At 37.0% G+C, this 72,089-nt stretch overlaps 1 protein-coding gene and 1 non-coding gene across 2 annotated transcripts; one reads left to right on the forward strand and one right to left on the reverse strand.

Annotated features, from left to right (window-relative positions):
• Positions 1–12,128: 12,128 nt before the first annotated feature.
• LOC114235640 (U4 spliceosomal RNA) lies at positions 12,129–12,265 on the reverse strand. The gene has a single exon (XR_003621764.1). It is a non-coding gene; the product is annotated as a U4 spliceosomal RNA (small nuclear RNA).
• Positions 12,266–23,868: 11,603 nt separating this feature from the next.
• On the forward strand, positions 23,869–25,266 carry LOC130708640 (serine palmitoyltransferase 1-like). The gene has a single exon (XM_057550585.1). The coding sequence runs from the start codon at positions 23,910–23,912 to the stop codon at positions 24,324–24,326; it is 417 nt and encodes a 138-aa protein (XP_057406568.1). The 5' UTR covers positions 23,869–23,909; the 3' UTR covers positions 24,327–25,266.
• Positions 25,267–72,089: the final 46,823 nt, after the last annotated feature.

Consider the following 72,089-nt stretch of genomic DNA (forward strand, 5'->3'; position numbering starts at 1 on the left):
CTAGTTTTCAAGTAATCTATTAAATACCACTTAAAACTAGGGTTATATTTTGAAACTTTTTCTTGACCCTTAATACCACTCCCCAACCCCCCCCCCCACCACCACACACACTGAACAGACTCTCTGGATAGTTTTGTTCACAAATACTAAAGTCCCAGTATTATAATCCATCTAATTTAAATAAATGAGGGCTTCCCTGGTGGCGCAGTGGTTGAGAATCTGCCTGCTAATGCAGGGGACACGGGTTCGAGCCCTGGTCTGGGAGGATCCCACATGCCACGGAGCAACTAAGTCCGTGAGCCACAACTACTGAGCCTGCGCGTCTGGAGCCTGTGCTCTGCAACAAGAGAGGCCACGATAGTGAGAGGCCCGCGCACCACGATGAAGAGTGGTCCCCGCTTCCCACAACTAGAGAAAGCCCTAGCGCAGAAACAAAGACCCAACATAGCAATCAATCAATCAATCAATCAATCAATCTTTAAAGAAATGAAACCATGAGCCACATAAGAAATTGAATTTTTCTTCAATCTAAGTGTTCAGTTCAGTGAGTAGGAAAAAATTTCTAACTTTAAAACATTATTTCAGAAGTAAGGGGCTTAACATAAAGCTTACATATGGGAAATGTACATTCTTAGAACCCAAAACCTCACTAAAAATTACCCTTTCTAACAGACAATATAATCGTGAATTAAATACATAGAGAGTTGAGTGGCTCCAGTTGATATGTTAAGATTTGAAAAGTACCCCAAATATTGTACAAAAGATAATTCATCTAGCATGTAAGCTTCAACAATATGGACACTAGAAATCTTATCTATTACGAGAAACAAAAATATATTAGAGAACATTTGAAGAAAGTATTTTTCTCAGTTGGGATTGTCATATGGAAGGCACATCTTCTGCTCTGAGTTCTTTTGCTCCAGGTGGTGGAATTAATCACAGCATTGCTCTCTGGGGCAAAGCAGGAATCCTTTTCTCACTCTTAGGACATTTTTGCTCAAGAAATTTATTATGACTCAAAAGTAGGCTAATGTGCAAATTTAGTAATTTCTTTACATAAAATACTTTCTGGCCTGGATCTAAATCTAAATTAGTGGACACGTTATGCTTGTATTTTGTAAATGAGAGTTAATCATGACCTTCCCTTTTGTTTCTGTGACTTGAGTCAGCCTCTTGGAGTATTATAGTTTGGTATGGTGTATTTTTATTCTGACAATTAGCACCCAGATTATGCACTTTCAGTAGTAAAAACTCCATCTCAGAGCCAGAGAGCATGATTCCCATTCTTTGTTAGGTTTGTTACATGCTTTAAGAAATTATAAATTTTGATTGAGTTTTCTGATTTGAACACTACATTACAGCAATGTACTTGTGTAAGGAGAAGGTTCCTGGGCACTAAGAGCATATATTTAAAGACATACACTGTCTGAAGCCTAAATGCTTAACTTTCTATCAAAACGTGATCTAGTTAGATCGGACATGGCTCATCCATGTCCAATCTAAAATCAGAGGAAAAAACTAGAGACAAACAACAAGCCCCCAGATTCTCTTTTCTAACAATTATTCTTGGGAATCTTTCCTGCTTTCAGTAAATATGTCAGTGATCATTGAAGGACTACTTCCTTTTTAAACCCCTGCCTAGAAATATTCAATTTGCAAATGGCATAAGACACAGAGTGGTAGAGTTATACCAGAAGAAGAAAGAAAAATGCCTCTGTGTGAAAGGCTGACTCTGCTATGTAATCAGAAAAACAGGATCTATTATTCTCTTTAAATTTTTTAAAAATGACAATAAAGTGTCACTTGCTATTTTATTAAAAATATATAATATCTTATATATATAAGTATATATAAAGATAAAGCAAATTTTATATCAGCCTTATCTCAAGAGCTAAATATTCTCAAAATAAGGTCATCTTAGCACCTTGACAATAAGGTGAAATATGATTAAATGGTGGAAAATAAATTAGCTTAGAAAATAATAAAACATTGTTCACAATGAGTATTCAAAATGTGAAACTAGCTTAAATTAAACAAATGGCTAGTGCCAAATAATTTAGCCTTATTAGAATTGGATAAATCTATTCAGTACTAACATAAGTGCATAGAAAGTATAATGGATGAAATACTCCCAAACTATTAACTGTTTCTTTAGTTATTTCTTTGGAAGTGATTATAAATAGGGAGTTAGGGATAAAAGAGGAACTTCCCTGGTTTACCCTGTGTTTTGGGTTTTTTTGTTATTTTGCATTGTATTAAATCTTTTACATTGAAAGTTTATTACCTTATGATTTGAGTAATTATAATTTTTAACTAACATCAAACTTGAGTTACATAATTATTTCCTAATCTATTTACCAATAAATGTATACTTGTATGGAAATTCCATTTATAAATATTCTAACACTTTATTAAGTATAGTTCATCCAAAAATATGCAGGTGAAGAAATGGTTTTTAACATCTCATTATAGGCTATGTCTTCTATGTATTTTGTATTTCCCCAAGTGCCCAGTATACTGTTCTGTACATAGTGAAGATAGTAGATTAATGAACAAAAATTAAAAGTAAAAAATAACTAAGATATGTATCATGGTACACCTTAATTTTTAGAAAAAAAGAAAAGAAATAGGTTGAGGAGGCTTTTTCAAAGGAACAACAAAAAGACCTGTTATAAAATTTTAAAGTTAATTTTTAAGGTTAAGAGAAGCTCCTGCATTCATTCATTTATTTAACAAATAATTATTGAACACACTCTGGACCAAGCATGATTAAAGATGCTAGAGATTCAATGAAGAACAAGACTAAGTTCCTGCCATCATGGAACATGCACACTGAGATCGAACATGAAAACAGTACCAAAGATCCAAGCAGCCAAGGAAAAGGGCAACATGACGGCACGACGAGTTACTGCCTTGGGGTAGGCTTGATCAGACACATTCTGGGCCTGACCATGAAGTAAGGTAGAGCTCAGAAGTATGTGACTATGGTGTAGTGACGACTCAAGGGGGACCCTGAATGCCAGTTCCACTGAGCCCAGTACAGAAAAAGCAGAGCAGAGGGACTTCCCTGGGGGTCCAGTGTTTAAGACTCTGGGCTTCCACTGCAGGGGGCAAGGGTTCGATCCCTGGTCAGGGAACTAAGATCCCACATGCCGTGCAGGGTGGCGCCAAAAAAAAAAAAAATAGGAAAAGCCAGAGACAACGAGACCAACCCCTCTTCTTCCTCCTCCTCCTCAGCCGACTCGATGTGAAGATGACAAAGAACTTTTGATGCCACTTCCACTTAATGAATAGTAAATAGTCATCATGCCATACAGTTAATAAACTTATCTATTGTGTATGTGTGTGAGCATCTGCATGTGGAAATCTAATAACTGCACAGCAAGAACTGTATGAGATGTTTTTATGTCATCATTATTGTTGCCTAAGTATTCATCATGTAGAACATTGTGTGCAAGACTTGTATGCCTATCCTTATATAGGCATAAGGTGAGTGATATTTAATAAAAATGTGTTAGTTTTCTTATTTTATAATTTTGATTGCAAAGAATTACATTATAGTACACTATGCCTCTCATAGAGAAATTACCTATCAGCTTATCATCACAGGTAAGTGGGGTTTTTTAATGCAACAATGTTTCCAATACTGTATTATACATATGACCATAATATGGTATGCCATAAAAATTTTATAATGATTCATTCATAGTGTATAGGCTAGGCTACTCAGAAGCAATTGTATTGATTACACTAGGTACTATAAAGCAATCATTTCTGCTTCTTTGTTATCAATGCATGATACACAGGTAAGATTCAAATACAAATAAGTTCAGAGGTCAATGACCCAGATTCAGTAGGTCACTTCAAGATGTCAGAGACCCAGGCTCCTTCTATCCTGTTGCTCTACCGTGACCTACATTGCCCAGATAATCTCATGTCCAGGGTGACTGTGCCAGTTCTGGCCATCATGTCCACATTCCTGCCAGCCAGAAGGTGGAAAAGGAAGAACATACCTTCTCTCAATAAGAAAACATCTTAGAAGTTGGACATACCACTTTCCCTTTCATTCCATCTATCAGAACCTAAATGTACCAGATCACTCCTAGATAACAAAGGCAGGAAAATGTAATTTTTATTTTTTGGATAGCATCTGCTCAGTTAAAAAAATCACAAATTGTATCACTATAGAAAAAGGGAAGAAAGGATATCAAGAAATAATACATAGTTTCTTCCTCAGAGGTTAAAATTCTATTGCAGTAGGTTAGGCTAGATTTTGTAAGGAAATTGACAAATGAGACTGCCAGTAAAGTTTCTGGATATGCATAGAGAAAGTTCATCTTTCTTGCTGATTTTCACACTACTACTAGCTCAGGATGATATTTTCAAATATTCCTGTGTTAACTATAGCTGGAAACTGTTAGCCCCCAAAATAGCAATTTCACTTTCAAGGAATAGGAAATGAAAGGGAAAGCCTAAAGCATCAGAGTTTAGGCAATGATAATATCTTCTTAAATTCAGATTTATTTGCTTTGTTTTCTTGCTTCTTATCCATGAGCCAAAATGATAAATAAGTGAGGTACTTTTCCTAGATTCTCTTTTCAATGCCAAGTTTAATGTTAACTTTAATGGATTCTGTTAAAGGCATCTCTTTGACTCTCTGGAGGCATGCTGGGGAGACCCTGGTCTGGAGACCTAATTTCAGCAAGTCTCAAATGGGGATAACAGAAGCCAAAGACCAAGCTGAGGGTATTTAAGGTGATTCATCTTCTAAGATAATGGCAGCCAAGAATGGGAGCGATTGGTTGCCACCAGAACCCAATTTTGAGCAAATAAGTTACCATGTGTGAGAAAGATTTAGGTGTAGAACCATACAGGAACAGGTACACTGATACTGTTATCAGTTAATTATAAGCTCAAAATGTTTGGTTCCTACCACAAAAAAAGAGTCTCACTGGACAAGTAGCATCTTAAAATTCAACGTAAATCCATTTCCTTGAACATTTTTAGGTTTTTAAGTAATTTTTTTTAAAGTACAAAGAGAAGTAGTAGAGAAATCAGGCAGAGAGCACTTGAACCAAGTGTATGGAGTTAACATCAGCAGTAATGGAGCAGATTGATATCAACGTTCCCCAAAGAACACAATCACTGCTATGGCATTATTGGCCAGAAAAACAAGTAAATGATAATCTAGATCTGATCATGAAAAACATCAGTTTTATTCAAATATCTAGCCACATATAGTGCCCATATTCTGTAATCTCTAATAGTGTATTGTAAGTCATTAATCTTGAGTATTATAGAGATCCTGTCTCTCCTAATTACTCTTTTTCAGGAAGTTGTGAGTTATTCTGGGCCATTAATGCCATCCTGTTTGACATGGATTTTCTTAATTCTTGTCTACACAGAGCTGATGGAGCATCCAGATGAGACCTAAAGACTACACAATCTCCTTCTTCACTGATATCCCAGGACCCCACCTCATCCCACACAGGAATCTTGGATATCAACACGTTCCCAAGTTGATCTGATGCAAAGGGAACATTTTTGGTAGTTTTAGGTCATTCATTAGCAGTAAGAATTGCTCAAGGCATATTAGAAGTCTGAATGGAGAAAATGGAGAGAAGGCTCTAGGATAAAGGGCAGAAGTGTTCTGAAGATCACTTGACTGTCATAGAAAGAGAAAGAAAAAAAGTAGTTGAAATCAAACTTGTTAACAACAGAGAAACAAAAGTAAACGTTAGCACGTTCTAAGACCACAGCATTTCAGGAAGAAAAGAGAACACTGCCCGCGACCCAGGACACGACATTTACCTGAGAACCTTCCATTTCTTGTTTTTCCTTCACTGGGTTTCCTCCTCAGGTGAGATAAGGTGGAGAAGTCACAAATGCATCTTGAGAACATGACTTTAAAGGCTTCAGCACAGACCCTTCGTTGCTCTCACACCCATGGGAAGAAGGAACTTGAAATACCCTCTTCTCTGTTGTCTCAGGAGAAATTCAGGAACAATGAGCTCCTACATGAAGATTAATCTTTGAGTTTCTTCTTCACTGTCTCCAGGGGCCCTCTCTTCCCACAGACGCCCCCAAATTCTGCTACAGCCTGGGTAACGTGGGCTACACTGTCCTGCCCGTACCAGACCCACGTAGAGCAGACACTGTTACCTCCTCTTGGACTACGAGCTTGACTCAACTCTCCTAATATACTCGTGAACCCTCACCCTTAACCATGGCCTCACCTTAGAATCACCTGGAGCACTTAATTAAAACAACATTGGTGTTCCCACCCAGACAAATTGACAGAATCTGTGGGGAGGGCACAGGTGACAAGAGTTCTTAAAACTCCACATGTGATCCGCATTGGAAGCCTGGGCTGAGAGTCATTTATCTAAGCCTTGCTTCTCAAGATTTATGTGCATAAAAATCACTTGGATGGATGTTAACTAGATTTGATGCGATCATTTCACAATATAAACACATATGGAATCATTATGTTGTATACCTGAAACGAATATGATGTTATATGTCAATTAAATCTCAATAAAAAATTACTTGGAGATTAAAAAAAAGAAAGGGAGGAAGGAAGGGAGAGAGAAAAGAAAAATACAAAAAGGAGAATTAGTCAGGATCTAGTCCTTCCTAGAGTTCTTAACCCTAGCCCAGAATGTGACCTGGATTGTTTGAAAAATATGACTCTTCTTAGAAGGACAAACCAATGAAAATAACATTTTGAAGAGATTTTAAGTACACATTATTATTTTTCTCTGCTCAAGGTCTAGGTTACAATTGAAGGAGAGGAGCTAATATTTAAATTTTTTTAATTTAAAAAATAAAAATGAATTTGATTATTATGAGGATAAAAGACATCTTAAATGACAAAAGGATGTTCTAGGCAGTAGTAGCTGCCCTACTTGCAGAATTTTCTAGAGCAGGAACAGAGACAGAAACACAGGGATAAGGCATTCAGCTAGGCTCTTTGTAGGAGTTTTACAGCAGATAAAAAACCCATTTAAGATCACTAATGATTCCCTTAAGTATTGAATGAAGATCCAACTTAACATGTACAGTGATGACATAAATAGAATGTTTCTTAAAAGCCAAGAAATTTCCATAGAATCCAATCATTTTTAATATGATTGAATGTTTTAATATATATCTCACCACAAATTTCAGTTGAAAAACTTTATAGTACTGTCCCTTCATGTCCAGAGGCCTTCAATTGCACTGATGTGCAGTGTGCCACTGAGACTCTGAACCATGCATTTTTCATCCAGATGTTTTAATTGCATGCAGATGCCATCGCTGACTATTAACAATGATGATTGAAGAGAGGTATTACTTTTCAGTGTGAAGGTCAGATTTAGTTTTTTTAATCTCCTTTCATTTTGGTCTCATTTCATTTTATTCTGTATTATCTTATGACAGGAAAATGAAACAAAAGGAAAAGGAAGTTTACACACATTTTATTTTAAGTTACAGTTTATATGAGCATCAGACATGAGTGTTTTATTTAAGTCTTCAGGTTGATACCTTTCTGGTTTCCTGAAATATAATACCCATTAATCCCTGTTTGCAGACACCTTGAAATATTTATTGAATAATACAATACAGATTCTAAAACATAATCTTCTTTTATGAATACTGGCACAATTTCACCCAGCTCTGTGGAAGATTTAAGAAAAATGGTAGGGCAAGATCAGACATTGTTTACATCTCACCTCCAGCAAGATATAACTTTACTCTTGGCTGACCTTTAAGCAAAAGCAATGGTTATGTAACCAAGTAAGCTAAAAACTAAACAGGAAAAGTCACAGAGCTGGGAATGAACTACAAACTTACACTATTTGTTAAACTGAGATTTTTATCATGTGGCTCAAAGAAACACTAAAGTTTCCCAAATGGAAAAATGTGACCGATATTTTATCTTTGCTATCTGAATGTATACATAAATATTTCAGTATTTAAAGGAAGTTATTTAGGAGTCTACTATAAAATGCATTGTAGTATTTTATATAATGTTAAGCAGTATCACTCATTGTCAGAATAAAATTTTTGAATGAATTGCATTCTATCTTCACATAAATATTGGTTATAATTAATGTTCATGTTATATTGTTCCTAAAACATACATTCTAAGATTGTTCTTAAACAGATTTATCTTTGGAAAGTTTTAAGTATAGCCTTATCCAGGGGCAGAAGAATAATTTCTTAAAGTCTGTTTTTAGCTTTACCATTTGCAGCATATAATCAAGTTAATAGTGACTACATTTTATGTTCAATAGGAAAAAAAAACAATTCTTGCCAAGGAGGAAAAAAAAAAAACGCAAAAGAAATGGCACAACCTGGAAATACTCTAAGATTTTGAAAGATCTTGTTTTTAGTAGTATATAAATATCTTTAGCGAATTATAGCTTCTTTTTGATGTCCCCATGATCAGAGTATGTTTAAATTTTTGCCAAAATTGAATAGTCATCTAGTATATTTTATATTTCATATGCAGTTGAATCTTTAATATATCTGTTAGTACTTTAAAAAATCTTTTAAACAATGAAGCTATAACATGAATTGTTATTAAAGAAATATGAAAAGAAAGCTGAAGAGTCAGAAGCAAAATTACATTGAAAACGTATGACTTGAATAACATGTTGGATGCTGTGCATTTGCGATGAACAGGACACATTGCTTATAGTCTAGTGGATGAGACACAAACAAGAAATAAACAATTAAAATACTGTGGGACGAGTAGTATAACAGGAAAAGTCATATCCTAGGACCTTGCAGGGGCACTTAAATGAGCCTTGGTAGAGGAAGGGTCACTGGAAGAAAATTTCTTGCCTGAGTAGGAGCAAAAATGAGCCAAAGGGAATATAAGCCCTCATAAAATAAACGTAACTTGGTAAGACTATCATCATGGACATCAGAAGGTGAAGGGTGAGGCTGAGGAAGAAAGCAAATCTGGAAACGCCCTGTAATTATGTAAGGAGCTTAAAACTTCTAAAAGAATAAAAAGAAATAAACCAACAACCACACCAAAGGGTTTTAAACTGGGGGCTGACATGACTGTGTCAACTCTTTGGGGTGGTCTTTCTGGTTGCCTTTGGAGAATGAATGGAAAGAATGGAAGACTAAAATCTAGGAGAAGAGTCAAGATTGGGAGCTGTCTTAGTCAGGGTTCTCCAGAGAAACGGAACCAATAGGATATAAAGATTTACATAAAAGGAGATTAATTATAGGAACCAGTTCACAGGGATATGGAGGCCGAGAAGTCCCACAATCTGCTCCCTGCAAGCTGAAGAACAAGGAAAGCTGGTGGTATAATAATTCAGTTCAATTCCAAAGGCCTGAGAACCCAAGGTAGTGAGGGGTGGGCTGGCTACTAGTGTTAAGTCCCGGAGACTAAAGGCCCAAGAACCTGGGAGGCAGGCAAAGATGGAGGTCCCAGCTCAAGAAAAGAGAGAGAACTTGCCCTTGTTTCACCTTTTTTTATTCTATTCAGGCCCTTAACAGATTGGATGATGCATCCCACGTTGGTGAGGGTGAATCTCTTTACTCAGCCTACTGAATGAAATGCTAATCTCTTCCAGAGACATCCTCACAGACATACCCAGAAATAATGTTTTATCAGCTATCTGGGATCCCTTAGCCCAGTCAAGTTGACATAAAATAAACCATCACAGGAGCCCAGGTGCATTAATCCAGGTGAGAGGTTGCAACAGCACTGGGGAAGGAGAGAGGATGGAGTTCCGAGCTTTAGAGGCGGTACTGGATTGAATGTACTCAGTGAGGGAAAGCAAAATAGCCATGGAATTCAGTGAAATAGGACTATGGAAAGAGGACTAGGTATAGGAAAAGATGATGATAAATGCAGTTTTAGATCTGCTGTCCATCTTTTGAAAAGCCTGGATGTGCATGTCGAATAAGCAACTGGATACATGGGGAAATCTGGATAGGCATTATGGAGTTTTGACACATAAATGAGACAAAAAATTGACATCTTTTCCAAATACAGTTGACCCTTGAACGACGCAGGGGTCAGGGGTGCCAACACTTCCTGCAGTTGAAAATCCAAATACAACTTACGGTCATTCTCCATATCCATGGTTCTGTATCCCTGGATTCAACCACCCCTGGATCATGTAGTACCGTAGTACTTACTATTGAAAAATCCCATGTGTAAGTGAACCAGCACTATTCAAACCCATGTTTTTCAAGGGTCAACTGTACACATGTGCAACTCAAAGAATGTCACTATCTAAATGCATTACATAGAATTTTTTACTAAAGCAATAATATTCCAATCAGGAAAATAAACAATGATGTGACCATAATACCTTTTGGGGAGAAGAATTGGAAGAGTATCAATGAAATGTAAAAAAAAAAAAAAAAAAAAAAAAAAAAAAGAAACACAATAAGATTAGGCTGAGGATGAAATATGTAACTAGGTCCAGAATTTGTCCTTTATTAGAGACACAAGGCTTAGCAACTGTTTTGATGTTGCTCTTGTGTTTTATTTTTTTGTTTTTGTTTTTGTTTCTGGAGTCAGTTGGTCTTGGTAAGATCACTCAGCTTTTACAACATTGTAAGGCAATTTGTATTAAAAACCAGCTGTAACTATTTCCCACGGAGGAAAGATCCATAAATTACAGCTCAGGTTATTTATCAGTTATGTAGTTTAAAAATTCTTTGGCAGATAGGATTAAATTGTGAGAATTGATCCTGAACTCCAGCTGAGGGGCTTGTGAAATTATAAAGATAATATGTTCACTACAACATCTCCTGCTGCCCAATTTAAAGGTGCTGGGTAGGAGGTCAGTGGAAAGGAAGGCAGTTGGATGACACTATTTGAAATATTTTAAATAAATGTTTTGTGAGAGACTAACATATTATGTAAAGGAATAATTTTTTTTTTTTTTTTTTTTTTTTTTTGCTAAGCTGAATCTTCATCCAATCATTTGATTTATGAATGGGAGATTTCACTTACAGTCTTGGGTCTTCCAGTCAATCCAGTTTTTAGCAGAGCATTTTTTTCCATGGTATAATTTTTAATGCCTTGTCTAGTTTTCTTTTTCAAATGACTAATAAGAAAGGCTTTATTTTCTCCCTACTTTTTCCTCAACAAAGTATTCTGTGGCCTAATAATTCTCACATAGGCAAATTTGTGTACAACTTTCTGCAGGGATACTTAATCACTTTATGAGCATATTTGCTGCTCAGAAGCAGTGCTGAACCTCTTATATTTAGATCCCAAGGTTGTTACCCTGTAAGTCAGCTGGGTGAATCAAAACAAAATAAAAAACATGACATCTCTGGGTTTTTCTTTGGAACAGCCAAGTATCCTGAAATCAGATGGTTAATTACATACAAAAGCCACCTGTTGCTTGATTGATTTGTTCAAGAAGGATTTTAGGTATACACAAAGATACAGTGTAGCAAAATAAAAATAATATCTGACTTGTAGGAAGAATGGAAGGAAAAGAACATGAAGGAGGAGAGAAAGAAGGAACCAGGAATGAGGGCAAGACACAAGATACACGAGGTGGTATCCACTTGCAAAGGATGAACTCAAAATGTGCTCTAAGCTTGAGCCATCAAGGAGAAAACTGTATTTAATTACAAAATTGACAGTATCTATGGGGAAAAAAATGAAGCATTAGTAAAGAAGTCTGTCAAGTTTTGATTTGCAATCTGAGAGGAAGAGAGGGGATCCTTTAAAAAGGAATGAACAACAAGCTCCCATCCATCGTTACAGGAGACATAGCAAGGACTTTCTCTCACTGTGTCTAATGATGTCCCTCAGAGAGCAGCTGACATATCGCCCGTGTTGTAAGAGGAGCCTCAGGAGTGGGCGAGAATTAGGTGTTGAATTACCAATAATGACTCCCAGGCAGGAAAGTTAAGAGCCCCAAGTATATCATTACAGTTTGTTATTTATTGAAAAATAGAAGGCAATAAAATAAATAGTACGGCGCACAGTATTTCTATGTTGTGATTTGTTTTAGAGCTTAACAAGCAGGAACGGCCAGTTAAAAATCCCTGAAATTCACCTGTGGCAGAGTGGAAAGAACACTGGATTGAAGCGAAAGCCTGAGTTTGAGCTCCAGCTTCCCTTTTTTTTTTTTTTTTTAATCCAGTCTCTGTAGAGACTCTCAAACATTGCCAAGGCTGACTATGTGTCACATCCTTTCTGCGTTAGAGAAAAGTTTTCAATTAGCAATAATTGCACCTCGGATAAACCTCATTGGCTACGATACAGCCACTGTGCAAAGCTGAGCTTCACTAACTTCTGTCTGATTTTGCTGGGACAGGTCATGGATGTTCCTACTGAGACCCAGATTTCACACCTGTAAAAAGGAGTTAATAATACCTATTCAGAAGGTTTTTCTGAAGATTGAGCAACATATTGCATATAAACAGCTTTTCACTACATTATCTGAAATACTCATTTCTTTATATTATCTACAAATGTTTTAGCTATTTTTTCAAGTATATTGAAAAGTATTCTATAACTGCTCCACGTGATCTTGTATCTTTCTGTGAATTCACAAATAGCTACATACATAGAGACCTACTGAAAGATATTTTAATTGTTATTATAACAGTAATGCTCACAGTTATCTGAGTTCCTAGAATATGAACATCAAGCTGGTAAATGCTTGATGTGTTTCACCCTCTGCAACCTGAAAACAATATTTATAAAGCAAGGGTTATTATTCTACCCATTTTATAAGTTATGAAGTTAAAGAGATAAAGTTACTGAGCTGGGGTTAGAAATGTGAAGTTTGTCAAAGGAGAAGAGGGCAAAACTAAAAGACATTGTATGATGGAGGGGTGAAAAAAGAAATATTTAAATACAGAAAATGTCTGTTACACAACAAAATTAGACCCTTGAAAATGATTGGTACTTACTGATACCTGGTGTGCAATTCTTTTACAAGGACATATTTGAAGGTCAATTTAAAAAACTATGTTTGGTATCCAGTAAAAGTTTTCAGGTAATTTGTACAGCATCCCCGTCTTTAATGTTCAAAACTCTGGGAGCCCACACAGACCTCTAGATCTGACATCCATCACCAAGAGGGCCAGGTTCTGCACCAGAGCCTTCCGATGGCTAATCTGAGCTTTAGGATGACATTAAAAATCATCATACTTAGTTCCTAAATATTCATATTTTGTTGTATATATTTTGGGAAGAATCATTTCTTTTTTCCTTTCAAAACAGAAAGTTAGTTTTTAAAAGTTCCCAAATAAAAATTCATCTTTACATAAATTCACCCCTAGGTATCAGGAAGGATGCCATTTGCTTTGTTCATTTTGGGTTAAATTGTGTTCCAAGAAAGGAGACAAGGAGAAATAGAGATCTACCTTGTATTCTGTCCAGGGGTTATGGAAACCCAAAGAGACAAACAAAATAGAATGCTGAATAACTTAATAATGCTAAAAGTACTAAAGAAATGTAAGACATTATTATTTTACCTGGAACAGCAAGTAGGCTCATAAGATTATAATAGGCTAAATTAATTATATTAGTTTGCTAGGCCTGTCATAACAAAGTACCACAGACTTAAACAATAGAAATGAAATTTCTCACAATTCTGGAAGCCAGAAGTCCTAGATCAAGATGTTGCCAGGGTTGGTTTCTTCTGAGGCATCTATTTTGGTTTGCAGATGGCTGTCTTCTCCCTGTGTCTTTACATGACGTTCTCTCTGAGCCTGTCAGTATCCCAGTCTCCTCTTCCTATAAAAAACACCAGTCATATTGGATTAGGGCCCACCCTAATGACCTCATTTCAATTTAATTGCCTTTTCAAGACCTTATTTCCAAATACAGTCACATCTTGAGATACTTGGGGTTAGAACTTCAAATATGAATTTGGCGAGAGGGGAGATATGATATAGCCTGTAACATTAATATAGTGTAAACATAGGGAAAGAATGATACCACATGTTACAGCCTAAATATTTTTAAATAAAGATTAAAAATAGCATTGTAAATACTGCATAGTAAACATATGTCAATAATGACCTTAAAATTCCTGAAGAATATCAATTTGCTTTTATGTCACAGTTGTAACAGCCAGCTGCACAGGAGATTGGTTCTGTATTCCTCCCATCATCACCCAGCAATCCTTATGTGTTTATTGCTAGGAGCTGAGACTCAAAAGGGAAAGAATGTACAGACCCTAGGGACTTAATATCTAATTGCAGCAACAGTATGGATGTTTAAGAGAGAAAGAAGAATAAATAGCAATACAAGTTTGCATGTCCTAAATTCCAAATGGAAGATTAGCTGTCTTCCTGATTCTGAGGTCATACCAGCCAGCTCTGTGTTGATTTCTAAAGGATTCCAAGAGAAAACTAACATTATTTAAATATGCAGATAATTAGTGGGATAGAATTTCAAAAGAAGGAACAAGAGCGATGAATCTTTTGAAGGCCCCTGATTCCAAACTACTTGCTCTTCCTTTACTTCTCAATGAGGAAGAAATAAAGTGTTAAAAAATGTCCTCAATTATTTAAAAGTTCCATTATTTGGCATCCATTCAACTGAAGTTTTGCTATAATAGGGAATGATAATTAGATTAAGAGATTTTTTTTTTCTATACTTAGTTGATGTGAATTCAGCAAATACAGTTTACAACCCAAGAGAAAACAGGGCTGTGTTATTTTGACTACCTGAATCAGCCTTAATGTCTTTTTACTCACATGAAGATTTGGCCGAAATCAATTCCCTATTTCACTGTCAAATGTGGGAGGGAGGACGGGGAACAACTTTTGTTATGTTCTATGTGTACAGCTATTGACTGAAGTCTCTGATGGAGTAGATTAAAAAATACAAAAATATATGACTATGGTCAAAATACTAAAGTATTTGATTTTGTGGGTAGAAGAACTTAGCACTGAATTAATTTGAGTTCCTATTAGCATTTATCATAGTGAGTGAAGATAACGTCTTAGTTTTAAGCACATAGAGAGTCTGTCAAAAGAGGAATTTAGGGAAGTAGTGGTTAAATGCCCAAGCTCTGGAATCACAGTGCCTAGACAGGAAGCCCCTAACTCACAACTTGCATGTCCTTGGGCAAATTGCTCTCTTTCCCTAATGCCTTACTTTTATTATCCATAAATGAGGATAATAATGGCATCTGCCTTACAAAATAACCACAAGGATTTAGTTATAGAACACAGGAGGAAAATGCTTCACACAAAATTAACAATAAATGTTAGCTATTATTGGTAGCCAATAACTTAGGATATATCTAACATTTTGCTTTCTAAATAATGGTTTTCAACCTCATGAGCACATTAGAATCATCTGAGAATTTTTTTTTTTAACTCTAATACCTGGCCTTATCCCTAGAGATTTTGATTAAATTGGCTTCGGGTGTGGCCCAGACATCTGTGAATTTTAAAAATTCCCCAGGTAATTCCAACATGCAGTCAAAGTTGAAAAGATTTGATCCAAATAACCCACACATATGTGTAGCATCAGACAGCTCTGTCAGTATCCAACCCAGTCTCAGAGTAACTTTCTCTAAACTGTCTTCTGCGTAACACTGGTCCACCAAGATGCTCCCTAAAATAAAATACAATAAAAAGTAACTTAGAGGAGCTTCAAGATGGCGGAGGAGTAAGAAGTGCAGATCATCTTCCTACCCACAAATACATCAGAAATACATCTACATGTGCAACAACTCCTACAGAACACCTACTGAACGCTGGCAGAAGACCTCAGATTTCCCAAAAGACGCCCTCAGGCGACCTACACACAGAGGCGGGGCCAAATCCAAAGCTGAACCCCAGGAGCTGTGCAAAAAAGAAAGAGAAAGGGAAATCTCTCCCAGTAGCCTCAGGAGCAGTGGATTAAATCTCCACAATCAACTTGATGTACCCCGCATCTGTGGAATACCTGAATAGACAACGAATCATCCCAAAATTGAGGTGGTGGACTTTGTGTGATTTTCTCTGTAGAGCTTTGCTTTTACCATTTGTCCTAGGGTTCTGTCTGGCAGTTTCTTTCTTTTTTGTTTTTTTAATATAGTTTTTGGCACTTGTTATCATTGGTGGATTTGTTTTATGGTTTGGTTGCTCTCTTCTTGCTTTCTCTTTTTTTTCTATTACTTTAAAATTTTTTCTTTAATAATTATTTTTTATTTTTTATTTTAATAACTTTTTAATTATACTATATTATATTTTATTTTATTTTATCTTCTTCTTTCTTTCTTTTTTTTCTCCCTTTTATTCTGAGCCATGTGGATGACAGGGTCTTGGTGCTCCAGCCAGGCATCAGGGCTCTGCCTCTGAGGAGGGAGAGCCAAATTCAGGACACTGGTCCACAAGAGACTTCCCAGCTCCACATAATATCAAATGGTGAAAATCCCGCAGAGATCTCCATCTCAATGCCAAGACCCAGCTCCACTCAATGACCATCAAGCTACAGTGATGGACACTCTATACCAAACAACTAGCAAAACAGGAACACAACCCCACCCATTACCAGAAAGGCTGCCTAAAATCATAATAAGGTCACAGACACCCCAAAAAACACCACCAGATGTGGACCTGCCGACCAGAAAGACAAGATCCAGCCTCAACCACCAGAACACAGGCACTAGTCCCCTCCACCAGGAAGCCTACACAACCCACTGAACCAACCTTAGCCATTGGGGGCAGACACCAAAAACAATGGGAACTACGAACCTGCAGCCTGTGAAAAGGAGACCCCCCAAACACAGTAAGTTAAGCAAAATGAGAAGACAGAGAAACACACAGCAGTTGAAGGAGCAAGGTAAAAACACACCAGACCTAACAAATGAAGAGGAAATAGGCAGTCTACCTGAAAAAGAATTCAGAATAATGAGAGTAAAGATGATCCAAAATCTTGGAAATAGAATGGAGAAAATACAAGAAACGTTTAATAAGGACCTAGAGGAACTAGAGACCAAACAAACAGTGATGAACAACACAATAAATGAAATTAAAAATTCTCTAGAAGGGATCAACAACAGAATAACTGAGGGAGAAGAACGGATAAGTGACCTGGAAGATAAAATAGTGGAAATAACTACTGCAGAGCAGAATAAAGAAAAATGAATGAAAAGAACTGAGGACAGTCTCAGAGACCTCTGGGACAACATTAAATGCACCAACATTCGAATTATAGGGGTCCCAGAAGAAGAAGAGAAAAAGAAAGGGACTGAGAAAATATTTGAAGAGATTATAGTTGAAAACTTCCCTAATATGGGAAAGGAAATAGTTAATCAAGTCCAGGAAGCACAGAGACTCCCATACAGGATAAATCCAAGAAGAAACACACCAAGACACATATTAACCAAACTATCAAAAATTAAATACAAAGAAAAAATATTAAAAGCAGCAAGGGAAAAACAACAAATAATATACAAGGGAATCCTCATAAGGTTAAGAGCTGATCTTTCAGCACAAACTCTGCAAGCCAGAAGGGAGTGGCAGGACATATTTAAAGTGATGAAGGAGAAAAACCTACAACCAAGATTAGTCTACCCAGCAAGGATCTCATTCAGATTTGATGGAGAAATTAAAACCTTTACAGACAAGCAAAAGCTAAGAGAATTCAGCACCACCAAACCAGCTTTACAACAAATGTTAAAGGAACTTCTCTAGGCAAGAAACACAAGAGAAGAAAAAGACCTACAATAACAAACCCAAAACAATTAAGAAAATGGTAATAGGAACATACATATCAATAATTACCTTAAATGTAAATGGATTAAATGCTCCAACCAAAAGACATAGACTGGCTGAATGGATACAGAAACAAGACCCGTATTTCTGCTGTCTACAAAAGACACAGTTCAGACCTAGGGACACATACAGACTGAAAGTGAGGGGTTAGAAAAACAAATTCCATGCAAGTGGAAAACAAAAGAAAGCTGGAGTAGCGATTCTCATATCAGACAAAATAGACTTTAAAACAAAGACTATTACAAGAGACAAAGAAGGACACTACATAATGCTCAAGGGATCAATCCAAGACGAAGATATAACAATTGTAAATATTTATGCACCCAACAAAGGACCACCTCAATACATAAGGCAAATACTAACAGCCATAAATGGGGAAATCGACAGTAACACAATCATAGTAGGGGAGTTTAACACCTCACTTTCACCAATGGACAGATCATCCAAAATGAAAATAAATAAGGAAACACAAGCTTTAAATGATACATTAAACAAGATGGACTTAATTGATATTTACAGGACATTCCATCCAAAAACAACAGAATACACTTTCTTCTCAAGTGCTCATGGAACATTCTCCAGGATAGATCATATCTTGGGTCACAAATCAAACCTTGGTAAATTTAAGAAAATTGAAATTGTATCAAGTATCTTTTCCTACCACAATGCTATGAGGCTAGATATCAATTACAGGAAAAAATCTGTTAAAAATAGAAACACACGGAAGCTAAACAAAACACTACTTAATAGCCAAGAGATCACTGAAGAAATCAAAGAGGAAATCAAAAAATACCCAGAAACAAATGACAATGAAAACACGACGACCCAAAACCTATGGGATGCAGCAAAAGCAGTTCTAAGAGGGAAGTTTATAGCAATACAATCCTACCTTAAGAAACAAGAAACATCTCAAATCAACAACCTAACCTTACACCTAAATCAATTAGAGAAAGAAGAACAAAAAACCCACAAAGTTAGCAGAAGGAAAGAAATCATAAAGATCAGATTAGAAATAAATGAAAAAGAAATGAAGGAAATGATAGCAAAGATCAATAAAACTAAAAGCTGGTTCTTTGAGAAGATAAACAAATTAGAAATGAAAAAGGAGAAGTAACAACTGACACTGCAGAAATACAAAGGATCATGAGAGATTACTACAAGCAACTCTATGCCAATAAAACGGACAACCTGGAAGAAATGGACAAATTCTTAGAAATGCACAACCTTCCAAGGCTGAAGCAGGAAGAAATAGAAAATATGAACAGACCAATCACAAGCACTGAAATTGAAACTGTGATTAAAAATCTTCCAACAAACAAAAGCCCAGGACCAGATGGCTTCACAGGTGAATTCTATCAAACATTTAGAGAAGAGCTAACACCTATCCTTCTCTGACTCTTCCAAAATATAGCAGAGGGAGGAACACTCCCAAACTCATTCTATGAGGCCAGCATCACCCTGATACCAAAACCAGACAAAGACGTCACAAAGAAAGAAAACTACAGGCCAATATCACTGATGAACACAGATGCAAAAATCCTCAACAAAATACTAGCAAACAGAATCCAACAGCACATTAAAAGGATCATACACCATGATCAAGTGGGGTTGATCCCAGAAATGCAAGGATTCTTCAGTATACGCAAATCAATCAATGTGATACACCATATTAACAAATTGAAGGAGAAAAACCATATGATCATCTCAATAGATGCAGAGAAAGCTTTCGACAAAATTCAACACCCATTTATGATAAAAACCCTCCAGAAAGTAGCCATAGAGGGAACTTACCTCAACATAATAAAAGCCATATATGACAAACCCACAGCCAACATCATCCTCAATGGTGAAAAAGTGAAACCATTTCCACTAAGATCAGGAAAAAGACAAGGTTGCCCACTCTCACCACTATTATTCAACATAGTTTTGGAAGTTTTAGCCACAGCAATCAGAGAAGAAAAAGAAATCAAAAGAATCCAAATTGGAAAAAAAGAAGTAAAGCTGTCACTGTTTGCAGATGACATGACACTATACATAAAGAATCCTAAAGATGCTACCAGAAAACTACTAGAGCTAGTCAATGAATTTGGTAAAGTAGCAGGATACAAAATTAATGCACAGAAATCTCTTGCATTCCTATACACTAATGATGAAGAATCTGAAATTGAAATTAAGAAAACACTCCCATTTACCACTGCAACAAAAAGAATAAAATATCTAGGAATAAACCTCCCTAAGGAAACAAAAGAGCTGCATGCAGAAAATTAAAAGACACTGTTGAAAGAAATTAATGATGATACAAATAGATGGAGAAATATACCATGTTCTTGGATTGGAAGAATCAATGTTGTGAAAATGACTATACTATCCAAAGCAATCTACAGATCCAATGCAATCCTTATCAAATTACCACTGGCATTTTTCACAGAACTAGAACAAAAAAATTCACAATTTGTATGGAAACAGAAAAGATCCCGAATAGCCAAAGCAATCTTGAGAAATAAAAACAGAGCTGGAGGAATCAGGCTCCTGGACTTCAGACTATACTACAAAGCTATAGTAATCAAGACAGTATGGTACTGGCACAAGAACAGAAATATTGATCAATGGAACAGGACAGAAAGCCCAAAGATAAACCCACGCACATATGGTCACCTTATCTTTGATAAAGGAGGCAAGAATATACAGTGGAGAAAAGACAGCCTCTTCAATAAGTGGTGCTGGGAAAACTGGACAGCTACATGTAAAAGAATGAAATTAGAACACACCCTAATACCATACACAAAAATAGATTCAAAATGGATTAAAGACCTAAATGTAAGGCCAGACACTATCAAACTCTTAGAGGAAAACATAGGCAGAACACTCTATGACATAAATCACAGCAAGTTCCTTTTTGACCCACCTCCTAGAGAAATGGAAATAAAAACAAAAATAAACAAATGGGACCTAATGAAACTTAAAAGCTTTTGCACAGCAAAGGAAAACATAAACAAGACAAAAGGACAACACTCAGAATGGGAGAAAATATTTGCAAATGAAGCAACTGACAAAGGAGTAATCTCCAAAATTTACAAGCAGCTCATGCAGCTCAATATCAAAAAAACAAACAACCCAATCCAAAAATGGGCAGAAGACCTAAATAGACATTTCTCCAAAGAAGATATACAGATGGCCTACAGACACATGAAAGAATGCTCAACATCATTAATCATTAGAGAAATGCAAATCAAAACTACAATGAGGTATCACCTCACACCAGTCAGAATGGCCATCATCAAAAAATCTAGAAACAATAAATGCTGGAGAAGGTGTGGAGAAAAGGGAACCCTCTTGCACTGTTGGTGGGAATGTAAATTGATACAGCCACTATGGAGAACAGTATGGATGTTCCTTAAAAAACTGAAAATAGAACTACCATACGATCCAGTAAACCCACTACTGGGCATATACCCTGAGGAAACCATAATTCAAAAAGAGTCATGTACCACAATGTTCGTTGCAGCTCTATTTACAATAGCCAGGACATGGAAGCCAGCTAATTGTCCATCGACAGATGAATGGATAAAGAAGATGTGGCACATATATACAATGGAATATTACTCAGCCATAAAAAGAAACGAAATTAAGTTATTTGTAGTGAGGTGGATGGACCTAGAGTCTGTCATACAGAGTGAAGTAAGTCAGAAAGAGAAAAACAAATACCGTATGCTAACACATATGTATGGAATCTAAAAAAAAAAGAAAAAAATGGTCATGAAGAACCTAGAGGCAAGACGGGAGTAAAGACGCAGACCTACTAGAGAATGGACTTGAGGATATGGGGAGGGGGAAGGGTAAGCTGGGACAAAGTGAGAGAGTGGCATGGACATATATACACTACCAGACATAAAATAGCTAGCTAGTGGGAAGCAGCCGCATAGCACAGGTAGATCAGCTCGGTGCTTTGTGACCACCTAGAGGGGTGGGGTAGGGAGGGTGGGAGCGAGGGAGACGCAAGAGGGAAGAGATATGGGGATGTATGTATATGTATAACTGATTCACTTTGTTATAAAGCAGAAACTGACACACCATTGTAAAGCAATTATACTCCAATAAAGATGTTTAAAAAAAAGTAACTTAAAAGTGATGGATACAGAATCAACTAAGTTTTTTTTTGAAGTTATAATTCACATTTTTATTAATAATATTTACTCATTTTAACAATATTCTAAGTTTCAAGCCATGTAATTTTTTGGTTTTGTGTTCAAATGTAGACTTTTCAGTCTTATATCTTCAGAAATGAGTTTCATAAATCAGTTGTTAAAAATACTAGATTCATCTGCTCTGACAATATTCCCTGTTAGTTTAGTCAATTAAAGATTTAGCTTAACTTCTAAAACTAAAACATACTGCACCTTTCTTTGTGAAAGAAGTACTAGCCATTTTATTCAAGAGTACTAATGTCCAATTATAGATAATTTTATTACAAAATTGCCATTATTCAGAAACAAGACCAATAAGTCAAGATAATCATTAAGTCCTGCAACAGAAGTGTGAATTAATAAATGTAATTGAGAACCACTGAGTCAATGAGTAATGACCATATCATATAGTTTACTCAGTTGTTTTAAAAATCATTCAGCTGTACTTGTGACTGACAGAGGTCTATTATTCATGATGTCACTGGCATGACATCAGGCCCAATAGACATACATAATAACTTTGATTGAATGCATAATTATTTAATTATTATAAAGTTATTAAATACATAATAACTTTTATTGTGTCCATATGCGGAAAAGAGTTACCATGGCAGGCTGACACCGCTCTCCTTCGAAAGGATTGCTTACAAGGCTGGCCCTTAGCTGGCATCAGAACCTGGATTTGGGGAGCGTTTCTGCCATACCCTAATTGATGAGAGCCACTCACTGCGCCTATAAACTGTCTGGGTAAACCACGTGGTTTGTGTTCAACACCTGCTTTCCTTCTGGGAGTCTGGAATTTTGGTACATGCTATGCAGAGGCTTCCACGTGACCGACTTCCAGTTAAAAGTCTGAGGACTGAGTTTCTAATGAGATCCCCTGGAGACAACATTTCACACGTTGTCACAATTCAACCATGGTGGAATTAAGCTCACGCTGAGTGACTCTACCAGGAGAGAACTCTAGGAAGCTTGCACCTGGTTTCCTCTGGACTTTGTCCCATGTGCCTTTTCCCTTTGCTCGTTTTGCTCTAATAAATCTTAGCCTCAGTATGACTACATACTTAGTATTATGAGTCTTTGTAGGAAATCACCAAACCCAGGGGTGGTCTTGGGGACACTGACACAGTCCAGTGTAGGTCCAAAGAAGAGGACCTGTGCCTTAAATCTCTTTATATTTCTTAGAATATATAACATACTCTTATACGTAACAGATTATCATATTTTGTGATTTTATATATTATCCTCCTAATACATCCAAACCAGTCTAAAGATGTATTGAATCTCTACTTCAGTGTGACTTAACATTGGTGAACCAGTTAAATGGCAAAAATATATGTGATAATACACGTACAATTCAAACAACAAATGAAAAGTTTTTGGCAGGTTCAAGTAACAGAGTTGGATAGAAGATTGATTACTTTGACCATTTACAGTCTGCAGCCCTCCAATTTGTTTTAATGATGTCTTGATAGTTCTCTGCCTGCAAATATCCTAAAGAATATCCTAAGCATTCTTAATTTGAATTTCTTTTTTTGTTAATTCACCCATCTTTGGAATTTAGCAAAATATAACATATTTCAGTTGTGTGTGACTGATAAAGAGGGCAGGTATTTTATCAAGCTTCTGTGTTATTTAAGGACAGTTCTGTGATGTGTCAAATAAACAATCCATGCTTCCTTATACTTTATACAATTCCTTTAGAACCAATCCTACCTATTGGCCAATAGATCAAAAAGACTGCCACAGAAAACACTGATACAAAAGAAACATTGAAATATGATCAAAGAAGGCCCAAGGGATGAAAGGAGTCAGTGAGTTGGAGAATATAGCCAGGTTAAAGAAAGTTCCAGGCCACCCCTGATGTCAAAGTACTTTTCTGGTCTTGATCTTGAACTTGTTCAGAATCTCTCTCTTGGGCCTTTTCCCTCATTATTTTGGGGATCAAAACATCTTTTTCGCTGACGTGCCTGCGGCCCGCCTTCCGGAAGGAAACCCTGGCGGCTAACTATGGCGACGGTGGCGGAGCAGTGGGTGCTGGTGGAGATGGTCCAGGCGCTCTACGAGGCTCCTGCTTATCATCTTATTTTGGAAGGAATTTTAATACTCTGGATAATCAGACTTCTTTTCTCTAAAACTTACAAGTTACAAGAACGATCTGATTTTACAGTCAAGGAAAAGGAAGAATTGATTGAAGAGTGGCAACCAGAACCTCTTGTTCCTCCTGTCTCAAAAGACCATCCTGCTCTCAACTACAACATCGTTTCAGGCCCTCCAAGCCATAACATTGTGGTGAATGGAAAAGAATGTATAAACTTTGCCTCATTCAATTTTCTTGGACTGTTGGATAACCCTAGGCTCAAGGCAGCAGCTTTGGCATCTCTAAAGAAGTGTGGTGTGGGAACTTGTGGACCTAGAGGATTTTAGGGCACATTTGATGTGCACTTGGATTTGGAAGACCGCCTGGCAAAATTTATGAAGACAGAAGAAGCCATTATATACTCATATGGATTTGCCACCATAGCCAGTGCTATTCCTGCTTACTCTAAGAGAGGGGACATTGTGTTTGTAAATATATAGTCACCCGGCCAAGTAGTTCTGCAGAACTAGTGAGACCTCCACTGGAAGGATGCCTTAAGGTGTCGGTACTTTGTTATCTGCCATTATGATTTTATTTATTGATGTTGAGAAGACCAAACTTATGTAGGAGCGGACCAGCCCTCTGTTTTCCCTGTGCAGCTCTGTGACAGTGTGGTGTCCTTGTGAGTCCATGGTCGTAGCCCACATAGCCACTCATACTACCTGATAAAGTCACTCCACTTCTCAGTACCCTCGCTGCAACTCTTGGTCTCTGCTGATCTTGCTTCATGGCTTGTTAAGAATATAGAAGTCATGAGTTGCAGACTTCCTTAACTTTCCAGGAACAAATGACACACTTGCATACATGTGCACTAAATGTATGGTGTTGCTTTTTACTGTGGAGGGGAAGAGCAGAGAGGAGTAGAGTGAGGGCTGGCATAGCCCAGGCAGCTGGTTATACCCGTCAGGAGCACCTGCCACTAGCCCGAGCCTCTGTTATCTTTTGAGTGGACAATTAAATGACTCTCTTCATTTAGGTCTCAGAGTGACTTTTGTTTCCTCTTTTCCTTTTTGACACCATAGCCAGACACTCCATTTAAGAGCTTCCATTGTTCCTAAAATAAATATCCAAGTTCTTATTATGATCTTGTACATTCTAGACTACTGTTTTAGGCCCATTTTCTACCATTTCCCCTTAGGTGGTCATGCTGTGTAGCCTTACCAGCCTTATATGCTAGTTTCCCCTCAAGGCCTTTGCACGTGCTAAGACCCTAAGTCCCTACGCCTAGAATGTTGTTCCTCCTCTCATCTCCTACTTAATTCCTGCTCATCCTGCACATGTACCACCTCTGCAGGAAAGCCTTCCCCAAGCTCTCAGACCAGGTCAAGACCCCTTGCTGCATGTGGAGAAAATTTTACAGCCAGAGGAGTTTGGTATCCTTGTGAATCCATGACCACGCAGGCATTTACGTGCCTGTCAGAATCACTGTTTCTCAAGCCTCCCTTAACTTACATATGCAGGTGTGTGCGTGTGTGCTCATGGGCGCCCGCACCGTCTGCTCTTGGCTCAGCTTGCCTCACGCTCACTGTACTCTTTTACACCACTTTCAACAGTTCATACCAGCCCGTTGCCTAGGATAGCATGTGCCATTTAGTGGTGCTCAGTAAATACCTTCAGTAAGAGAATGAATGGAGGCTGGAGCGCAAAAGAGGGGTCCAAGTGACTGGACTTCAGAGCCCGGCTCACCTCAGTCCCTGTACCATCCTGCTGCTTCTCACTCACTGTCGGAGCACCTGTAGTGCAACAAGCTCAAGCACACGCTGCAGGGCTGGCTCTTCCTGGGGGTTTTCAGCACGCTTGTGTCCCATTCTTCCCCACAGCCCTGTGACAGTTACCTGGGAGCACTCCAGCACATGGCCTGGGCCTGAGTAGAATTGTTTCCCAATGTGACCATGAAAATGAATGTTTCTATTAATTTCTTGCACATAGTTTAAAAAATCAGTAATAATAAAGACTCATCACAAATTTGAGAGCCAGTGATTTAAACAGTGATTCTAGGTTTTTAATAAAGCATAGTTGCAGACAACTACAATACAGTGTCAGCCAATATCGCTTTATACAAGCCCCCACCATAAATTCCTTTTTGAGTTTAAAGTCCAGAAGAAGTTTACAGTTACAGTTGAACTTGTATGCTTCCTTTGTCAGATAATAAATACTATATTGTCCTTTTGGTTTTCACTGCTAGGAAACCTAGTCTAAACTCACTTTCAAATCTTATGCCTGGTGTCTTAGAACTTCAGTTTCTAATGAGTCATTAGACAACTTAATTATTCCCTTATACATAATTTTAAATATTCCACCTGAAATTCATTTGAAAGTAGGAACACTAGAGGTAAAAATGGTGTTTAGTAAATTATTTGACAAATTGTTTTTGATAAATTCATTAGGCATAGACAATATGTTCGATGTTTTATTTTCTTTCTTTTCTAGTAAACAGTGATAATGCTTTGCCAGTAGGTCTCAGAACAATGGTTGTTTATATACCTAAGTCTTTCCTTGTCACTCTGTCTGTATATTACTTTGTGTACCCTTTTCTAATGAAATGTTTTATATTGAGATAATTGTGGATTCACATACACTTGGAAGAAATAATACAGAGATTTTATGTGCCCTTTACCCAGTCTTCCCCAATGGTCACCTCTTGCAAAACTGTAATACAGTTTGAAAAGTGGGATGTTGACATTGATAAAGTCAAGATAATCCCTCTTGTTGCCACACCCATATCCCTTCTACCCTACCCACTCTTTAGCCCCTGGCAACCACTAATCTGTTCTCCATTTCTGTAATTTCATGATTTCAAGATTGTTGTACAGGGACTTCCCTGTTGGCGCAGTGGTTGTGAATCCGCCTGCCAATGCAGGGGACACGGGTTCGAGCCCTGGTCCGGGAAGATCCCACATGCCACGGAGCAACTAAGCCCGTGCGCCACAACTACTGAGCCTGCGCTCTATAGCCCGCGAGCCACAACTACTGAAGCCCGCATGCCTAGAGCCTGTGCTCTGCAACAAGAGAAGCCACCGCAATGAGAAGCCTGCGCACCGCAATGAAGAGTAGCCCCCGCTCGCCGCCAACTAGAGAAAGCCCGTGCACAGCAACAAAGACCCAACACAGCCAAAAATAAATAAATAGATTAAAAAAAAAATGTACAAATGTGAGTCATACAGTAGGTAAAACATTTGAGGATTGGCTTTTCTCATTCAGCATTAATTATTTGGAGATTCTCCAGGGTTGTTATGTGAATCAAGAGTTTGTGCCTTTTGATTGCTGAGTCATATTCCATGGTATGGATACACCACAGTTTGTTGAACCATTCACCTATTAAGGATATCAGAGTTGTTTCTAGTTTGGGGCTATTACAAATAAAGGTGCTGTAAATATTCAAAAAAAAAAAAAAAACATCTTTTTCGACATGTCTGAGATGCTGCTCTGTGGGGTCGAGCGCCATGTCTGCGCGCAAAAGGCAGCAGCCGCGTGGCCGCCCCTCAACTAAGTTTGATAATATGCATATCTCTTGAAGATTCACTTATCACCTAGTATATTAAAATACTGGAGAAGTTCTGCTTCAGGTAAACGTGTTTATTGCTGATGAACTCAGATTTCCCCCAAGTTTTTCATAATAAGAAAATACTTCCTTGAGGAATATTTAACTTTTGGCTCTACAACATAGTGGTAAATGTCACCACTATGTTACCATGGTGGTAAACTATCACTCCTATTTGCTACAATATCAATTAATTATTGTGTAATTAATACATTTATTAACATCTACTAACCAGGCCCTGAGCTAGGTACTGGGAATTTAAAGCTAAAAGGCACCAGGTTTGGCCATTAGAATCACCCATGGGGCATTTTTTTAGAGTACACGTATCTGGACTTCACACCAGGCCTACTAGTCTATGAGAGCGGACCTGCCAAGATGTATTCTTTAACCTTTTACTAGGATTCTGGTAATGAACTGGGTTTGGAAACAACTGATCCATAACATAGTTTTTCATATTAAGCCAACCTAGTTCTGTTCTATTTTGTAAATATCAACGAAGAAAACAAAGTTCAAAAGAGAAACTATCGAATAATCATAGAAAAAGAAAGGAAACTAAAGAGGATAGACGAGAAAGGAGATAGGACAGCACCACGGAGATGCAGTGCAGCTGAGCAGTGTGCTTGCGTGCTGCATACGTGTGTGCCTGTGCTTGACTGTGCGTGTGTGTGTGCACCCACACGTGATGAGATTGATGACATTGGCTGGAGAGGGAGCAGGAAAAGAGGTACACTCTAGGTCCTCCACGGGCTAAGAACAGATCTCTATCCTTTATCAGAGTCATGACAAACACCTCCTATGCCTTAGCTAAAGACATTGAGGGCAGTGGAAGAGGAGGAAAACTGTATAGGAGGAGTAAACTTGCGAACTGAATAGTTTAGGACAATGGACTTCAAACTTGTTCTGATGGCAGAGGAGTTAGGAATCATCTTGCTCTTTGAGGAATGATATGAAACACTGATGGGCTCAGAATATATACACACAATTTTTTCTAAGTCAGGTATTACCATTTCCTAGTGAAAGCAGGTGATAGGGTGCAAGGTAAATACAAAGGAAAGGACTTTTGAGAATGTTACTGTGCTTCCTGGAATACAACTCTATTAAAGGTGGGACCTTAAATACTGCACGGTCTCACTTAGACATGGAATCCATTTTTAAAACAGCTAAACTTAGAGAAACAGAGAGTAGAATGGTGGTTGCCAGGGGCTGGTGGGTGGGAAATGGGGAGCTATTGGTCAAATGTCACAAACTTCCAGTTATATGATGAATATGTTCTGGGGTTGTAATGTACAGCATGGCGATTACAGTTAACAATACTGTATTATATACTTGAAAGTTGCTAAGAGAGTAGATCTTAAATGTTCCCACCACAAAAAAGTAGTTTTGTGAAGTGATGGATGTTATAACTAACCATGTTGGGGTAATCATTTAAATATATATATATATATATATACCAAGTCATAATGTCATACACCTCAAACTTACACAAGTATTTCTCAGTAAAGCAAGAAAATGTGGTGGGTTCTTATTGGGTTTCAGCTTTTATATCTTGGGTGTTCCTTAAAGAGTTTGACTTTTAGGTGATATGCTTAATTACATCTCAGATTAAAACATTACTTTCTAGAATTGAGTCAGAGAAATTGTCCACCTTACTTCTGGAATTCTGTGGGGGAAAATATGCCCATTGTCTGAACATTAGATGTTAAGGGTCTAAGAGCACAACTTCAACATTAGAGAGACATGGTAGATACAATACAGATGTTGGAATTTGTATTTGGGGGAAGAATACCTGGATATTTTAGGAAGAAAGAGTGGATCTTTTAGGAAGAAAGCCAGATCTTTATGACATTATGTATAACCTTCAAAATTCACTTATGAAGTTGTGAAATGAAAATTAATTTAAAACTCAACCTCTATAGACATATAGTTTCAATAGAAAGAAGACATCACTATCAGAGCTACCCACATGGGTTTAGAGATGCTGCCCCATACTTCCTCGCAGACAAAAGGCCCGAAACATGGCTGCCATCTTGTGGTTCACAATTAAGTAGGCTTTGGAAATACTCACAGTGGCTACTTTCTGCCAGAAAACAAAGCCTTTCAAACAACACTGGACCTGGGATAGGAGCAGAAGCTTAAAGTCTTGGATACTCATGGAATCCAGATGCTGCAAAAGTGTTAGTTTCTAAATGCTGAGAAATGGCAGAGATTAAGTGAGGATCTATTGGGAGGATTCTCTGATATAAAGTGATCTTGACTTGATTTCTTTGGAAGACATTACCTAGAACAAATGTATAGCAGAGTGGATAGGGGCTGGGATCTAGGGATGCAAATCAATAAGAGGGTTGAAAGTGCTCCAGCTCTGTGTTCACTATGAGCCTTTCATCAGCAGACAGAAGAACACGAATTGAAGGACAGGTCTTGTTCTACTTCAAAGTTGAAGAAGAAAAATTATAGCCAAGATTTATTAAGCAACCTTGGACTTCTTTGTAACCCAAAAAGATCTCTCTGATTTTCTCTGTGGCTATCTTGGCCACACACCAAAAACAAGTTTGAGTGATGGAGCTCAGGGTCAAGATGCTGGAAAGATTTTAGCAGACGGGAAGCGTTTTCCAGTCTCTAGTAGCTCAGGATAAGTTCATTCTTCAATCTTTGAATAAAATTTCCTACGACCCTACGAAGCCCAGTTTTGGATTGAAGGGTGAATGCCTTGATTTACTTTTACTATGCAGGAGCATATCATAATGAAATTGCCTATAAGCAACTGGATACTTGCCCCTAGCGTTTAGCAGACACCAACCATGAAAGAAACAAATCCAGTAACTACATGAACGGGTGTCGAAAAAATATGTTTTAATTGTTATTGTTATTTGAGAGAGGAAGAGTGCTAAGTGAAAGGCATCAGAGAAGCTGTGGGGACATGAAAATTGTGGAGGAAACAAGAGGGGGTTTAGGAAGTATTAAAGTGAGCTTTGAATTAGGGTGCATTTCATGTTCCTAAAGAGATACAAATGAAGATCGAATTCTTTACTAATGCTTTGGCTTGGTCTAAATGTGGGACACATAATTTTGGAATTTGTGTCTAGGTTATAGAAGAGTTGTTGAGTCCCATCTACTTTGGGCGGGCGCTGGGTTAGGTAGATACTTCACATATATTACTCCATTTCCTTTTCAGAACAATTTTATGAAGCAGAGAGAGGTAACTTCCTCTAGTAAGTGGCATAATTAAAATTTCAAACTAGGCTGGACTGACTCTATAGCATCTGTTATTTCCACTACACCAGGAAATCATGAATCATTCTCTGCTGATGTATGTTTTTTATTATGTCTAACTAGGAGCAGACTTTCAGAAGCAGCTGACAGTAGTTATTCATTGTCAGAAGCAGCAGCTTAGTAAAAATGATTACCATGTATATTTGGTAAACATTATTATTCAGGTAAACAATACTAAAAACCTCATTCAGCAGGTCAATTCATTCACCTACTTTGGCTGCATTTTGCAGCCCACTCATCATGATTGGCCATCATGATAAACTACTTCTCAAAAGAATTAAATATTTCATAGGGCACACAGAAATATTTCTGGTCAACTCGTTTCCATTATTAAATTGTGCCTTTAAATTTTTTTCTTCCTTTTCCATGTTGTGTAATGAAGCAAAGAAACATTTTATATCAAGTACAGTTTTTTCAAGAGCTGGGTCAATTTCAAGGCTCCTTTTAAGGAAAAATTTAGTCCTTCCAAAAGGTACTCCCTTGGCCCACTTCCATGTGCAAGTGGGCTGGCCTACTGAAAGAAAATATATTTTGAGTTCTTAAACTTTTACACCACAATATTAATTCTGCATCACGTACATCTAGTTGGTAAAGCCTATGGATCTTTTTTTAGTTAATAATACAAAGAAATGACTCATGAATTGGCTTTCATTCTATCCTTGTGTAAAACTCACTTGAGATTAACTATTCATCTCTCAAGATTCTCTAAGCTTCATCCTCTAATAAGCGGCATTACCAGAAATCCACATGCCTGGACTCTATTCTCACAGCTCTCTGAAGCATTGTTGAATGATGCAAGATGTCTGCACACACGTGGGTTCCTGTTCTAGATTCTCCACTTATTAAATATGTGACCTTCAGAAAATTACTTAATTTCCTTAAGTCCAGTTTCCTCACTGGTAAGATAATTTTGGAAATTCAATTCAATTCAGCAAATATATTTAGAATATCTGTTAGGCCCTATGCTTTGTGCTGGAGTCAGGTATAAAAAAATTCATTCATTATTGACCCAGTATTTATTCTGAGCACATAGTCTATGTCAGTCACTGTCCTAAGGGCTAAGGATAAATCTTTGAACCAGGCTGACAAATTTCCTGTCCTCATAGCTTATATTTTCATAAAATATTCAGAAAATAAGCAAGGAAATGAAGAACTAATTCAATATGAATTCAAGTAAGTGATAGGAACTACGAAGAAAATAAAGCAGAAGGATCAGGTGACTGTGGGAATATGGCTGCTTTAGAAACAATTGCCAGAAAAGATTCCATCTAGGAGGTGGACATTTGACAGAGATAAGAATGATAAGAAAAGATGATCAAGAAATCAGAGAGGAACAAAAGTATAATTTCAGTAAGTGCTAGGATTGAAGTATACAGCAGAAATTTCTTGGGAGGATGTGTTTAAGCAATGTAAAATTGCCTCAGATGAAGTTGTGCCCAAATAGATACTCACCAAATGTTAGCCATCTTTTCTCCCTTTAAGATTTAACATGGCATTCTTCTCCTTTAATCAGTGCAAGAGAAAACTACTCGAATCTTCATGATGACTCAGGATCGGAAAACACTTGTTCTAATTAGATGTCTAGGAGTGTATACCTTCTTTTTTGAGACAATAAAAATTATATAATGCCACAGACTTCCCTTTTCGCTTCTACTAGCTATGGTGCTTGGCTTCTGCCCCAAACCTCTATTTCCTGTTGTGTCTTTATTTGCAATTATCTGTATTGTTTTAATGTCATAAGCTATCTTGACCTTTTTTATATCTAGACAGGGAATAAATTCTTTTTAAACACAAAAAACATGTTCACATACTCCAGTTATTTTTGTGTCGGTATTTAGAAGAAGTGCTTGCTGTTTGAAGTAGAAAAACAGTCCTAGTATTGTTTTTTTCCACATAGGCCTCATTTCCAATATCTTGGATATGATAGAGGAAAGAAGTTATTAGATAGATTTTCTTTTACCCACTCTGTTACTTTACCATCAGATATTTGGCAGTTTTTTCTTGGCACATAATCTATAGTAAAACTTTATTAATGCAATCTTATTGGAGTAGAAGGCAATGTATGCCATTAATAAACTGAAATACAGTCTATCTTTAAACACATGTTAACTTAGTGGTTAAGAACATGCACTTTGTACCTAGACACACTGAAGATTGAATACTGTTTCCTGCATTTATTGACTGTGACCTTGGTGTGTGTTTCAATCTGAGTCTCATCTGTACAATATGAGATATAATACCTACCTCATGGGATTCTATTGAGGCTGAGGATATTATATATGTCAAACAATGTTTATAAGAGTGCTTAGCAAAATATCCGGTAATAGCAAATATCCAAAATAGAAATTATTATCCAGATTTCATATCAGTTTCATCACATGTTCTATGGAGAAAAATGAAGTCTTCCAAGATTAATAATTTTTGTCATGAATTATAGTATATCAACAACCAGAGTTCTCAGAATTCCTCTACCTCATCATAATTCAAGCACAAGCAATAGGATGGGTGCGAACAGAGTCTAACCATAAAAAATCCAATTATATCCATATAGCTAGATAGAGGCTGGGGGGCTAGTCATGGGAGAGAGACCAAGGGTTAGTGTTCAATGTGACGAAATGGGAAAATTCAACCAAAGATAAGCCTAGAAACACAAGAGACAGGCAGGATGTGAGTATGGTAGTTAAAGCAATGGAACTAAGTCTAAGACTCAGATCATCTTAAATCTGCATGGGCACATGGGCACTCAGGGAAGTGGCAGCATTTGCTAGAGAGTGGGGCAGGTGGGTAGACTGGGATTGGCTTGATCCAATGGGCACAGGGAAGCTCTAGTAGAGAAAAATGGACCCAGGGAAAATAATACCAGTCACTGCAGGGATTCAGGCATGAAAGTAAGATTCCAGGCTGCAAATCAGAGGACCTAAGCAATCCTTGATTTGGGGCTCATCCTGTAACCACTTATCTTTTCCCTCCAGAGAAAAAGACATGTTCCAGAATCTAGCACGAGGTTAAATGGCCTCAGCAGTAAAATTTCTCAGTAAAGGGGTAGAAGCCCTGTAGCTTAACAAGACAAACAAGATATAGAGACAAGTTTGAAAGCGCTGAGATTGGCTGTTGTATAAGGTTTTCATCCATTCAGGATTTTACACAGGTGGTATACACAGCAAGGTGAGGTTGATGAATTTTCTGATGCCTGTTATTTTCTTCTTGTAATTTCCTACTCACAGATTCAATTTCTATTTCTCTATTTTTAAAACTTGATGTATAAAGTCCTAAGGAGCCAGATTAGCACCAAAAAGCAAAGGTAACACCTCGGATGGCTGGAATAGCAAGAAGTCTCAATCTTCTTTCTATTTATATATGTGCAAAATAAATAAATAAAACTCTTAACCACCTGAAAGATTATCTTCTGCCTGAGGAATTTTGTGTCTATAATATGACACTGATAAAATTTCCAAGAGAAATATGTTTACTGTACCTAGTGACTGGGCTAGAAAGGAATAGAAACCCTAGTCCTTTGGCGAAGATACAGCCATAGAGATGATGGATGTCTGGAACAGGAAGAAACTTCCATTAAACCAGTCATAGTTGACACCCTGTTCCAGCACATGATGTTTGACACTTACTCACAGGTTACTAAAATGATTATGTGCTCAAGAGTGAATCCATGCCAGCAAACCAAACTTTCACTGATGAAAAGAGAGCCTGCTATTTTAAACGGTGATTCAAAGAGATTCAGCTTTAAAGTTAGTATAGTTTATATTAATAAAAGCAAGGGAACTTTTAGCACTGACACACAATAAATAGATTGATAGCCAACTTGTTTTGTTCTCTATGCTGTCAGCAGTGAAATCAAATTAGATTTAATAAAAGCTTATAGTATTGATGCAATGTGATTCAGACTAATCAAATTGATTCACTAATTTTAAAAAAATGTTGTAATCATCTTTCAAATAAGGTAAACAGGGATGCCAGGAAGGTTTGACATGTCAATCAAACAATGAAAAATAAAAAATATTGTCATATTTCCTAAAGAAAAAATAATAATCAATTTTGCTTACATATTCTCTTGTAGTTGCATAAATTGGATTACAACTTTGACTGTAACTCAACTTGTAATCACTAGCAGAAACAACTGGAGACAGCATATGAGACCCTGTCCCTCCTCCTGGGCAGAGGGGGGTTCAGCTTCCCATGGGCAGAGGTGGGAGTGGCAGCACTAGAGCTTCTTGAGTTTTTCTAGACAAGGATGGATTCTGAGTTTAGGAGCCAAGAGTCCAAGAAGATAGCAAGAGGTTCTGCCAACAGGTCCGAGCACAGGGGGATGACAGGGAAGACGGCGTCTGCCATTTGCGTGCTTTGTGTATGGGCCACTCTTCAACACTGCCCTCCTGGGCTCTTCTAACACATAGAAAACGAAGGAGAGTTGAGGATAGGCTAGTATCCTAGAAGAATGTCCAAATCTCCTGTATCTTTGACTCACACTTTCTCAATCAACACAAATCCATAAACACTTATTGCACTCCCAAGGACCTTAGAGTACAAAGGAGGTCAAAATGTGGTTTATGCTATGGAAGAATTTCTGGCTGGTAGAAAAGGGAGAAATATAAATGCAAAACAATACAGTGACACAACATGCTATGTGCTTTGTTGGAGGTCTATGTTTAGGACCAGAACCCTTGGGTGAGCTATATGGCTGTTCTGTGCCATTTCCACCAGTGAGAAACTTTAGAGCAATTTGGAAAGTGATAAATTGTTCTCACACTTTTTTTTTTTTTTTTTAGCATTTCTGTACCCTTTCTAGGGTTCCCAAGCCTAAAAAATCCTCATGGCCCCCAACTGCACTTTCTTTTAAAACTCTACCATAGTTTCCTTCACACTTAGAAGAGAACTTAAGTTCCTTTCTCTGGTTGATAAAGTCTATAAGATCTAGCCCCAACTTCCTCTCCAAGCTCATCTCACTGATTCACTAGATTTCAGACACTCTGGTCCTCGAGCACAGTCCCTCTCAAAGTTTAATGAGCATACAAATCACCTGAGGTCTTGCTAAAAATGTAGACTTTTGCTCATGAAGATTTTTATTCAGTCAGTCTGGAGAAGGGGACGAAATTCGTGCATCTGTAATAAGCTCCAAGGTGATGCAGATGGTGCTGGTCCTGGGACCACACTTTAAGAAGCAAGGTGCCACCTCATTCCTGACACCGACAGGCTACGGTGTACCACTACGAGTAGCAATGCAATTCGCCAAGCTCATTCTCCCCTTGGAAACACGGTGCTTGTTGCTCCTTCTGCCAGGAACTTGCTGCCCCCGTATCTTTGTTTGTCTAGCACCTTTTGTCACGTAGGTATCTGCTCAAATGTCAGCTCAGGAGAAAGGTCTTTTGTAATAACCCTATCTAAAGTGGCCCATCCAATCACTGATCTGTAACAATCAATGCTTTTTCCTATTTTATTTTCTTAATTACACTGGCACCCTCTGAACTTTCTTTACTTATCTGTTCATTTCCTTGTTAAGTTCCATGAAACAGTGGCATGGCCTGTACTGTTCAGCACAGTATCTCAGCACATAAAACAACACCTGATCCACAGGGCTGGCTTTATGGGTACATAACCTGTGCAGTTGCACTTGGCCTTCTACTTAGTTTAACGCTCTGCTGTCACCATCTAGACAATAATAATTTTATCTTTCAACTTGTGCTTTTTAAGTAAAGGGTAATGGGACAATGAGGCATGTTTGTGAGCAGAGGAAATGCACTCAACATATATGTCTTCTTTTCTTTGCTGCCCCATTCTCACATCATGTTTGTGATGTCTCATGAGCACAAAATTCTGATGGACCCACGTACATGGGCATTCAACAAGACTCAAAGTGATTACAAGGTGAGTTTCTTACCTACTTACTTACAAGGTAAATGGGGTGTTGACAGCCCCACGTGGCCATGCTTTCTATCTAAGCCAGAACTTGCTTCAAAAATACAAAGAGCAATGGTGTTCTAAGAAACATGAATGGTCAAGGAAATTTATTAGAATAAACTTATTACTCTATTTGGTTCTTCCTTACTCAGTACAAAAGGAGACAGTGCTAGTAGAATGTGCACATACTAAAAAGTGAAATAAAAACAGTTGAGTGCGTTTTGTGCAGTATCTCTACTGTTCTATCACAAACTACCTATATGCATGTATGAGCTAAGAAATATGAATTAGGATGAAATACTAATTTTGGCAAATCTGGATATGGATTAAATGTTCTTACACTTTCATTTAAAACTGGCATTGCACAACATAAAGATGAATTGTAAAATTCATGCTAATAATTTAAAATTTTAATTTTTTCTTAATTAGAACAATAAATTACAAAAAAAAAAACATGACACATCAAAAGAGAGAACAGTGAAGAAAGAAAAGGCTTTATATTTTCATACTTTTAATGGCACTTTTCTTGCTTTTTGAGCAAGGAACCCACATTTTCATTTCCTGCCTGATGCCAAAAACTGTGCAGCTTATCCTACTGACACATAGAAGTACTTGGTGAATGAGGAGAAGCGTGCACGTACTGTGTGGCTGGTGCTATGTGAAGCCTTCTTCATAGATGATCTTATTTTATCTGAACAATAACCTTTTAAAATAGATGTTACTGTTTTAACAGATGAGAAAACAAAGGCTTAGAAAGAATAAGTAATTTAGCCAATATCTTAAAGGTTATTAGTAAAGAAGCTAGGGTTCAAACTAGGATTCAGGACTATAGGATCCCAAAGCCCATCTCTTGATGACTCTGCTGTAATCTCCCCCAGAAGCCAGTCTCATTCCAGTCTTCCCTTGGGCTACCGGAGTGTTCCAGAATGGGTCCAAGGTTCTATTCCAAACCAAAATGAAACAAGAATGCTGACCTCATTTCTACCTTGATCCTAAGGACTCTCAGAAGTCTTTAGTTCTGTGTCTATACCTCGATTGTCATATGGATCCATGTAAATAATTCAGAGTTAAGTAGGTTCCAGACACCAATTAAATCGAATTTCCCAGAGTATTTCGGTATTTGTGTCTCAGAGACTGGGGAAACTTTCAACCTTATTTTGACACTTTATTTAGCCCTCCAAGATGAAGACCATTTCATTGGGGTCTTTTAAGTATTTCTAGCTCTATTCTAGAGCACCAAGAAACAATGTCTTTCAGCAGTTTTAATCTTCTTTGCCCAAATCTCACTGGCAAATATCTTTTACTGGTGTTGAATAAAAGTCTCTGCCTGGATATGCATGCTGTTTAAAATATTTTAAATAATGTTCACTATGGTAACAATATATTTGAAGTTTCTGTCATTTGAACATTAAAATGTTCAATTAGATGGTGAAGTACAGTACCAAACTCTCGAGCATTTAGTATTAATGAAAGGGGAAAAAATCAGCATATGATCATATATCAAACATCTCATGTTTTTATTTTAGTATTTGTTAGAAGAATCTACTTATTTAACATGTTTGTGATTAAATGTATTTTACCATTATAGTTTTTAAATCAAATATTTACTTTTAGTATACATTTTTTGATAAGAGTATTTATTACTATAAACCCATTTTGAGATGAGATGTGTAGTAATAGGTTCAGTATGTATAATGGGGCCTAATCACAGGCACTTAGCTTCTCTCTATTTCAAGGTGCAGAGCTCCAGATAATTACATGGTAACATATTCACACATCATGGGTTGCAAGAGATTTTCAAATACTTCTAATTTTGTTGATATTAACATCGTCAAATATCTATATTCACTTTTTCCTTATTCGGTATAAAATCCATCATAGGTACAAAATTAAGTGACAGAGCCATTTGGATATCCTTTAATTTGGACTCATAATAAATCACTTAATTGTAAACTTCTCTAACTTTTAAACTCTACTTTTGTCTGTTAGAGAAGCCAGTTGCTTTTGCTCTTAATATAAGCAAAGAAATGACAAGAGAAAAACTGGTAATTCTCTTAGCCTCAATTTCCTTATTTCTAAAATGAAGGCAAACAGACTTGACTTTCAAGGGACTTTCCTTCTCTATGAATCTAGAAGGTTCATTTTTCTCCTCCAATATGGACTATACATTATCTTACCCTTCACTTTGATTTGACTATTAGTATTACTTTTGGCCATTTAATTTGCTCAAAAATATATTAAATTACCCAAGTAATTCAAGTATAAAAAAAGTACTCATGTTCACTATAATCTGTAGGACTATTTAGGTGAGTTTTTTAAATATTTATCTCAATTCCTTGTTTCACTCTAGGTAGGTATATCAATATTATGTATGGTACCATTTTTTAAATATCTTTATTGGAGTATAATTGCTTTACAATGTTGTGTTAGTTTCTGCTGTATAACAAAGTGAATCAGCTATATGTATACATATATCTATATATCTCCATATCCCCTCCCTCTTGCATCTCCCTCCCACCCTCCCCATCCCATCCCTCTAGGTGGTCACAAAGCACCGAGCTGATCTCCCTATCCTATGCAGCTGCTTCCCACTAGCTATCTATTTTACATTTGATAGTAATATATATGTCAGTGCTACTCTCTCACTTCATCCCAGCTTACCTTTCCCCCTCCCTGTGTCCTCAAGTCCATTTTCTACATCTGCCTCTTTATTCCTGTCCTGCCCCCACGTTCTTCAGAAACTTTTTTTTTTTTTAGATTCCATATATATGTGTTAGCGTACGGTATTTGTTTTTCTCTGACTTACTTCACTCGGGATGACAGTCTCTATGTCCCTCCATGCTTCTACAAATGACCCAATTTCATTCCTTTTTATGGCTGAGTAATATTCCATTGTACATATGTACCACATCTTCTTTATCCATTCATCTGTTGATGGACACTTAGGTTGCTTCCATGTCCTGGCTATTGTAAATAGTGCTGCAGTGAACACTGTGGTACATGACTCTTTTTGAATTATGGTTTTCTCAGGGTACCATTTTTTTTAAGTGTCAGTTATCATCTACTTTTGTCATGGGTTGGGAAATTTTTTTCCCCATCTCTTGATTAACTACATTATGCTCTACAAATATTTGCTTGGTGAAGGAAGGATGGCAGAAATAAGAGAAAGAATAAATATTTTTGGTTATCCTGAATGATGTATATATTATATACTCCCAATTAAGATTATATATTCCCAATTAAAAAACAAACAATTATAACACCAGAAGTGTTTGTGTGTGCCTGTTTGTGTGTGTGGGGGGGGATGTTGGGGGGTGTGTGTGTTGGAGGGACAGGAAAAAGAAAATAAAACACTGAAAAAGGGAGAAAATAAGAACAAAAAATACAAACAAGTCACTCTCTCAAAACTTCCTTAACTAAGATTCAGGATGTTGCAGTATAATATATCAGTGAATGCCCTTCCTAGGTATCATAAACTAAAATGTGAAATATACTTAGACAAATGATCAGAATAATTTCCATACTTATTCTAAGTATTTAGAGCTGTTGTCCTCAACCACCAGCTGCACATTAGAATCATTGAGAAAGCTTTTAAAAAATGTCTGAGCCTCATGTCAGATCAATTAAAATCAGATACTGGGCGGGACTGGACATTCCTACTGTTTTAAAAGCTCCCTTAGGGATTCTAATGTGAGGCCAGGGTTGAGAGCATTGATTTAGAGTAAACCCTATTACGCGGTGCAGTAAGAAATATGCATTTAAATTTTAAGCGAGAGAGCCATTGTTTTTAAGAGTTTGAAGTCACCTTACCAAACTGACGATATATTCTATCTGTTCTTCAATTATGACACAAACCAGAAATCAAAAGTACCTGAGACCATGCTGAGCTGCTGGGATTATGAGTCAGTGATCACACAGCAGCCTTGAAAAGAGTGCCTTCCTTGATGTGCGCTGGCCCTCCTTCCACACTGGCCATCTCTCCAGGTAAGCTCCAGAGAACCAAACCACCCTGCCTGGCGTGGGTCTTCAAGCTCTTTTTTTTTTTTTCCTGTTTGAAATGGTTAAATTGAGGTAAAAATGTAATATTCATAGGATACATTGAAGCTCCCTAGACTGGAAATTTTTATTTCTTTGCCAAAGGAAGGTAGAACAGTTTGCAGGCAAAAACATTAAAATAAAAATTGCCTACATTAAAAAAAAAAATCTCTCTTTTATTTGGTTTCTTACCAGACCAAAGTGAAAAGTGACCTGCAGCTTGGAGGTCGCTCCCAGGATTAATAATCTCCAGGTGTATTCAAAACCATTAATTGCCTCTGAAGGGAGCAAAAGGAGGCTTCCAGAATCCTGCTATTTGAAGGAGAGATACCGAGCTCAGTGTTTGCTTCTTCAGGGAGTTCCTATGGCCAAGGTATTCATGTTGTGCTTAAAGTAGGAAGCTTGAAAGGAATGACTTTGGCAGAGAACTTTGTTGTACTAGCATGAATGCACTGAAGGCCTTGTAAAGAAGTTGTTTGAATTACATGTATGTTAAACAGTTTCAGAAGAACTGTTTCCACTTTAGGTTTTTGCACAATAAACCCCAAATTGCACTTTTGACTACTGAGCTGAGTCTTTTAACTTGCTTTATTTCCATAATAATAAATCCCCTTAATGATGACTGTGCAACACTGTCACACAGACAGTCTATTTCTTCAACCCCTATGTCGTTAAAAGATGCAACTTATTTATCATGATTAATAATAATGAAATATGTGTGAAGAAATAAATTGTACAAATGCTGAACTGTACATAATAGGGAAAGATACAAATGGCCAGGCCCCAGCTACCTGTACCCCAACACAAACACTGGACTGCAGAACAGTTCTCTCCTGCTGATTTTCCTCTGGGATGATAACCTAGGAAGCAGGATGTGAGAAAGTTTGAAAGGTGTCTTGACAGGTTCGAATTCTTTTTTTAATGGTAGATTTGTAAAACTCGACTTCTCTCCCCCACCTAGCTTTTACTGTTGCCATCACATCACATTATTGAAGGCAGCCTAGAACACCTGAGTCAATGCCAGCTGATGGCCTGTGTCAAATCTTTTGTCTTAGCTGACACAGAAATACCACGTACCCTCCCAGTGCTCTTCCTGAACATCCATAAGCTAACACTTAGGATGTGTGTGCTGAGCAGAGTAAGTGAAGGAGCACATCTCGTGGTATCAACAGTGTCTGTGGACGTGCAACAGGGTCAGGATGGTCACGAGGTGATTGGTTCAGAGATGGCTCATCACCCTAGCCTGCTCATGAATTCTTAATTACTCCTGGTGCAGCTGCTTCCTCTAGTTAGTATGTTTATTATGAGTCAAAGATATTAAGACATAGGCAAGCCCAAGCCTCAAACTTTTCACATTTGATAAACAAGTGGAAGCAATTTTTAAAAATACAAATCATTGCTTCTACAAAATTTAAACAAGCTAACACCTCTGCTAAAGTTGAAATTCCATAAACTCGTGGCTGAAGTTCATAGGCACAAACAACGGCCTTTTCACCCCCAAAAGAGGATCCTGTCATCTTGTTTCCAGAAGACCTAGTTTAAATTGACTGGTGAAATTCCCCATTTGGAAAAGTTCATTGAATCTTGGAATATCTGGAACAAAAATAAAACTACTGCTTTACTCTCCAACAGAATAACATTCTCAACCCATGAGACCCTTGAGGAATACTGATGACCATTTCTAACCACGTCACTGGGTGATCATGCCCTACAGGCTCATTGCTATTATTAGCTATTTACAAAGCCTTTTGTCAAATTAATCATTTCATAGATGTCTCACACACACACACAACAGATGTTCTTATAGATAAATTATGTGACAGAGAGAGAAACATGACACTTTTAGGAGATAAATATTAAACTAAGTCAAAACAAAATATGGAGCTGACAATCCCTGTAGTAATTTTTGTTGTCATGGAAGGGCCTGATTATTTTGGATTCATTTTTGTCAGATGGAGTTCATAGAAGATTTAGACAATTCACTGTAGACAAAGTCAATTTATAACTGTAGGTTTGTGATTTTATTGATGATGGTGTGTCCCTCCATTAGAATGTAAACTCTTCGAGAGTAGTCATGAGCCTGGCTTTATTCATCTGGGTTTACCCAGTACTTTGCACTAAGAAAACTGAATTTAGCAAAAAAAAGTAAAATATCTCACCATAAAGAGAAAAGACATTTGAATCCTCTGTTTTACATTATCGATGGCTTGTTTGAGAATTAGATCTGCCATTAGGTACTTCGAACATTTACTCTTTCATCTCCATTAGGTACTTCGAACATTTACTCTTTCATCTCAAAATGAAACTTGAATATGTTATGAAAATATCCCATAATAGAATTAATAAGTATCTTACATTCATCAAAAGGCAGTAATATATAATCTCTGTATTTTTATAACTGGTGGCCTCCCTGTCTAATTCATAGCTTTTAAAGCTATAGTAAGAAAGCTGAATGGCCCATTATTTTATAATTCATCTCAGTTTAAACTTCTGAATTTTTTTCTTTTTTTTTCTTTTTTTTTTGAATTTTTTTCTTAATTTACCTTAATCATTTCATTACTTAATTAAATTTTATCTAGCCTATGTAAAATCTAAATCATAGAAAATAAATTTGAAAAATAGATACCTTAAAATAAGAAAAGTCACCATTTGATAGTGGTTATTAAACTTATATTTGCATGTTTCATTTTGGATGACCATCAAAAATATAGATTCCTAGGTTCCATTCCCAGAGCCATTAGGTCTGGACTGGGACTAGAAATCTGTATTTTTAACTAATACTGTACCTTGATCCCGAGGTGTGAGGAAAATGCTTTGGAAAATACTTCCCTTGTGGTTCAGGCTTGAGTTCACCTTTTATTTCATGTAACTTTTGACTATACAATTGTTTTCTATTCTGTCATGGAGACCATTGTCTCTGTCAGTTAATGAATTTCTCTACATAAATGGTGGTCAGTCTGGTGGGCAGACTTTCTGCAAATTGTTTCCTCCTATGAAAATGGTTGGTTTATTTCCCTTTGTGTAGCTCTAAGAAGAATGGGAGCTTGGATTATGGAAAGGAAGACTTGTTGAAGTATTGGAGGTAAGTAAACTGTCTCTTCTAACAGCAGCAAATAAGACCTGAGGAGAAAGACAGCTAGGGAGAGCTGACCTCTTCAGGTCAGTGAGGGAACCTGACCTAAAGACTCTGAGAGGACTTTGTTTTCTTCTGCTGCTTTGTAAAAGTTTTCTGTTGCCTCTCTACATAAAGTTAATTCCCTTCTCTAGGCAAATCACCATAATACCCATCACAATACTGCTTTGATTTTCTCCAAAGCACTAATTATCATTTGAAATGTTCACATTAATATGTTTGTTTACTTGATTTTTGTCTGCTTTCCAAATAAAATGCAAATGCTGTGAAAGCAGGATACTTACCTGTCTTTTACAGGCAAATACAAAGTAAGAGGAGATGGACATAAAGCAATAACAAAAATTACAAATCCTAAAAATAAAATTACAATAATTGAAATAATAGTATTTTCTAAATCCCTTAATAGTCAAGATAAATTTTAGATGTGACCTTGTTAAAGAGAGAATCAGTGAATTAGACAGCAGTACTGGGGTATTTTATTTCTAGGATATGTAATTGCTTTTGTTGTTGTCATTATTATTGTTTTTATGTCCATCTGTTCTTGATTCATATGTGTCTGAAGAAGATGGCATGTTTACTGATTTCATGGTATTTACATATTAACTGGGGACACACAAAAAAATCAGGTTAATAAATGTATAAGAGTGAGGATTTCTAATGTTGGTTAGTGCTCTGAAGAAAATCAAACTGTATAGTGTGATAATTTGCCGGGAAAAGGGGATGCACTTTATACACAGTAGCAACAGAAGAGTTTTATGAAGTAGGAGAAAAGAAAGATCTTCTTAGAGTCCTTAGTCCAGGTCCCTCCCCAGAACCCTCTCCCCCTTCTAATCCTTAGGCCAGGTCCCTCCCCAGGACCCTCTCCCACTTCTTCCAGACTTGAGACAATACTACAAAGCTATAGTAATCAAAACAGCATGGTATTGGCAAAAAAAACCCCAGATATAGGGATCAATGGAACAGAACAGAGAGTCCAGAAATAAAGTCACACACCTACAGTCAATTAACCTTCAACAAAGGAAGCAAGAATACACAATGGAGAAAAGACAGCCTCTTCAGTATGTTGTGTTGGGAAAGCTGGACAGCTGCATGTAAATCAATGAAGTTAGAACATACCCTCATACCATACACAAAAATAGACTCAAAATGGCTTAAAGACTTCAGTATAAGACATGATACCATAAAACTCCTAGAAGAGAACGTAGGCAAAACATTCTCTGACAAAAATCGTAGCAATATTTTCTTAGGTCAGTCTCCCAAGGCAAAAGAAATAAAAGCAAAAATAAACAAATGGGACCTAATCAAACTTCTAAACTTTTGCACAGCAAAGGAAACCATAAACAAAACAAAAAGACAACCTACGGACAGGGAGAAAATATTTGCAAACAATGTGACCAACAAGGGCTTAATTTTCCAGAATATACAAACAGCTCATACAGCTCAATATCAAAGAAACAAACAAGCCAACCAAAAAATGAGCAAAAGGCCTAAATAGACATTTCTCCAAAGGAGATATACAGATGGCCAACAGGCACATGAAAAGATGATCCACATCGCTAACAGAGAAATACAAATCAAAACTACAATGAGGTATCACCTCACACCAGTCAGAATGGCCATCACCAAAAAGTCTACAAATAATAAATGTGGTCATATCATTTCTCCTATGTTAAGATTTCTAATTTTTCTCATTTTTAGTCATGTTTCAGTGGACTACTTGGACAATTTAATTATTACCAAATCAACAATTTCAGTCTATTCTACTTTTCAAACCATATTTATTATACTTTATCAATGCACTGTGAATCTGATCCAATTGTAATTAAGTTATCAAATGACATTCTAAAGAGCAGTAGGTAGAGAAACTTACTCTGAGAACAATCTAGAATGTTTTGAAAATTTTCTGAAAACATTATTAACTATCAATTTTGGGAAAAAATTGGAACCAAATCTTGTAATTTTTTGACTTACTGCCTTCCTAGTTAATTCAACATTACTGGCAAATTAAATTGATCTTATAATAGCCCCTATAATAATTAATGGCCTTTAGGCCTGACATGTGTTATATATCCATTCTCTGAGAAAATATGATAACAAAAGGATTATGGATAGTATTCTACCTAGAAATTTTATTTTTAGCACCCAAACCAGATACTCATAGATTTGACTGTGCATGGAAGCAAGTTGATCATCATATTTTAAGACCATGTATTCTGATTCTGATTTGTGAAAACCTATGGTAAATACATATATATATCTCAAAAGAAAATAGAGTATTATTTACACCTGTGCAAAACACAAAGTAATACTGGTATCTAATATCCTTTTTCAGACATACAGTTCTACTTTCCTTGTTTAGGTGTGCCAATTAAAATTTCTGGAAGAGCTGAGATGGTCTTGTGAGTGTAGGAAGAATTCTGCTAGCCTTGGAATGAAGCTCAAGAAAAATTAGAAATTTCACAATCACATAGAGTATGGTGGATTATCACTTGATACAGCAAACTTTAACTGTTCTAACCCTTAGCTATGTAGTTTACATCAGCTATAAGTAATAATGTTAAATGTGATCATGTTGTTGGGTTCTGGTTCTCACAGTTTTTATAAAATTAATTCTAACTTTTATGCATTTGAATGTCCAACCAGCCTAGCCAATATGCACCAATCAGGAAAACTGCTTTTGTATGATGCTTCCCCCAAATACATTTTTTTTTAAATGGCTGAGATCTCTATCAGTCAGGTGAGATGCTGTTTTCACCATGCCATCTGTCAAAATGGCTATTTATTAATCATTGCACCAAAATTTTGGCATCAATATTTCCAGCATGAAAAAAATAAACACATCTTCTAAGCATGTAAAAATACATTTGGATATTGAAGTTCACATAAATTGCTAACAGTAATACTAACTGTGGCCAGAGATGCAACCACTGACATCACTTTCCCTCCAATAACTCTGAGTTCTTCAGTGTATCCTAACATACTTTCTATCTCTCAAATCTGATTTTAAAGGCACATGGTATGAACTTTCTTCATTTTACACCATATATGTGATATACAAATTAAGTTTTTGGAAATCACAATTTCCCATTGACTTACATTATAACTTTACTCATGACTGAACTCCAATTAGCAGTGACATCTAACATGTAAGGTTTAGATTTCTTGGCCTACTAAACTTTGTTGAGAAGATTGGTCTGCAACTAATGCTGACACATAATAGGAGGACTACTGTTTAAAGAAACCCTTTTGAAAATGAAAAATCACTTGGAACACAAGATGTCATCCTTTGGTTCATCTCTTTGGCAAATTTGAACTTTGATATATTAGGTTTTCTTACAAAAAGAGACAACTCCAGTTAGTTTCAAATACAAAACAAATGCTTAACTTTCTTTAATAACTGCTCTAATTGAACCAAAATAATTTTCTACTATGCAAATGTTTAGTGTTAGTTAAAAGTAATAAAGGGCTGTTCTACAAGAAAAGCATTATAATTGAACTTTCCTTTAACAAAAGTTAAATTAATAACCATAATTAGTACACATCACATTCTGTCTGTTTATTATAAAAAATAGACACCCACATCCTCTTACTGTTTTTGATGAGATAAACTAAGGAGTTCCCCAGAGGATTAGTTTGCCCAATGTGCTTTTACATGATAAAAAAAAATTGAAAACTTCACAGTAGAAAGCACTTTTAAAATATGTATTAGCAGTATTCTCAAAATATTCTGAAAATCACTATGGGAGCATTTTCTTCAAGTTGCTGTGCATAAATCACTTTGAATGCTCTCCAAATATCAGAGGAAGAGATGTCAGCAAATAGCTTCTTAAATACAAGATATTTTTGTAGTTAAATATTTCATTTCTGCATGAGTGGCCATGAACATCTATGGATTTACTGGGCATTTGTAGTCTATGTGGCACGATAATAGGTATGTAAAATTGAACATTATCTCATTCAGATAAAAGATATGAGAATTATCAACAACTTTAAGACATTTTATGTTCATTTTTATTACATTCAGAAGAACTATAGAGTAAATGTCTCTAATATAAATTTTCTTTCTTTTTGTGAACTCAAAGAAGGCAGGGCTGTGGTTCACTACATGCATCAATAAATGTTGATATATTAATGTTTCCTTTTTTTAAAATCTGATTTTAGAACTATACTCCTTTGGGACTTTAGTTCACATTCAAAACCTTCTTCTCTTTCCCCATGGTTGTTATTTTTTCAATTATTATTATTTAACAACATTTATATTGTGTTCATTCTGTACTAAGTACTTTATATATGCTAACTCATTTGATCCTCATGGCAATTCTGCAAGGTAAGTACTCTCATTTTCAATTTATAGTGGATGAAACTGGGGCACAGAGAGGCTGGGTGAGTTGCCAAGGTCACACAGCTAACAAATGGCATACCTAAGATGTGAATCTCAGCAGTCAGGCTCCAGAGCCTGTGGCTTAACCATTTATACTGTGCTTCACCTCCAATAATGACCTCAATTAAGTTGCATACCTGAGAACTGATCATTTCATTTTGTATTTGTTGTTAATCTTTGCCAATAATTGCATCCCAATATCTATTAAATCTCGAGACACATGACAGAACAGGTTGTCTGTGAAGTTATCAAAAGCTGAATTCTTAATTTCAAGATTTCGAGAGTAAGCATTCCCACTGCTGGGCAGCCAGAGAGCCTGCCTGGCAGGAATACACCTTCCTGCAAAGAAATAGAAAGTATCAAGCCTGCCTAGTATACAGGCATGATAGGCCATTGTAGCACAAACTAAAAGCAAAGCTCTATTTCCTTTTTTTTTTTTTTTAACATAAGGAATGCTAGTTTCCCCTAGGAGAGAACCAAGGCTAAAAAATTATACTTTCCTTCTACTCAAAGCTATTTTAACTTGGATTATCTTATAAATAGGAGCAGGGAATACTATTTTTATTTTATAGAAGGAAAAATTGGGACAAAGTGAGACTATATTATGATTAGAAGTTAAAAGCAGAGGTTACATGGTGTGTTTTCTGGGTACCAGGAATATTCCTCCAATCCCTGAAAGCTCCTCTGAAACTTATAAGTAGAGTTTCTTTAACTAAAAAGTCATGCTTACGGCTAGGGTTGGAGCAGCGTGTGAAGGGAGATGTTATATGATAATACTAAGCACTATTAATAATTTACACTTGTGTAAACTCTTCTGACAGCTGATTTTTGAAGGGAGAGAACTGAGTAAGCAGGGGTGTGGAGGTACCTAGGAACCCAAAAGGAGGTTTGCTCAGAGAGGTAAAACTGAGAAAGAGCCCAGAAGGCGGCATTTAAGGACCCAAAGAGAAACTGCCTCACTTTTGTTCTATGTAAAAGAGAGTTAGAGTGAAAGCAAGCCAAATCTAATTTATCTTTACTAATTGAGAAAAATATGGTCGCAGTAATTTTAACTACATAAAACAACTTGTATAGTATTAGGATCTTAAGTACAAAACTGCAAGATCAGTTATTCAAAACTATAAATAAGCTTAAGTAGTTGAACTCAGGTACAAATCAAACCCTAGGCCAGTTGCTTCTAAAATTGACTGAACAGATTATGCTGAGTACTATTAACATACAAAGCAAGGCAGGTACTGTTGAAACAGAAAGTGAGCCCCAAAGTGTTTCCGTTGCTAAAATTTAAAGTACTACCTAGAGCAAGGCAGGAGTCCTGCTAAGGCTTTGTTTGGAGAGTCTAGATGCAGGGTGAAATTGTCAGCAAGGATTTTTCTTTTGCCTAATTCTTCAAGCCAAATAATGAAATGATAGAATAAGTATGGTATGGACTTAATTAAAAGAGCCTTGGATTGGAATTCATTCTGCAAGAGTAGAGAGTGACTTTTCTGATGTAGCAGTCTCCTGGAAATGCTAGCAGTCCAGTAAAATCAGCAAATATAATTTCGTGGCTATCACATAGAAGTCTTAGTAGAGGGTATAAGGTTTACTTATCTACTGCAAGAAATCTTAAAGGTGGAATATTTGTCTGTTTCACATATTAACCATATTTGACTGTTAAGAACTGTGAAGAGTCTGAAATTTGCCCTACTTGCAGGCTAACAAGTTACCTTGCCACAGGTTCATAGATGCTGGTAGAAGACAGGAAACTCCTGGGTCAGAGACAAAGAACCATTTATTACTGACAGCAATGGAAGTAGCCAGAGTATCAGCATTTGTGCCAGTTCCCCAAGCTCCAATTCCACAGAGCAATGAAAGCAGGCCAGGTGATGCCTAAACATGTAGCGGGCTTTTACAAGAGAGGGACCCCAAGCTTAGGGAACCTGAATCTTTTATAAAGGGCAGTAAGCATGCCTGACCTTTGTGATAGAGGGAGATACTATCTCCATTTTTCAAGGATGCTTGCCATATAAACCTCCTTGAAAAGGTGATCTAGAACAAAGGCAGTCAATGCCTCTGTTCATGAGATATGCAGAAACACAAGAGATCCAAAGAGGATTGTCCCTAACAATTGGAGATAGCTTGCCATTTTTTCTATTTAGATTTCCTAATCTTTCAGAAATACTTATATTTTTCTTTGATCCAAAAATATGAGGCAGTAGACAAGAAAAATTCCTCAGTAATAAACGTCCAATACTAAAAATGCAGATGTACTGGACATTATGATTCTAGCCCCATTATCAAGTCTACTCCACATTCACTGTAGAATAGAATGCTTTGGGGTAAAAGTGATGTAACTCCCAGCTCCTGAGGCGATCTAAAACTGGGATAAACCAATTAGCAAAATCCATTTCCCTTGCATTGTGATTGGTCTTGTTAACCTACATGTAAGTTAATCAGTACATGGCATTCTCCTGGGAATAGGGATCTAGCTGAGGAGAGAAGGGGGAGGATGACCCAATAATTATTTTATGGTTAGAGCAAGTTTAAATTTAAGGTGCAACTGAAAGCATCCTATCGGTACAGTGCAATGCAAGAAACCATGCCCTCTGGCCGTTTTACTCTACATCTGGATAATCCCTTGCATCCAAGGCAATGGACACTCCATGTTGGAATTTAATATATGAATATTTTTTGTTTTTATATTCTAAAGGAATATCTTTACATAATTTCTTCTTTTACATGTTGGAATTTCCAAGTTAAATTCTTGCTATTGAGAAGATCTTTAGACAGCTCAGAAGCAGTTTCCACGTTTTAAGAAGGATTAGGCAAGTCACAGATACCGGGAGAGTGTGTTCAGTTTAAATTCACGGGATATATGTGTCCCATAATTCGTTACGGGGAAGGAGATGCAGTCCAGGGCCACAGAATCAAAGAGTCAGTAAAACTAGCATAAACAACATTCATCCTAGGGTGGATACTGCCACATTACTCTACAAGCCACGGAATTACTGAATTACAAGGATGTTCATTATTTACCTACAGATGCTTAACCAGTTGGAATAGTCACATAAAAAATTGCTTCATCTCCAGAATAACAATGTTTTCAAGAGTTTCAGAAATAAATGTAAGCAACTAAAGATTTGCACCAGGATTTCTTTTCCTCAACTTCAGTCTCTAAAGAAATTTATTAAGAAGAATGATAGACCCAGGAGTTTCACAAACTGACCTTTTGCCCCTTGAACTCTAGCAATCAGGTTTCAATCTCAGAAACCATTAGAAAAACATATGCCACATTATTTTAAAGCCTCCCAGATCCAGTATCTTAGGATAATAACTATTTATTTAATTTGCCATTTTGAAATAATACCTATAAAGTATATAAAACAGTACCACATACATATTAACTAGTCAATAATATTAGCTATCATTATCATTACTGAAACAGTAACATATTGGAATAGATGCATGATTTTTAAGTTAATCATACTTTTAAAATAATTTTTAAATAAAATTAAACTCAAATGACACTATTTTAGTTCCATATTCGTCTTGAACTTTCATTACTTTATATATTGTTTGTAGGTTCTTATCTTAAATGTGCGTGAAATTTTAAAAGGTATTTTAAAATTGCTATCAAGTTTACAAATATGGTGCTAAATAAATGCTCAAAATGTTAGTTTGTTTATGGGTTATAAGGCAAGATGAGATTTTCTTTCTTTGACCCTCCCACCTTTGATAAATCAGTAGAGATAGCCTTATGTACTAACCCAGACATTATGCTCTGAGAGGTGGTCAAAATTAGAAGGAAAACTCTCTAAATGTTTTATAGTTATTTCTCTTTCATCATTGAAATGACAAACTTTCTCTTGCAAGGAATCATTAGAATACACTGAAGCACTTTTATTAGGGAGCTATGAATAATGTCCACAACCTTCAATTGGATAGAGTTAAAACTTACGTGTAAGGGCAGAGGACCAGAGACCAAGTGCAATGTTGGGGAAAGCAAGGAGAAGGAGACCAGAAAGCAAATGCGCTTTAAGATGCCTATCCAAGGTTCACACCATAAGAACCACGAAGTGACTTGATAGGGCAAAAAATGAAATGTTTTGTGATATTCCTTGGACTGTGTGTTCATACAAAGATTATTTTCTTTTCATTGAACTGTACTTACACAGTACAGTTATTACTAGATATTATGCACATAACTGAGGCTTAACAACTATAGAAATTTGCTGTTTCAAAAGCTGAAATTAATTTTTTGTCAGTCATTTCTCTGATCCTAGAAATGAGAAAGCAGTAGCTTTCTCACAATAAGAGTTGTGTATTTTTCTTCATGACAGGGATACACTTTGTAAATGTTGTCTGTTAAGTATCATTTATTAAATGTATCAAATAATTATTTGCAAAATAACAATATATGTCTGTTCTTGCAAATGATGCTCACAGTTCTTCCAGAACTGAATGATTTCCTTCTGCTTTTCATTGAGTAAAACAACTAACAGATTATCCTTAGACAGCTATTTCATGTACTGTATTCATTCCACAAAAGCAAAATCGTGAAGGATACAATTTACCAGAATCAAACACGGCTCTCTTCATCTTTCTTTTCCGGCTGTAGCATTCACAATGTAATGGTTACATTGTCAAGATTCCACTAGATTGCAATTCATTTCCCCCCTGTTACCCAAGAGCCTAAAAGCAAATTCCCAACAATACATTAAGAGGCATAAAACAATTCTTGAAGAAAGAATTAGATTAGATATGAAGCAATACAGGAAAAGCTGGAGATAGGGAATTACACTTATCAAGTTGCACGTAAAGAAATGTCATTTGTGAGATCTCTAAGGAACCTGTTGCGGCTGTTTGATTCACTGTGCCTAGGATTTGGCAGGTTGCAGCATAGTTCTTGGATTCAAAGAAGCAAGTGTTCACTTATCTTGTAAAACTGGTCCCATGATGGACCAATTTGTCTGCCAGTGTTTATCCTTCTTTCAAGGTAGCTTCACTAAGTGGATTTTTCCCGAATAACAGCTGATGCCAAGCTGCTATTTTTTCTCTTTTTGTGTATTCAGCCGAGTTCTTGGCTCATGAATATGCCTTGTCTTTTTCCTGGGCTTTTCCACAAACTTATGGTGGAATACTGAAGTAAGCCATAATTAAATTTGCATTGCCTGGATAAGGGGCATTCAGATAATTGAAACCTACTGATAATCCAAAACCCTCCTTCTCTACCTTTCTCTGATCCTTTTCCTACAGTGTGCTAAAAAAGTAGTAAAGTCAGTTTCATCTCATTGTTGTAAGCCTGTCTGATTTGTAATAAAGCCTCTAACAAGCAGTGAAATTATCTAAGAGGCAAGAAGCAGAAGATAGGGGGAAGAAATGCCGGAAGTGCCTAAGAAAGGAACCTTTAAAAAATTAAAAGTTTTCTGTAATTAACGTTTTTCCTACCAAGCAAGATGCTCATTTTTCCATTTGTGTATGTGCTTATTTTCTTTATAAAGTTCACGTAGGATTTGGGGGAAAGGAACTATTCAAGTATTATTTTTCTACAAACACGTTGTCTTTCTATGTACTTTTTAAATACTTTTTGTTTACACACCTGTCACCTAAAGAAATACTAACCATCAAATACCATCAAAAGCAAAGCCCTCCTTTTAAAATTTTGCTTTTTCCTCTTGATATTCCTTTTTCTCTTTTTGACCTCATTGTACTTTAGTCTAAAGAAAAGGGGTGGGGCAATCAATCAGTAATCTCAGAATGATACACTGCCATTTACTTGGAAACTAAAACATTTCCAAATACTTTCCACTCTAATAATGGAATCAGACAATTACAGTTTTAAGAGTTCTATAACTCTCATTGCTCTAGTGGTTTTCCAAATATTTTCATTATGTGATAGAAAATGGCTTTCTGCTCAGTATACCAGATAAATCTGACCATGAAGTTACTTACAGGGTAACTGAAAGGTGTTGGTCTGTGCTTTTATTGCTCTATTTATAGAATGAGAGCTAAACCTAACATTACCTTATAACTCATGAATAAATTACACAGTCAGTCTTATATTTTTTGAAAAATCTGAGTTCTTGACTGAGTGAGAAATGAAACTATCCAACAGCTTAGCGATTTGGTTTTACAGTGATCTCACTTTTAAAAAAGAAAATGTTTTTGTGCAGTGACCCTCCTTCCCCCAACCATGGACAATTATCTCTTCGGTGAAAATCTGAGTCACAACCTTATAATTTAGAAAAGTCTGAGCTAGGGGTCCTCAGCTCTACACCTTTTCAAAATCAGTGTGAGACTTTGCCCACCTTCATACTGAAATTGCCCAGGGAGTGGTCCATGGCGACAGGTAGATGGTGGATACAAGACATCTTCTCTCTTCAAAAAAACTCTCCTCCTAATAGTCCGCTAATTACAGACACGCTTAGGTTGAGCTCTTTGCTCTCCCTGTGAATTAAAAAGAAGACAAAGAATGGTTTGAAAAAAGTTTGAAAAAAAGTCAAACAAGAATTATTTGAATTGAATCACATTGCTTCTAGTTGACATGAGCCTAATAAAGAATTAAGGAAAAAAGAGGAGATAGAATGAGTTCAAGTTTTTGCTCAGCCATTTAAAATTTCTGTGATCTAGACAAATTACTCTCTCTCTCTGTACACGGAACATAATCCTCCCTTGCCAAGTTGTTCCGACAATGACACAAAATCACGTGTGCAAAATTCTTAGCAGACAGCAGTCACGCACTAAGTGGCTATTTTTTCTGGGGTCCACTAGTGGGGTTGGGCTGAAGTCTTGAGAGGTCACTCCCCCCTCGCTGATTAATCTAGTGCTTATTAATCTAGTCTTCAAACCCCCAGGAGTACACAGAGAGCCTCTAAGGAGTCAGATGCATGAATCATTGTAAAAGAATCAATTTCCAGGTCCATAATTGCTGTATGTGTCCTTTTCTAAACCTGCCCTGCTTTAGGACACTCCTATACGTGGTGAAGGCAGCACACCAGCCATGTTCCCTTCCCTACAACTCCTTTCAAATGAGCTCCTCCCAATTGACCAAAAGAAAAAAAAAAAAAATGTTCCTTTCACATGTCACTATTTGATGTGTTGCATTATTTGATGGTTAAAATGCTCTGGAGTGTCAGAGAGACAAGTTGAAAAATTGTATGCACATATTCTCCTTTAATCAAGGTACCAAAACAGCCCCATCCATTCTACTAACAAGGTATATTTCTAATACAAATTTACTTGTTAAAGTTAATGGTAATTTTTTTTTTTTTTTTAATTTTTGGCTATGTTGGGTCTTCATTGCTGTGTGGGGGCTTTCTCTAGTTGCGGCGAGCGGGGGCTACTCTTCATTGAGGTGCGCGGGCTTCTCTTGTTGCGGAGCACGGGTTCTAGGAGCATGGGCTTCAGTAGTTGTGGCTCGTGGGCTCTAGAGCGCAGGCTCAGTAGCTGTGGTGCACGAGCTTAGTTGCTCTGCGGCATGTGGGATCTTCCCGGACCAGGACTCGAACCCGTGTCCCCTGCATTGGCAGGTGGATTCTTAACCACTGCGCCACCAGGGAAGCCCAATGGTAATTTTTCAAAATCTGTAATCTGTTTTTGTTGATTTTATCAGCTGACTGCTACTAATAATTATAATAACTCAATCAGAAGGAATCCTTAACACTCAGAACTTTATAAGAAATTATTTAAAATTCAATTTTAATTTATATTCATATTTTTGATACGGAAACTCTGAGAGGGTGATCAATAAAAGACTTTCAAGCATGAAAAATATGTTATATTATGATAACATTCTGGGGAAGTAATATAATAAAAGTACAATTTCAAGCAAAATAAAAAAAGAATTGTTCATGAATTTTTTAAATCAGTGGTTCTGGATACCATATCACCATGGCATTTAGAGTCCCTTGGAAACATTTAAAAGACTGATCTAACAGTTACATTTTTAAATGATAATATTTACAATATGTGGGAAATTACATCCTTTTCAGTCACTTAAACTTATTATTAAAAATGTATAAGATGGTACATAGCTAAAAATCATTTCCCTGTGTATGCTAGCAACATAAGCTAGACTGCAGACTTCTGATACAGAGGTTAAGAGCATGGACTTTCAAATCAGGGAGAACTGGCTTAGAAATCAGTCTCTGCCTCTTGGCTTTTAATGAACCATGTTCAACTTAACTTTCTCTGGGGCTCAGTTTTCTTATCTTTAAAATGGAGATAAAATCTGATAGAATTAAAGAACATAATGTACTTAAAGTGCTTAGCACTATGCCTGGCATTGGACAGCTACTATAATTATCACCATTACTGCTGCATATGAGGAAGACAGGGAAAGAGAGGCCTAGGTGCAAAAAGAGACGAGGAGGATTGAAAAGTTAAATGTAGGATCTTAATCAACATTTCTCCCAAGAAGACAAGATATACAAATGGCCAACAAGCACGTGAAAAGATGCTCAACATCATTAGCTATTAGGGAAATGCAAATCAAAGCCACAAGATGCCACTTCATATCTACTAGACTGACTAGAATTTTTTTTTCTAACTTAAAAAGAAAGAACAAGTATTGGCGAAGACGTAGAGAAAGTGTACCTCTCACACACTGCTGGTGGGAAAGTAAAATGGAGCAGCTACTGTGGAAAACAATTTGGTGGTTCCTCAAAAAGTTAAACATAGAATTACCATAGGATCCAGCAATTCTGCTCTTAGATTTATGCTCAAAAGAATTTTAAAAAGTGCTCAAACGTATTCAAAGACATCAGGTTCATCTGTTTACCGAGCTAGAAACATAGTATGTAGTTTCACTTTTTTAAATGCAACAGCTGTGCTGAAATTTTTTTATCATTAACACTTGAAGTAATAAAATAGTCTTCATTTATTAAAAAAAAAAAAAAGTGCTCAAACAAATACTTGTACACAAATGTTTACAGCAGCACTATTCACAGCAGCCAAAGGTGGAAACAACCCAAATATCCATCAACTGATGAATGGATAAACAAATTGTGGTATATCCACACAATGGAATATTATTCACCCACAAGAAGGAATAAAGTATTGATACATGCTACAATGTGGATGAAACTAGAAAACTTTATGCTAAGTAAAAGAAATCAGACAGAAAAGTTCATATGACTCCCTTTATATGAAATATCCAGAATAGACAAAACCATAGAGACAGAAAACAGATTTGTGGCTTCCAGGAACTTGGGGGAGGGTGAATGGAGTATGACTGCTTAATGGGTACAGGGTCTCCTTTCGGGGTGATGAAAATGTTTTAGAACTAGATGGAGGTAACGATTGTACAATATTGTGAATGTACTAAACACTATACAGATTTGAAACACTGTATTTCCCATCTGGTATGTTTATGGCAACAATTCTTCAATTATGATAACAAAGAAGATCTCTTGCCCCAGTGTTTCTCTCACGTCTCCAGGTGTTACAGTGACAGAGCCAAACTTCTCCCACCCTGAAAAACACGAGGTATCAGCGGCATCCTGGAAGTTTCAGCAGCCAAATCACAGTTTCTGTCTACAGCCTTGAAGCCACACTGGAGGGAATATAAAAGATGATGGTACTTCTGGGATCCCAGTGATAATGTGTCCCTACGCCACAGGCATATCCTGCACCAAAGCCATCTTGAGGATTTCAAAGGGGCTCTGCTACCTTTTAAGAGGCAGCTGTCATTTTCCCCTCCAAAACCAGCTTTTAGGTCACAAAGTGAACTGAGGGAAAGGGAGGGGAAAAGACCAGAGGAGGTGGGGTGGGCAGGACTCTTCTCCAGGAAACTCGGCTTAGAAGTTTAAGAAAGGGAGACTGGGAAAGAGGATTTGAATCATTGGTTGGTTTCATTACTGGATGCAGCCTATATGCTGGGAGTTGGCGTCTCAGCTGAGATTCCTGCACATGGATCCCTACTTCTCCACTCACTACCTAGGTAACTTGAGGCAGGTTGCTTAATCTAAAGTAAGTAAAGTAAAGTAATCTAAAGTAAAGTTCAGTTCAGTTCCCTCACCTGTAAAATGGGGATGATGATAAAATATGCTCCCCAAAGACTTTTTGTGAGGATAAAATGAGGCAATGCAGTTTTATATATAACAACTGTTTCTACATAATAAGTTCCTGGGCCCCATAACTGACATTAACTATAAGGTCCAGGGGAGGGGCCTGGGAACTGCGTTTTGAATGCCTTCTTCCATGATTCTTACACTCTAGTTACAATGGGAATTAGCACAGCTTCTGGCTTGTAAGTACTCAAAAATGTTAGTTATTACGAATATTTTAGATGATTATTTTAGTGGTTAAGGATAACATTTAAATTATGTCTTCCTGAAGTCAAAATAATTAACCAAAAAATGATGAAGTCCATTCAAATGCTCTGTTTTCCATTTTATACGAAACAATTGACTAGTTTTCCCCATTCAATAGACTAAAGTTTAGTGGTAAAAATTAGTAATAATTTAAGCTTCTGAAAAGATGATTGTACTGTCAGCAACTAGGACAGTCATTTGAGGGACATTTCTATCTGAAAATAGGGGAGGAGGTAGAAATTACAACAGATGAAAAACTCTCGACCAGCTTCCTAATTAGATTTCTCATGAGTCAGTGGTTATTTAACTGTCTTAACATAACCGTCTTAATATTACTTAAGAATAGTAATCCATTGGTCTGAGGGTGTGCCTATGACTTTACCTGATTGAAAGAGAGCCAAATGTTCCAATCAGATCCAGTTAATTCTAATACATTGGCTTTTCTTTTTCTTTTTTTAGAATTTATTTATTTATTTTTGGCTGCTTTGGGTCTTCGTTGCTATGCACGGGCTTTCTCTAGATGCAGCAAGCGGGGGCTACTCTTCGTTGCGGTGTGCAGGCCGCTCATTGCGATGGTTTCTCTTGCTGCGGAGCATGGGCTCTAGGTGCGTGGGCTTCAGTAGTTGTGGCATGCGGGCTCAGTAGTTGTGGCGCACGGGCTTAGTTGCTCCGTGGCATATGGGATCTTCCCAGACCAGGGCTCAAACCCATGCCCCCTGCATTGGCAGGCTGATTCCCAACCACTGCACCACCAGGGAAGTCCTACATTGGCTTTTCTGACTTTTGATCATGGTACACACTAAGGAAAACATCTTACATTGAATTTCAGACATATATATATCTGAAATAATACTTGCATTTATGTACCCTTATGACATGTCATGTACTATGATATTTATTCTATTTTCCTTTTATTTATTTTTTTAATGCTGGTCGCAATCCACTAATTGCTTTGACAACTACTAGTTTGTCCCAAACCACTAATGAGTAGCAACCTCAACTTTGAGAGGTACATACCTAACATAAGCATCAGAAGTTAGTATTTTCACTGTCTCCCAAATTGTGAATGAAAGAACAACTGATTTGGACTAAACCAGAGATCGATAATCTCAGTTTTCAAGTCACCAAAGGGAAGAGATGAATGGGCCATTTGGACTCTAACAGAACTTGATGGTCTCATCTAGGTCTTCCTGACTTATTCCAGAAGCCCTGAAGCAGATACAACCCAGAACTCTATGTAGGAAGGTACGTTATGAATACTTGTAGTTTTAAAGTTTATTATTAATTACAAATTTAAAAACCACAAAAGCTTGTCCATGTATGTAGGTATTCTTGAGTGTGAACTTAAGTATCAGAGACAGCTTATGAAAATCTGATCTGCGCAACATATTTTTTGAGAGGAAATGGCAAAGGTGTGGTCAAGGTTGTTCCTTTACTATTGCCTTGATAAAGAGCTGTATTATTTTATCTCTTTTACGTTTTTCCCTTTCCTTTCATAAACTGTTTTTCCTAGGATTTGGCACTAAAAATTTCCAACATTATGTGATATGTGGTAATGCTATATTTTGCTATAGCAGAGAGTTTTACTGTTGCTAATGCAGTAATACTGGGAGAAAGCATTGAGAAGAGCATTGTGGACTTTCAAATCAGCCATACCAGGGTTTGAAATCCACCTCTCCAGTTCCCCATTATATAAACACAGGCAATTTTTAAAACCTGTCTGATCTTCAGTTTTCTCATCTGCAAAATGATAATGCCCAACTCAGAGGGTTTTACAAACTCTTTAAGATAATGTGTTACTACAGGACTTATCACAGGAATACTCTCTAATAAATTACATGCCACATCAAAATTATTGGATAAAGATTCGTGACAAATCAGTTTTTCCATAAACTTAATGATAAAAGATTTATTTGGAGGGAAGGAAATTAACCACCATCTCCTACCTGATCAAGTGGTTCTCTCTGACTCAGGTACGTGTCTCACCTCCCATTGGGTCACCTGGATTTTATAGCCAGAATTTTTCCACTGTTAAATTTAAAAGCAGACAGTTATGTGTTAGTTTGATCAGGGTAGTTGCTATAGACAGAAGCACCCACTGTGGGTATATATTCTGTACAGAAGAGGAACACCAATGAAGATGTCACTAATCAGCGGCAAATCATGTAGTAAGAATATTCACCAAACTGATTTGATTATTGGGTCAAGGCTTTAATGGACAGGCATAGTAATTTTCATAGAGCAGAGGGTAGATCTCAGTTTTTAATTAAAATATCTTTGATGAATAGCATAAATACTGAAAAACATTAGGCAATCATTCATATATTCCTGGCATGAAAATATTATATAATGACTTGCCCTTTTATTCACTCACAGAAGCCAGCTTCTGAATTCCAAATTCAAAATATAGTAGAATACTTTCTAACACGGGTGCTAGGGCCAGAACTGTTACCCACTCTACAGGTAAAGTGTGTAATATCACAGTGAAACAGGCATTTACCATAGGTGCTTGTTTGGGTCTTACATTGGGCTTAGATACAAGGCAGAGACCTACTTTGGGAGTGAAGGGGAGGAACCTACAAACGTTAAAGATTCACCAATATGGGCTAATCATTAAATCTGAAAAAAAATTAGAAATAATCTTTTTCTTAAATTATGAAATATATGGAGAATAAGATAATAAACATTCTTTTTACTACACCCACCTTTAACAAAGCTTAACATTTAGTCATATTTCTTCAGACATTTAAAAAAACATTACAGCTGCACTTGAAAAGGAAAGAAAGAGAGAAAGAAAAGGAGGAGAAGGGAAGGCAGGAAGGGAGGGAGGGAGGGAGCTAGCTCAATTTTGTGTTCACAATTCCATGAACATTTTAATACATTTCCTTCAAGGATATGTATCCATGAGCAGACCAGAGAATTGCATGTTTCTAAACGTCATTAATGGTACCATACCATACACATGGCTCTACAACGTTTTTATATTTCCTGAACATTTTCAATATTTTATCCATGTTCATATATATAGCTCTAATTTACTTATTTAACCACTATATATTATTTCACACAAGAGTTACCACAATGTAATAACATCACTAAAGATATTTGTGCTGTTTCCAAATTTTTACTTTTAAGGCAAATGTTATGATAAACAATCTAGTACAAAGATATGGAAATGCAGGGTCTGAGGATAAGTAAATCTTCCCATTTACTGCATATCACCAAATTCCTCTCCAAAATGCTTTGGGAGTTCTTATTTCTCCACATCTTGCACGACATTCAGTATTGCCAGATTTTGTATCTATTGCCTACCTGTTGGGTGTGAAATTATATTTCACTGTTGTTTAAATTTGTATTTTCATAATGACATTTAGATTTCTACTAAGTTTAGCTTATTTTTATTGGGTAGTCTTTTGTTGTATGTTATTTAACTATTTTAAATGTTGTAGATACTTAATCTTTTTCATATGTATACATATATATGTATATTATATATAAAATCAGAGGCGGCACTGATTGTAACCAAAATTAGTGGCAGAAGCATCAAGACTGCAGAATCCAAAATGTTCTAGAGCATCCAGGCTCGGAACAATCTGTTTACATACAACACAAGTTCATCCCTTCACGTTCACCTCACTCGTGTGGTGAAGAAAATAATGTGATCATCCTCCTTAACTTACCTGTTTCATCACCATGACTTGGTAACCTGTACATGATGCCGTGAAGTCACTGGCTTACTGCTATCCAGTTCTACTAACTAACCTCCATGCCTTTTCCTCTTCTCATGTGGTACATCCCTCTTGCGATTGACATAATCCTATAATTCTATGCAAATTCTTGTAGTTAAGAAAACTTGCAACAAATGTTTCCTCTTATTTCTGTAAGCATATATTCCTTAAAAAACTTGTGTGGATTTTTTTCATACAAGAAGTTTTTGAAAAACTAATAGAAAATATAAATGGGGATCAACATGACATTTTTAACAAATGTACTATTGGATATATTTCATTTTTATTCCACCCGGGATATCAACACATTCTCTTTATTTTCTATCATCTTTTTCAATAAGGTCAATAATTTATCTTTTTTTTAAAAATAGAGATTTGGTTTCCTGTTGAAATTAATAAACAACAGTTCAGGTAACTGATTTTTCTGAACAGGTCACTGTTCCCACTTATGGTAACTTAGTCTCCCAACTTCCTGGCTACTGGAATCTTCTTTATAAAATGGATATAAATATCACTGTGTGACTAAAGAAACCACGTTACTTTTACAGTGTAGAAGAATTGCTAAGCTTTTGCCTCTTTTTTTTTTTTTTTGATTAATTTCATGCCTGACTCAGTCAGAGATTAGGCCTTGACACAGGTTATAATTAAATATTGAAATCATGAAGTGCAAGAATGTTTAATTTTTAAAATATGAGTTTTAATTTACCTCATAGACAGAATAGCTCTGGTCACCTGCAGAGATGCATTACACACTACATTGCCTAATGTAGGATGCCTGAATAAGGCTGAGCATACAGTTAAAGTAAACTAATGCAATTTACTGAACAGCAGTCAAATATTTATCCAGTTGATGAAGCAGACTTTATGTGAAACTCAGACAATAATTAAAGAGAAGCCTTGCTTAAAACATGCTTACTCCAGTTTTTCCAAATATGTTATATCCTTTCTGCATCTTCCATTTTTCTAAATGTTTCTGTATACCTGAAACACTCCACAGTGAGCATCCTGTAGTTTTATACTGAGCAGATTTCCTGATATTTCACAGTACTGTAAAGCTAGGAAGGTAGACTGATGGCAAAAGCATCCCCAATTTTCTTCCTGTAACGTACCTTTTGCCATGCAGCTTAGCGGTGCCTTCCATTGAAGGTGGGATCTATTTCCCCAGCTTTTGAATCTCCTCGCCTTGTGACTTGCTTTGGCCAATAGAAGGTGGCAGCTATATTGCTGTGCCAGTTCAGAATCTCTGCCTCAAAAGACTGCATGCTCCTAATTGTCTTCTTGGAGCTCTGCCATGGGCATGAGAACAAGCCCAGGCTGCCCTCCTGGGGGATGAGAAACCACATGAGGCCATCATGACTGGTCAGCTTCCAGCCACTCCCCCTGTCTTACCACAGTGAGTCCAGCGGACACTGGTCAAACCCAACTGAGGTCAGCAGAACCACCTAGATTACTTGCCAACTCATGAGAAATAATGAATAGCTACTGTTTTAAGCCCCCGTGTTTATGATAGTCTGTTACACCACAAGAGCTAATTGAAGCAGAATTCGGAGATCTTAATTCAACCTTTCCATTTTACAGAGGAGACAACTGAGGCCCCGAGATGTTTAGTGCCTTGTTCACATCTACAGGTTGTCCGTGGCAGAACCAGGTTTAGAGATTGCATTCCCCAGCTCCTCAGCCAAAGCTCTTTCTATCCTGCAATTCTGCTTTTCTTTTTCTCCTTTTTGGCAACAGAGATCAGTGAAAGCTTGCCAAGAGAAATGGAGTCTCAGAATAATAAAATGGCATTTGTTAAATATAATTGTAAGGGCCTTATATATATTTATTACAGTCAGAATATAGATATTATCTGACAGTATTGCTCAGAAACTTTTTTCTAAGTTATGTGAAGAGAATTACAAATGACAGAAGGAAGATTGTTTTCAAGTAGAGTAATCCCAGAATTTTCAGTCATTGTGATATTACCATTAATCCTCACTTTTGGAATATTTCTCAAAGGCTAAAGTTAACAGGGATCTCCTTAGCTTTGTTTAGCAGAACTAAAATTTTCTCTGAATCTCATTGCATCCAAAACTAGCATCTGGAAAATTACTAGTAGATAGCACGTCAGAGTCACCCTGTATTAAACAACCCATATGATGATCATTTAAGAAATTCTCAAGTACTTAGGTTACGTTGAATGAATGTGCAAATGTTAAATTTATCATGTCATGGAATGGCATGTTATGAAATCTTGTTCAGTCAAATTTGCCCCAGGATAAAAAATTTTTCCAAAAGATACTGGGCTTCTTTTTAGAGTAGTAAATGTTTCTGCCTCTGCTCCCATTATGTATGCAACTTCTGTGTTCTACAGCATTGGCCCTCAGTGTTTAGCTCATCCAAATCACCTGGACAGCTTGTAAAATCACAAATTGCTGGGATCCATCCCCAGAGTTCCTGATTTGATAAGCCTGGACTGGGGACTGAGAATTTGCATTTCTAACCAGTTCCCAGGTAATGCCGAAGCTGCTGGTTGGGTGACCAAACTTTGAGAACCAAGGCTCCATGGTTTTCAACAGTTGTAGAAATAATCCATGAAGAGTCCATCTTAGAATATACCTTACTACAATATTTTAGTGGGAGCTAACGGAAGTATAAACTATATTCACAATTTGCATTAGTAAGTGAATTACACAGTACAAAATCCTGTCAATCAAAACCAGTGAGACAGTCATTACACTTACAGTTTGAACAGCCTTGACTTTTGGTTGAGATATGTCCAGACTTTGCCCACAGACCAGGGGGAAACCTGTCAAAAAAAAAAGAAAAAAAATCGCATACTGTCACAAGACCCATAATATCTAGAATGCAGGCAAATTAGCTCAAATGATCATCCTCCAAAGGGAAATAATTTGCCAGAGTTTTTAAAAGAAAATGCCTACTTCCAATCCATATTCACTTTTTTTTTAAATGAGAGTATTCACATAACACTTTCTATGACAGCTTCTGCTTTCCATCACTCAACTCTTTGTGAAAATAGTCCACTTTCTGGCTTACTGACCGTATGTTTGAGCTTAGTCCAAAAATGAATTTCTTGAAAGGTTTATTAAAAAAATAACAATTTTAGTTGTTTTTAATTCCCGACTGCTTCAAATAAAGAAAACAAACTATGAAAAGGGCAGTGGGATTTTAATTGCCTTTTTTGCATTTAAATATCAGATAACTTCCTAATGGACCTTTATATATCTATGTCCTCTATGGAAATCCCATACGTTCCTCAATTTAAAAACATGCCTGCGATTAGAAAAGCCTGGAGTCTGAAAATGTCCTCTGAGAAAATACACACAAAAGCACATGTGTGTCCCCAACTCCTGAGAATGCACATTCAGGAGGCACCAGCCAACCCTATCTTTCTTCTTCTGGTAAACATGCCTCACGGGGTATTCAGAGCACTCTTAGTGAGGGGCCCCTGCAGTATTGTTTATAACTTTTATCGGTGTGGTTTTTCTTCTACCACCTACTTAAAAGCTCATTTTCCCCTGTTTCTGCACTTCTTTGAATCTACTTCTTTCACAAGGAAAAAAAAATGCAAGTGAGCTAGCCCGAGGCACTGGGCAGAGAAGACTTTGTTAACCTTTCCATTTTTAATTCTGAACTTTGTCTTATAGTCTACATTTTCCTCATCTTTTAAGTTGACCCTATGAATAGGGTGAAAGTTACTGGATACAGAACAACACACAAAGGGTTATCCTGACAGGTCCCAGGCAAGGAAAGACTTCTCAGAGAGAGTCAGTCTGATTCTAAACATTGCTTTCCTCTTCTCAAATTAAATGGGTTCTTTAATAGCTGATTGTATTCACATAATTTTTTTATGTTTAAGGATATCTTTTAATAACTTATAAGCACGGTCTCTGTGTCATTATTAGATACGGTTAAACGTCTTTTTAGTGGGAGCTAAAATCTGCTACTAAGCAGATTTTTCCATGGAATTTCTAGCTGCAAATGTTTTCAATTCCTTCATGAATATTTCCCAATTAACTCCAACTTCCAATGAAACTTCTATTTTTGCTAATATTCCCTTCATATTTATCTTATATGATCTTGTGAGGTTGCTGGCTAATTTTTATGGACATGGTGCCCTAAGGACAGAGACTTCATAGAGATATGGTGTGTCACCCTGCCTTGCAGACGGAGGACACCCCATGAGGATGTACTAGTGATGGACGGATGGGGGATGATTGAGTTAATCCTCCCATCTGAGGGTGGGGATGAAGTCAAGACACGTAGAAAATGGTTTCCCAGCCTAGTTAAGTGTTTCTTTGGCCAAAATAAAACCCAGGACAGGGACTGGTTCTTCCAGGGAAGAGCAACTAGGCCATGACCTACAATAATTATTTCCAGCTGAAGAAACGACATGTTGAAAGAAATGACTGTTGGAAGACACCGAGGGAGAAATAACTACCGTGTACCAGGGAAAGTCACATCCTAACCAGTCATTTGAGTGCCCTTCAGTGAGTTATATTCGTCTGTAAGGTAGGAAAAGGGTGTACCCGAGAAGGAAAGGCTGACTCTGAAACCAAGAATGCACAAACACATGCTGCATTTGTACAAGAAGGAAGCTACAAATAGTCCAGGGAACTTCATGTATGCCAAGCCATCATTCCCACAAGGGACTCGTCCCCACAAGGCACCCATTATACTACATCCCTGGAACAGTTCCCATCCTTATCTGGTTAGAGGTCCAGCTGGCTCCTCCAACTTGCTAGCTGTAGATTCAAAGAAATTTCCCCTTTAAAATCAAACAATTATGGTTTCACAGTTAGGCGGAAGCTGTAAGCAAATGCCTAGTCATTTATCCACCAAAGGTCAAGCTCTCCTATGCAGAAACACTCGTCAAGGAATAAATTAATGCATTACTACAATGTGCATTAATAACTAGACTTAAAAATAATCTTTTGAGGATTTATCTTGATTTTCCAGCTTACTCTTTTCCAACTTCTCACACCCCCACCTGCCACATACAGCTATTTGTATATGACTATGGCTTAGTGCTTAAACCATCACATGTGTGTGTTAGGGGACAATGCAGGTATTATACCTTGGAATTTGATAATTCACGTCCAAGTTTCAGTTCCATTATTTACCACTCAGAAATAAATACATGTGTGTATGTGTGCATACGTATATTTACCCTATATTTTGTATCCATCTCTTAGTTATTAATTCACATTTCTATGTGTACTTTTAGAATTATTATATACTCAACGGTTATATGAAATATACATAAGAGTTCATATCTCTGAAAATGGTATATGCTGAAATAGAAATCTACACTGATGCATACCAACTGTTTAACTATGTGTATAAATGCCAAAAAACAACTTAGAACCCTAAATGAAGAATGTTATATCCAAGTGAAACAAATGCAGGAACGGAGGTCAACAGAAAATAATTACACTCAGAAGAATTTGGACAGGACATCAACAAGAGCACAGACCATGAAATCTCCAATGACCCAAACAGTTAAGAAATTGCAACCAAGAGCTGTAAATTTCATCCAGTGAGAGATGCTTTCCTTAAGTCTGATAATTTTTAATCCCCACATTCTGGCATGACTTAACCCAGGTGGCTGGAATGGGCAATGCTGACTGACCCACATATTAGTTAGATGGAAGGGAATGTGGAATTATCAACTATTCTTTCCATAAGAATGAGTATTTCAAGATTCATGCAGCAGGTGTGGAGAAAGAGTAGTAGACATGGGATCAAAAATCCCAGTCAAGGCCACCATGCTGCAAAACTCCAGGGAGCACCTTTTCTACCGCTATATACAAGTATCCCCTTCACTTATAATGTTGATCACGAAGAGCAACAAGGCTATACAAAAAGACCTGACTTGGGTTCTAGTTCTAAAACCGCCATTTACCAGTTATACTAACTGGACAAATAAATCATCTCCCTTCCCAAGCTTCTATACCAGGCTTCTTAGTTTATTCTGTGTGCTATGGATCCCTTTGAACATCTGGTGAAAACTATGGATGCTTTCTCGCATGAGGTTTTATAATTGTATAAAATAACACAGGATTTTGAAGAATCTGATGATTAATTTTTCTGAGGTAGCAATAAATGTGCTTTATTATTATATTAAATGTCACTATCAGGAGACAGGTCTCATAAATACTGTAATTTGGAAGTAGCGATGAATGTGAACAATGTTTTGAGATAGCTGCAACTACTGTAATGTGATATAAAAATATATGTCATATCGATTGATGACAAAATGATAGGTACCTCTAATACTATTGCTCTTTGTTGCTTACATTCACTAAAGAATAAATGCTAAATTTCAGTTAGGGGTTAGTGAAAGGAGATGTAATTTTTTCCCCCATTCAAGTTCAAGGACATGCTGAATTTTATCCCTTGACTCCAGGTTAAGAACCATTGCTCTTTACATTGTTATGTAAAAAGGGGAAACAACACTTGTCTTCCAGAAGTCACTAAGCTTTGCCAGGATATTAGATAAAGTTAATTAAACAAATATTTGGTGGGCAATTTCTATGTGCCAGGCACTGTTTTAGGGTCTGGGGATACATCAGTGAACAGAAGAGACACTATCCTGTGGAAGAAAAGTTTTAGTCATGGATGACAGACTTTAAATATTTGTCTAATAGATCACATATATTAAACACATGTAATGTCAGGGGATATACAGAAAATGAAAAGGGAAATAAACCAGAGAGTAAGGTGTACAGGAGAGAAAGAGGAGAAGACCTTGTGCTAAGCAGTCAATGGAGCAGAGACCCAAAGGAAGTGAGCTCCAGGGAGCCATGGGGACACCTGGGCAAAGGTACCTACAAATGATAAAGTTTTTAGTACCACTTTTCACCTGGTCACACACTCCATTAGCAGGAGTAAACTGAAATACAAGCCAGCATTACTAAGTTGGAAAATAACATGTAGACTTCCTGCTAGAATTACACATTTATATCAGGATTACATATTGCTTTATAGCCCTATTTGTTTCTATCAGTTTATACAATTTTTTTTTATCACATCTTATTTCATGCCAGACATTATATTTAACCAAATTAACTACAGTTGACCCTTGAACAATGGGGAGTTAGGAGCGCTGACTTCCTTGCAGACAAAAATCTGCAATAATTTACATGCAGTTATATATGCAGTTCCCCCTGCATATTCGGTTCTGAGTCCATGGCTTCAACCAACCGTGCATTGTGTAGTACTGCAGCATTTACTGTTGGAAAAAAATCTGCGTATAAGTGACCCTGCACAGTTCAAACCAGTGTTGTTCAAGGGTCCACTGTAATTTATTCCTAACAAGAATCCTAAAGAATAGAACCTATCATTACCCTACTTCACAGACCAGAAAACAGAGGCTCAGAGGGATTAAATTAATTGCCCATATTTGCCAAGTAAATCTAAGTAAGTAGCAGGAACAGGATTTGAATGCAGCAAATATCATACATAAATCTACTTACCACATCACACTGCTCCTTAAAAACAGAACTGTTCTTTAACAAGAGAGCAATCCACCTCAGATACCATATTTTAAAAGTTGCTAAAGTACTGAGAATTTTACACTAAATGAGAAAATTTTGCATTGCATGCATTAGGGAAAATATTCACAGAACAAAACACTGAGCCACAAAGGGGTCAGAGAAAGAAAAAGAAATTCCTGACTAGGGGAAAGACAGACAGCCATTTGGGAATCCCATTGGAAAATTCTAGTCTCCATAATCTTTCTCTTTTAATATCTATTTGTAATTAGCAAAAAAAATAAATTATAAACAATTCAGGAAGCTAATCAGAGGTCCAGAAAAGACAATCTAAAACTTTTCAATTCAATTCAAAGAAAGCTATGCTGGACCCCTGGATGGAAGGGCTGTGTGTTGACTCACAGGTTAAACTCTGAAAAGGTCAGAGGTTTCATAAAGCAGATAAGAGTAAGTGAATGAGAAGAGCATAGTGACATCTTTTAAATCAAAACTGGCAAATTTGGGGGAGAGTGAGACTAACAATAAAAAAATTAGATTCCACTTATATTCTATCCTAAATTATTTTTCTTTCTGAATTTGTTTCCTTGCTCCTTGTTCTCAGGCGTATACTGCAATAGCTCCAATGAGAGGTGACAAAAGCCTGAAGGCAAGCAGGAATAGTGGAGATGGCTGGTGAAGAAGAGAAAGAACATATGCGATATTTATTCACAGGAAGGGGAGATGGGGAGAGGATGGGTGACAAAGGGAATAGTTCAAATTGGCTTTGGTTTCTGTCAAGAATGCCAATTGGATGGTGTTATAAACAAGATAATGAGGGTAAGAGAGAACCAGAAGGAAGGTAGCGAGCACAGATTTGGATGTGTTGATCATTAACTTGCAATTGTATTTTTTAATGCTGTCATTTTCAGAGATCCAGATGGGAATGACTACAGGCAGTTGGATGTGCAGGTCTGGAACTCCAGAGGGAAACTTGGAAGTCGGGGGAAAAATCTCATTGGAAATAGATCTTCAGGAATCATGAGCCTATGGACAAAGACAATTCCACCAAACTTTTAAGGTATGTCCGGAGGATGGAAGAGGCAAAGGAGACTACAATGGAATAAGTTAGAGAGGGCTGCGGAGCCAGGAGAGCACAGGATCAGAAGCCATAAAGACGTCAAGTAAAAGAGTGAAGTCAAGGATTGGGGGTGAAGGACTGGGGGATGGAGGGGTCAGTGTATTGCAGCCTTTAATAGAGCAGCTGTGCTGATGTGGTGGCAGAAAGTCTGAAGGGCATGAGGTGGGAGGTGAATAGGAAGCTAAAATTAGAATATAACTCATTCTATTCATGCACTTGATTGTTAAATAATAACAAAGAGAGAGATAGACAGTAGCTAGATGCCAAAGCGGAGTCCACAAATGAGAGGCTGACACTTTCTGAAAAAGAATAATTGATGGGTAAGTAACTAAAAGAAACAAGGGACAAGACCAAGGGCACAGATAAAGGAATGAGCATTAAGGAGAAAGAACAGGTGCTTCATCTCTGAGGCTAAGTAAGCAGTGGTTCTCAGTCAGAGTGGGGAACACATTATAAATTTGTAGCAGCAGTGGTTTTGGCTGGAAAATGATTGGAGGCCCAAATGGCATTGTATAAGTGGGACCAAGGAGGAAAGAAACCTTGCAATTCATGAGATACAATGAAAGCATTTTTCCATGTCCCATACAACTATCAAATTTCCCAAGGGACATTCATGCAGTTGAATAATCTGTTTGTGATGAAAACTCTATTGTACAATAAGCACCAAATGCCTCCTAATGGCTTTCATACATACAGATTTCCAGGGATACAATTAGTGTGTAACTCAAGGGAAAATTGATTTAGGTTTGTTCAGATCTTTACCAAGAATTGGCCATAATTTCAAAAATTCACATGATCAACGAGAGAGACAGTTCAACAAGAAATACAGCTAACATCAGACACAAAACGTCACACGTTTTATGATTCCCTTTATATGAAATATCCAGAATAGGCAAATCCATAAAGAGCAGGTTCTTGAGTTGATGTTTTAGTTTGGATCTAGGCAACATTCCTAGTCAAGGGCTAAAGCTAAGCTGGGCTTACTTACTAGCTGGAGTCTGGAGACAGGCCATCCAACTCAGTGGAAGTTGTTTTCTAAAAGTCAAATCGAATCAGAAATTGACCAAGGGGGGAAAGCGGGTGGTGGGGGGTGGTGGGGGGATGAATCGGGAGATTGGGATTGACAACATATACACTAATACGTATA

Source organism: Balaenoptera acutorostrata, chromosome 7 (assembly GCF_949987535.1).
Source record: "Balaenoptera acutorostrata chromosome 7, mBalAcu1.1, whole genome shotgun sequence".
Taxonomy (NCBI): Eukaryota; Metazoa; Chordata; class Mammalia; order Artiodactyla; family Balaenopteridae; genus Balaenoptera; species Balaenoptera acutorostrata.

Coding starts and splice junctions, on each gene's coding strand:
- LOC130708640 (XM_057550585.1), top strand. CDS start 23,910: ATGGCGACGGTGGCGGAGCAGTGGGTGCTGGTGGAGATGGTCCAGGCG.